Raw genomic sequence first — 69,562 nt, 5'->3', positions numbered from 1 at the left:
TGTTGTTGTTGTTGTTTTTTGCCTTGTGTATGAAGAAAAGAGACTGAAGTTATTTTGTTTTTAAACAAGCAAGGAGGGATTTTTAACTTAAACATTAGAGACGGCAGAGGTAATAGGAATGAAAGGTTTAAATGTGTGAGAGAGTTTGGATGTATGTTTATATGGGTGTGTGTGTGTGTGTGTGTGTGTGTGTGTGTGTGCGCATGTGTGTTAGCCTACTCATTAACTTGCGTAATACGGTTGAGCTGGACATAGAGCTAAAATTGTTTGTGCGACAGACGCGGACACTCTGAAAGACTGGTCTGTCATGAAAATGTATACTTACTGTTGACAATTCAAATGCACTGTATGCAAATTACTGAAGGATATTATGAGATTGATGTATTCTGTTTTAAGGCTCATAAACAGTGCTTGGCTGCAAATCTATTTATTAAAAATATTAATTAATTATTGTTATTATTTATAAATCAATATTTTAAGGGTGGTATTTTGGCACCATGGCTTGTATTGAAACACAGTGTTCATTAAAGATTACATATTTTACATTGCATTTGTCTCCTTTTTTTTTATTAAAGTTTTACTTCTTTCCCCGAAAACATTCGTTTTATGTAGGAGTAACTGGGTTATTATTTACTTGGTCTATAGACAGACAAGTTTGTGCCACATTTTTAAGCTGCATTGGAAAAATGTTAGCCACAAATCGAATGCAGAAGGCGGTGGAGCATTGGTTTGTGTTGCCAGTGACGTCATTGCCTCTTTTTTTTTTTTTCCTCCATCCCAAAGATAATGCCAAAAGAGGAATTCACTGAGTCATAACTGAGGATGAGCCGTGAACAAGGATACTACCACGCCCCATCAATCATGTCCGGTTAAATCTGCGAATTCAGAGTAATCAACCGCTATAAGGGTGTGTATGGGGAGGGGTGTCCATAAGGTTTTTTTGTCTTTTTTCCCCCTCGGGGATTGTGTCTAACTTTTCCCATTCGGTCTCACCTTTTGAGGATTTTTGCAATTGCGTGACATGTGAATACAAGTCGTGTGAACGATGTTGAAATGATTTTTGGACAATTCGGTATATAAGGGTTTTGACTAGTCCAGCTGTTACTTTGAATAGCCGAACCGGATTGTCTGTACAACATTAAAACAGACATGGCCCTATTATTTGCTGGTCACTGTTACATAGTTTGAAGTAAGTGGTCTAAAATCACTTAATTGTCGCGTTTTGCTGCAAAGAGTCGATCTTTCCCCTCTGGCCGAGAAAGTGGAATGTTTAAAACTGTGTTTGATGAAAAATAAGTAGAAGATGGCATGTTAGACGAATTTTATTTTCTAATTAGTAGGCTTGTCATATATGTTCTTAAAACAGACGGACTACGGTCCGTGGCCAAATAAGGAAAGGTAGCCTACACGACGAGTGAATCGACATCTAACGCTACAACGGAAGCACAAGATCAATGCTCGCACTCACTGATGAGAAGGTCGAGTTATTCTGCGACTGATTTTCGGCGTGTCGTGAACCAATTAGTGAAATAACTGCGAATGAGCATCAATTTAAACTCGCTTTTAAATGGTGGTTCGTATGATGAGGAAAACAACGATGTATTCAGACACTCCCATTCTTACATACGTATGAGATTCACTAGAAGAAAAAAGTACCCTCGGGCCATGAAAAAAGTCTCGGGAGGCGTTGAGAAACTGCAGAAAATAGCCAAGGAATTTCAAGAAAATTGACATTTTTACAAATTGGGACTTCAATACTCTTTGAGAAAAGATGATCGTGACTCATACGCATCGATAAATCCGCCAGCAGCATTAGCAAGTTAAGATTGCAACAGTGTTTCGAGTTAGCCAGTTAAATTTCAATTGTTTGACTTCGAGTCGCACACTTGGCACGAGCAGGCTAATTTACCAAAGGCGGCTGCGGAAGGAAGGTAATCGAAGTTTTTCCTTCAGTCCTTGGAATGTAATTCCGTCAGTTTTTGATTCGATCAACGTAACGTATGATTCAGATAATTTAATATTAGTTTGCGGAACATCTATAGGTTTTTAAAGGAGGAAGCGGTAACAAGAATTGCAAGCAAATTTTGTGGCTAACTGTACTTTTCAAAAGAGCAAGGGCGGACGGTGAGGACGTTTTAAACTTTTGTCGCTAGGTAAATGTTGTAACGTGCTTTGATTTGATCTCGAATTGTTTCTAGCTATTGGAAATAGTCGTTTGTTAACATTGTGTCAAGCCAATTCGAATTTACACTTAAACGTGGCTGAGAATAGTCACATTACGACCAAGTGGTGATTTTCAATGGAACTCTTGATCGTCTAACTTTGACTCCAGGTGTCCAAAGTACAATTCTTGACCAAAGTCTGAAATTTGCTACCACTTGTAGATTGTGAACGATGTCTGGTGAAGAGGAAAGATACAAACTGGTGGTCGTGGGTGGAGGAGGTGTGGGAAAGAGCGCTTTGACCATTCAGTTCATCCAGGTGAGTTTTGAAGTATCTATGTCGACGTATTCTTTTCCTCGGTCTAACAACGTGGTATTTGCGCTCTTAACAGGTAATTCGCAATGCTCTCCTTGAGTGGGTTAAACAGCAATGTTAAGTGTGTGTTGTTTTTTTTTTCCCTCAACGTGTCCTCTCTTGTTTAGGCCCAAAAGCAATAGGTTGGCCTCTTTCATTTTGAGCAACATAGTGCACAGTAATGAACAACAGGAATAACTGACATTTTTCTGTTTTGCTTTTCTTTTTTCTTTTGTCACAGTCATACTTTGTGTCTGATTATGATCCTACCATTGAAGACTCTTACACTAAAATCTGCACTGTGGATGGGAAGGAGACTCGACTTGACAGTATGTTTTTGTTTGTCTCCTTTTTCTCATACAAAATGACAGGAATGAATGTCTGTCTATGCCCTCTGTGTGAGACAGATCACATTCTCTATGTGGGCTCTCTCTGTGAAGGGAGAAATTTTTTTTGTTGTTAAATTGAAATTGCATCAGTGTGATTCAGAGTTGACTCCATTAAGACCAGCCCTAGTTTTGTTTTGACTTGCTTAGCTAGTTTGCCAGCACACTGCCAGCTGTTTCAGTGGCAAACATTATTTTGAGCAATTATGTTACTGTCTCTCTGTGTGACTAACTTCCTGCTTCAGTATTGTTTCTGTGTGTAATTACATGACTACATGTATATGTGTTTGTGCTGATTGTGCTAAGACTACCTTTTATGTTATAAGTGTGTAATTGTGTGAGTGTTTTATGTCGTCTTGCTCACATGTCTTGAATATTATTGTGTCTCCATGTTAACTTTTTGTTTATTTGTAATGAATCAGTTTCTGTTGTGTGTCTTTCTTGTCCAGTTTTGGACACAGCAGGTCAAGAGGAGTTTGGCGCCATGAGAGAGCAGTACATGCGATCAGGAGAAGGCTTCTTGTTGGTGTTTGCTTTGAATGACAGTGGGAGGTGAGATTTCTTCCCCCTGTGTGTGTGTGTGTGCGTGTGCGTGTGTGTGTGTGTGTCCAAGAGAGAAGGGGGAACAGAGAGTTGGCAGTCTGAATGTGTGTACACATGTGAGAACTCATATCGAGAGTGTGGGGGTGTATGTGTGAGAGTGTAGGCCGTGTATTTGTCTGTGTTTGTGTGGTCGCAGCTAAACCGTGGCTGGTGTTTTTGCACAGACAGTGGTTAAGGGGGCCGGCCTTACCGTCAAACAACTTTAATCATTAGCCTCCTTAAAAATCAGTAAACATTAAAAAAAAAACCCTATTGAGCTTACCTTGAAAAGAGATGCTGCTTCCTTTGGGAGCCAAATTAAAATCCCTGAAACCTTAAAAAAACCTTTGCCAAAGTCTCACCCCGTGTATAAACCGCCGAAGTCCTTTTTAGCGCTTCTGGAGTCCGTTGGTGTGTTTTATAAATCGAACAAGTTCTAAATTCTGCTGTTCTATCTTCTCATCTTTAGTTACACTGAGATCCAGAAGTTCCATACTCAGATTTTGAGGGTGAAGGATCGAGATGACTTCCCCATGGTTCTGGTCGGGAACAAATCGGATCTGGAACAACAGAGAGTGGTACTGACCCCAGACGTTTTGCACAACTGAAAAATGTTTGGAATCCACATGAAATTACAGCAGTGGAAGGAGTGCCAGTCCAAATGCTCCACAGCCCTTTGCTTGATAACGACTCCTTTCTCAATCAAGGCGATAACTCGCATATAAAACCCAGACATCATCCAAGTTAGCCAAGAAAATTATCATCATAGTATAGTAGTGTTTTTGTTTGTTTGGTTTTTTTTAATGCTTATTTGCCAACTTGAGGATTCAGTATGTATACGCTACGACGACAATTGCCAGCAAGACTAATTGTGATATTCTACATTTAGTGTTAAGCAGCAAAAATGCACATTTCAGTTAATGGGAGCATGTGGCTCTTCAGGTTTCCCGTGAGGAGGCCATGGCATTCGCCAGAGAGAACAGGATCCACTACATGGAATCGTCGGCCAAGAGCCGCTACAACGTGGATGAGGCTTTTTTGGAGGTGGTGAGAGCAATAAGGTAAAAACAATAATAGTGGTGTTTAGTCAGCCCCAGAAGCAGTCTTAATAACTCTCACAGGAAGTTGTGACTTTTTTTTTTTCAAACTAAATTTCATTGACTGCCTCTGTCTGCCTCACACTCCTCCCTATCTTTCACACTCATCTTCCCTTTTCTCTCTCTCTCTCTCTCTCTCTCTCTCTCTCTCTCTCTATCTGTTGCTCTCTGTATCTTTATCTCTCGCTCTCTCTTACTCATATACACAAACAGAAAATTCCAGGAGACTGAGAGTCCCCCACTCCCTGCTAATCATGGTCGGAAGCAGAAGAGTAACAGCTGTCCCTGCAGCCTCCTCTAACTCCTGTTCTGCACTGTCGCCAAGGAGACTGAAGCCCCCACCCTCACGCCCGGTGCCTTACTTCTGCACATAGTGTGTGTTTGTGTGTGTGTGTGTGAGTGTGTCTGAGTGAAAGAGGGACAGGTTTTTAAGCAACATACCAAGGTTGGCCTTTATGTGTAACGAACTCTTTGTGTGTGTGTGTGCGTGTTTGTGTGTATGTGTGTGAGTGACAAAATGTGTTAAAAGTGATGTGATTGGTTGACGAAAAAGGTGGGCAATCGCAGAGTCATTGGCCAATGAGAGATGGGCAGCTCTCTTTGAGGAGGGGGTGATGGCTACCATTCCAGTTTTGTTTTGTTCGCACTTTTAAGTGAGTATCTTTAGAATAAGTGTTTTTTGTTTTGTTTTTCTGTTTTTGTTTTAAATTTGGGGTTCAAAGTGATTTTTTTAACCAGAGAATTTTGTCATTTCTTAAACATTTCATCGAGAGGATGGAAAGGAAGAGGCTGTTGCTCTCGGTAAGGATTTAGGAAACATGATGCTAGGACAAATATCTCTTCGAGAGAGAGAGAGAGAGAGAGAAAGAAGAAAGAAAGGAAAGATAGAATGAACATGTATCTTCTTGTCAGTGCGGTCAAAATAGCATCAACATAGTATCTGCTGGAGTTAAGGGAGTTTTATATGTGTGGCTATCAACCAATCAGTGGTTTTCTCTAGAGACGAGATAGAGTGTATTAGGACCACAAATACTTTATCATGTTTCTTGTCAGCACTGATCTTAGGTTTAGTGGTGGTGTTGTTGTTGTTGTTGTTTTTAAACACAAACAATATTAGATATCTGACATAAAGCTGACATAATGCAGGACTTAATGGTTACCATGCTAGTTTCAGATGTGTAACCATTTTAAGATAACCTGGGTATTGAGAGTCAAGGCTTCAGACAGGTGCTGTGAAGAGGTTTCCTTTCCTGATTTAATTTCCGTAATGAGAACTGAGCTTGAAAGTCCTGGGTGTAGGCAATTCAGACATTTCATAACCAGACAAACTGTGGGCTGTTTTCTTTTCCTCTATCACGGTTTGTTTTTTTTTTTTTTTTCAACCTCTCTGGATTGCTCTATAGGGGATAGAACGAAAGCAGGAGGTTGGGAATGATTCTGTAGTGTTTTTATGGATGGATTGTGTGTGTGTGTGTGTGTGTGTGTGCATGTGTGCGCGTGCATGTGCACGTGGAGGCATAATGTGTGCATGCGTTCGTGTTTTAAACATATGTGTGTGTGTTTGTGTTTTTGGATGGATGGATCGAGATGGAATACAATAAAAAGAAAGTAAAACAACTTAAAAGTTAAGATAATAACTTTGGAGACGCTGGCCTCAGTTATAGTGTGTATCTGTAGACGCAGAATAAACATGCTGTATATGTTTACATGCCCACATTTGCCAGAATAAACAGTTATAGGCAGAATAGGTAAAAGTAGGTTAACACTAATGTACGCTCTCTGTGTTATTTTACAGTGATTGTATCAAGGGGTGGTTGAAGGGGACAGTTGTGGTGTTTTTGGCAGGTTTTGTGCTGCATGAAGGTACTTCTCTGTGCATGTAAATTTCAAGTGTGTGTGTGTGTGATGCTCAGAATGCTGTGCCTCTTTAATTTTAATGTGCCTAAAATTGATTTAATCTTTTTCCTCCCCCATATTCTTTTACAGTAAAACAGTTTTCAGTTTGTATTTAACCAAATCAACCAGATAGATAATTGAATGAGACTGATTTTAATTACTTTGTGAGTGTGTAAATAAGAGCAAATGGCTTGAGGTAAATTGGTGTAAAGGCAGGTGCCTTCTGCAGCAGTTTCTGCTTTGTACACTGGGTGGCGCTATACACACATACTTGAGACAGTATCAAATCAAACCTATAAAATCAAATGAAAAACTAATCAGCAAGCACTGTGTTCACTCTAGCAATGTTATCAGCGTACCAATGGTAAATAAGGGAAAGAGGAGTGGTTTTACATGATGAAACTGTAAAAAAAAAAAAAAAAAAAAAAAAAATGCCCAACGTATGTTATATGAACACATAATACTTTATTTAAATCACATAATTTCGGTATCATTTCAGTTCATTTTTATTGACAGCTCTGAAACCAAATGTAACATGCACGGTTTACGCTACCATTATTGAAATTTCACATTTTGTACTGAAATCGACCAAAACATTTTTTTTTTTATATATATTATTAAAAGTTATTTACTTAAACTGATTCTGGTCTGGGTTTTTCCCCTCCCCCTCCACGTATGCTACGACTTACGTTAGATTTTTGTAAAGCATGTAGTATAGTCGACGTCAGTCTGACATGTTTGAGTCAAAACGGTTGAGCTTTGAATGAGAGGTCATTTGTCTGTCTGCTCCATTGCCATTTTATGAATAAGCTATGCAAAAACGAAGCAGTTGCCCTTGTGTGTATTTGAACAGACATCCTATCTCAACATTTCACTTGAGCTTTCACTTCCTCTTCAGTATCCTTCAGATAATTTTATTACTCAAGCTGTTAAGGCATATGTAGCGGCATAATTTTACACAAATCACTGTTGCCCAGTTGCAGCATTTCTAAGCTTGTCTGCCAGTATTGGATTATCCTGTCTTCTTTACTCGCGGGGCGTGAGACGTCATTTTATTTCGCAATTAATTTCCAACTTTAAACAGGGTAACGGGACCTCAGCACTACTGCTCCGGGGAGAGAAATGGTGGTTTTGAGGAGAGGGGGCAAGGGGTGGTGAATCTAAAAAGATGTCACTGACTCTTTAATTTGTCAAAGTGGAATGTTAAATCAAGAGTGTTTACCCACGTCCAACCTTACCATCTGTTAAACCCGTTCTTGTTTAATAACCTAATAATCAGACACATACTGGACAACGCTGAGATTTCTTGTACTTGTTAGTGTGACCAAGAGTTTTAACCGTTGCAAATTAAAATCCTACTGCTCCTCTGACAAAGCCTGTGTTCTGTCCATTATGATTCGCGCTGGTCCAAAATGTTCTTTTTTAAAATCCCTCCCGACACTGTCGCACACCCTCACATCTCATGTAGGAAAGCTATTGGTCCACAAAGAGCTTGCCTAGCCAACCAGAGTAGAGTACCTCAGCACATTAGCCTATTGTGAGTACGGCGTAGCACTACATTTCGATTTACCTTAGTGACAGGCAACAAAGACCAGAACAAAGAAAACACTTTTAAATTAAAAAAAAAAAAAGGAAATGTAACTCTGGAAATGGAAAACATTGTGGTGGCGTTACATTTATGTTCTCCCCAAACACTCACCTTGTGTTCTGTTCGGAATAACTGCTAGTCCGATTAGCACGATTAATGTGATACAATACAATCACACGCCACCAGAGCAGCAGTCTGTATCAGGCCGTGGAATTACTGTGGAGAGCGGTGTCACGTGTAGAACAAGGGCGAAGATTTCAATTTATTGCAGTAAAACTGCACACGTCTGGACTGAGTATGTTACCACAAAAAAGAAACGACGTGTTCATCTCTGATATTAAAATGAGTTAAAAAGAGTTGTTGTTATTTTTTTAGTCCTTTTCAAGTTTGTCCCTGTAGCCAGTGTATCACCTGACTCTCTAAATTGTTTGTAAAGATGGACGAGATCATGGATATTCCAAGAAGATCCAACGCCTACCTGCTCTTCCGCGGGGTTTGAGGTATGTTGCCAAACAGGTAATTTCTATTGCGTGACAGGGTGTTTTTCGCTCAACAGCTGCAGGTGAAATTGGACATATAGAAACTTTTGTCACTTCTCAAAGGAACTTTACAACGCGAATCGTTAATAGGGGTCTTCTGGATCGATTCATCCAGTTTATCTTAAAGCAGTTTTTTTCAGGAAGGAGGAAATTAAGAGCTGTTTTCCCAAACTCTTATTTTTTAATCTAAAGAGTTTTCCTAAGACTCGGAGCTCAGTTGAGAGGTAAGCGACAAAACCGGCCAATGTGGGCGAGGTAGTCGAAACACTCATATTTCTTTTCCATTTTCAGATTGTTTTTTTACTTTAAGATAATCGAATCACGTTGAGTATCATGTTCTTGTCGTTCTAACTTTAAACAGTTGTGGTGTCATTAATTTTCCAAATAAGGATTGGCACACATTGTACTGTGAACTGTTTGAACGTCTCTTTGTTTTTCTTTGCCAGTTTACAATGCAGTTTAGTTTTAAGCGCTAAAAATGCTATGATACTTACACAACCAACAGCGAATTCTAATTCACTTACCGACACTTGTTACGTTTGGGAAGTCCCCCTTCATAAAATGCTTTTGTTTCCCTGTAACTTTCGTTTTAAGTCAATAGAGGGCGACATGCTCGAGTGTGAGGCGCTTTCTAACAACAATAATTTCACACGCGCATTTCTCACGGATAGAGACTTGAAATGCAACCATCTTAAGACCATTTTTTTTAATCCCGATGTCTTTACTTTTGAAGGTGGTGAGATGCCAGTGTTTGCAGAAGTATGGATTTGTCTGCTGTCACTTCTCCATCTGGCGTGGGCAAGAGTAATCAACCATGGCAACAATGGTAAATGTTCATGGCACACAAAAAAAAAAAACTTAGCCTTCCAACCAAGTAATGCTCAGCATAAAATGTGACGTTTAGTATGTTCCAAGTGTGTCTACTTTTCCAATGCTTCAGTGTCAGCTTCTGTGTTTTTTTCCAGGAAGAAGTCAGGGTCATGAGGACAAGTGCACAGTAGTGTAGTATTGAAAGGTCTTTTAGGGTTCATGCACAAATGCATGGCTGCGTCTTCAGACTTGGATGTTTTGTGGACAAATGTATGCAAGATTTTTGCATGCATTAAAACCGATGTGAAAGTGCATGTGTTTGAGGAGGATGTCTGACAGTGTGTGTGTGTGTGTGTGATCTTACCTCCTTTGTTGCAGTGTTCCTTCCAGACCAGTCGGCTGTCAGTTTCCTTTCCCGCTCGCTTCTCTACAACAGCTGGGACTTCGAGTTGGTGGTACAGGGTAATCTGGAGAGAGAATGTTTAGAGGAGATGTGCTCTTATGAGGAGGCTAGGGAGGTGTTTGAGAATGATGCAGACACAGTGAGTATATATGTATATACATGTGTATATATAATATATAAAGTGTGTGTGTGTGTTTGTTGGCAAGACTCAAATAACATTGCACTATATGAGTAACACTCTGCATGAGGGTGGAGAGTACATGGTTGGTTTTCTTTCTGCCTCAGAGATTAACCTCATCTGATTCTCTGATAAACAGGCTAAAAGTAAAACAAAAGTGCATTTAGAGTAAGTATGTTTTTTTTTTTTTTTTCAACAGGCTGCATTTTGGAAGGATTATGTCAACAGTTATGGTAATCTTTATGTTTAAATATTAAATCTCACTTTTTGTGGTTCAGTGACTTCAGGTCTGCTGCTCTCTTTCCTGGTTCACTGTTTGGTGTTAGGCTTATGGGAATGACTTAGTAATACCCAGTGATTCTGGCAGTCTGGCAAATGAAGAGGAAATTTATCTAACATATGGAAAGAGAGAATATGTTTAGTATATACAGAGATGACTCAAGGCATCATGAGCAATTGCCTCTGGAAAAAAAAATAAAATAAAAATGGCACAGTGATTAATAAACATAAATGTAAAATGGTAAGATGATTGGGCCACTACTGAATTGACTGGAGTTGGTTAGTCAGTTGGCTGACTCTTTTGATTGATTCCATAGAATCTGTGCCCCGGGTGGATGTGTCCGGTCTGGTAGCTGGGATCTTGGCCGTCGTGATAACAGCAGTCATTGCCACTGTGGTGGGCTGCTACTTCTGCAAAAACAGGGGCAAAAACATCAGACGAGGGGGCAGGTAATTGTGTGTGCATATGTGTTTCGCCTGTTTAAACTTCTGAACAGTCCTCACAGTGTATTTTAAACTAAATCCTGAGCCTTCTACTTCCACATTATGTCTATATGTGCGTGTGTGTGTGTGTGTGTGTGTGTGTGTGGTTTTTAAACAGCGCAAGGAGATGTATGTGTGTAAATGAGTAGTGATTATAACCCTCACCTTCCCTACTGCTCTGTAGTGTCCCTGTTCGGATGGCAGCAGATGGGCGCCCAGCTCCAGAGGCAGTGCCCCTATCAGCCATAGATGCTCCAAGACTGCCCAGTTACAATGAGGCTTTGACCCGAAGTGGCCAACATGATGCCCCTCCGCCTCCCTACTCTGGGTAGGACTGTGTGTGTGTGTGTGTCTATGTTAGTGTGTACATGCTCTGAGTGCAGTCGCATTCCATGGAGTCCATATATGAAGAGATTATAGATGTTGTCTGCTCACTATAATACATTAATCTCTCTCTGTCTGTCTGTCTGTCTCTCTCTCTCTCTGTCTGTAGGGGAGCTCCATCTGAGGCCCCAGATCCACCAGAGGACCCAGCAGAAACCATCTGAAGAATCAGAGAGGAGATTTTGGAAAGAGAGTTTTTAAGGGAGGAGAGGGAAACAGATTAGGGTGGGGGTAAAGGGGTAACAGGGTTTGGACTAAAAGGTGACATAAGGGCAATATGTCACTGAACAGTTTTGCATGTTTTGGTAGAACCGTGGGAGCAAAGCGAATGAATTCATTTGTGTCGTAGGGACGACACAACAATGAGGCAGAGAAGTCTAAAATAAATCTGTATTTCTGAGGCAGAACTGTCAGCAGTCACTACAGTTTTGCAAGTAATTTATTATTATCATTTATAATAATATAATTGTATATTATTATATATTTTGCAATATTTTACAAAATGTATTTTTAAATAATTTTTAAACTTTCAATGTAGGTATTTGTCTTATCTCTCTTTTGTAAATGATATTTTAATTAAACTTTTTGGTCATACTCTGTGGGTGTTTTTTACTGACTCTTGACGTTTAAGGCATGTTTTTTATGCTTGCATGTTAGAGAGTGGAGTTAGCAACTGTTCGTTGGCCTTTAATATTTGTTGACGAGGTCGGAAGAGTGATTAGGCGATTTAATTACAGTGTTGCGACCCCTTTACCGCCTGTGATGGGAAATCCTCTTTATCGCTCCAGGGATAATGCTCTGGCCACGGCTAGTTATCTGTTTAAGATTACAAGGGTACAACTTTACATTGGTTGACAGACGGCTCAAAGAGCTGAAACGTACACAAGCCACCGAGTGAAAATCAGTTCCAGAGTTAATTTAGCATCACCCCACTTGTCACTTGCCAACACACATCTGTATTTGTATATCCGTTCGTAGTCAGTTCAGTCCCCTCTCTCTACCTCTCTCCGTCTCCTCTCACCCCTCCTCCATGCCCTCTAAAATTCTCGCCAGCTGAATAAGTGACGAGCTCTAAAACCACGCTGTACGCTTTCCCTTTTTGTACGACAGCGACCGAGACTACCAGACAGTCTGTGTGTGTGCGTGCGCGCGCGCGCGCGTATGTGTGTGTGTGTATGTCAGAGAGAGAGTATGTAAGGAAGGGAGGGAGAGTGGGAGTGTGCGAAAGCGCGAGCGAGCCAGCCAGCCAGCCAGCTTGCCTGACCAAAGCCAGCCAGTCAACCGCTCTAAAAATGGCGTCCACGGTACAAAATGCCTGAAAATAGCTTTTCTAACAAGGCTTACGGTTTAAGCCCAGAGGCTTCAGATTTTAATTCGTTCGCAAAACAACGACGTTTGTGGCTTTTACATGTCATTTGCGGAGAGCAATGACTGGAATGAGTGCAAAGATCCAAAATCCAATTATCCAATTATTTTGATACACCGTTTCCAATTATAGGGGGTGTGATTTGTAAACGCATTTTCGCCTAAAAGCTAGCCAAAAACATGTACCATCTTCGTAGCCTTCTATTAATAGAAGCATCATCGTATCTCACCAATTTATGCACCGACTCAGTACGTCAACGGAGGGAGAGAGAGAGAGAGAGAGAGAGAGGTGGGGGCAGTATACAGTATGCTTCTGGGGAGTAATGTATGGCCAACACACTCGCGTACTCCGTGTGTATGCTCAAGCATCAGTCGCGCCGTTGCCTCTGCCGCGAAGGACAATAGACATTGAAATATATAAGGGAGGCGAACGAGGGGAGGGAGGGAGGCAGGATAGGAAGGAAGGAACCGGATTTTTGTGGTAGTGGTGGTGGTTGGTTTGACCCCCCCTCCCCGTCTACCCCCTCCTCCCCTCTCTGTATCCTCCATCTCCCCCTCCTCCTTCTCCTCCTCCTCCCTCGATTCCTCTCCCCCTCTGTGCTGGTCCCATTCTTGAGGACTTGCTTGTGAAACGAGAGAGAGAGATAAAAACAGACACTGTGCGCAGAGGAAAGGACGCGGGGAGAGATAGTGTGTTAGAATTTAGGATATAACTTCCCTCCCCTTTTCCCCCCCTGCCTGTCTATCTCTCCATCCATCCTCACCCCCTTCGTTTCTTTTCTTTAATGGATAGAAATTATCCTGGAGCAGGATTCGGTGATTTGGGCGCTGGAACGGGATGGACATACGAGAGATCTGCGAAGGCAAGGTAAACGTCTGCGAATCCGTGCCAAGTGTACTCTCATACATCGGATGCACAAATATGCTTAGCTGGCTGTAACAATGCCCATGCCGATGGACGCAACGCAATGCCTGTACCCTCGTTCGCTTCTTCTTTTGCTCTTGTCCATATGCATTGATTATATTGTTAGCGAGGGTACAGGTACTGCCATCAGTATTGTCATTACTGAGAGAGGGGAGGGGAGGGGTGGAGGGGTGTCTTGAAAATGCACGGAATGCGATTGAGAGTTAATGCGTGATACGGAAGGTAGACTGAGACAGAAAAAAAGAGAGGGGGGTGAGAGGGGCGAAAAGAGGGGGGATGGGGTGGAAGATCTTGCTTTCTTGCTAGCTAGCTCTGCTAGCGTATTATTATTATTATTACTATTATTATTATTAGTTTTAAATGGGGAAAAAAACAGATCTTCTCTTTTGTAGTAAGACTCTGCCAGGTATTGTGTTAGTTGCTTTCCATGGGTGCAAGACAGAAAGTCTTGGCTGATGTATGACTGAGAATGCGTGTTGATAGCGGAATATTTGCAGGTAGTCTTTTAAGAGAACTGGAGAGTGTATTTCGCGATGCAATGGTTGCTACTGTATGCAGCTTGTCACTGTAGCTAACGTTATCTGTCTGCAGAGTACACTGGCCTTTATACAACTGCTTATTCAGAGTGGTGGTGCAGTACTGTTATGGATTTATAAAAGCAGCCGACCCAAGAAAAATATTGAAGAGAAAACATTGACACACGTTATCATTATTATTATTATCATTATTATTATTATTATTATTATTTCATGTCGTTCTTTACATTTACATAATATTTTAAAACCACATTTTCATACAAATACTATCTGATAAAAACGACTTGCAGCACTGCATTTTTTTTTCTGAAAATGGCCACTTTAAAAATCACTTTTCGATGCACGTCTTTGCAATTAGACCAGGCATTGTATGTTCTTTCCCTTAATTGTCAGCTTACTCACTGATGTGATGTGCATACCACTTGTTCAGGCACTTACGTGTTATGAGGACTCGCTGTCGTTTCCAGACTAAATTGTTACTCGTGAAAAGGAAGACTGTAAAATATTCTGGAAAATGCATCTTTAGTTACTAGAATACAAACGTGGACACCGATGTGCTCCAAACCATCTTTTAGACAAGCTAACCAGCTGTGCAACATTATTGGTAGCTACATTTTACATAGCTACCATACACAGTTGCATTCCAGGTCATTAACACTAACCGTAGCAGAACGTTGGTCTGTATATTTCACATACAGTGTCGAAAGAATATATTCATTGTGTTTGTTTGTGATTTTAACATTGATACCAAGCTTGCGGGCTAAGTTTATCGTACCGAGACAAGCAGCCTAGCCAATAAAATAATCCTTTATGCAGCAGAAGCTAACGTTATCTTGCTAGCTTGTTGTTCAACAGAAATGATTCCTTTTCTTTTTGTAACCGCTACACCGTGACGTTGCTGTGGAACGGTAACTTTAAACTCTATCGGAGAATGTAACCAAGAATGTAGCGCACTGTTTTTCATGACATGCATTGCATTGCTCATGAGTTTCACAGCTTCGCGGCCTACTTACACTTCAAAGGCGCCCCGGCTACGTACATTCAGTCGCCGTGACAACCAAATCAATCTTAGTAGCTTAGAAGCGTGGATGCATTTCAGGGGGGAAACGCGCCGCTCACGTTGTTCAATTTCTGATTGTTGTTTTCTGTAACGTAAAACCTATTCAACACGGAAAGTTTGAAGCCTTTTCTGTTTTGAAATATGCAGATGGTCACGACGAACGTTGTGGTTGTCTGTCATGTACAGATTTGATATGAGTTGTTGGGACACATTGCAGACAGAATTGACTCGCTCACCCATCCATCCATCCATCCGTCCGTCCATCCTCTCATTCATTCATTCATTTGCTTCAGCCCTGGTTTTGTTGTCAGTCTTCATTTCTGATCACAATCTTTTGTTATAAACTATGAATAAACGACAAAACCACCAATATTTTTAATGGGATCCATTTGTTGAATAACATGACACAGAGGTTTTGCATGAGTATTTGAGTATTCAGTTTTGCTGAAAGGTCATCTGCGGGGTCCAGAGTGGACAAGGGGGGGAGGATGATGTCATCACCAAAATACAGGAATCATCCTGCACAGCTGCAAACTGAGAGTAATTGGATGCGGTGACTTGAATTTTTTAGAACTGTAGAATCTCTATGATCACACACACACACACACACACACACACTGTGAGTAGTGAATTTAACCCATCCTATACACACCTTGCCCAAGGGCACTTCAGCCGTGGATTTTGTGGGAGGGGAAAGCAGTGAACCGGTGACCTCCGGTCACAAGCCTGCTTCTCTAACCACTAGGCCACAACTGCCCTAACAGCTTATGAGTATAGTTACACCAACATTTTTTTTTTCATACACTGTCTATCTATCTAGTGTTTTTAACCTTTTTTTCTGAAACATCTCGATGATGTTAATGACTTTAAACTGCAGTCCCAGGATTATATACATGTCAAGGATCAAACTCTGACCTGACGAACCAGGTACCTGAAAACATTCCATATCTTTCTCCGCCAGCCGAATATAACTCGTGGTTGTAAGCCATACGCTCCTGAAACTTCGTGCAAAAGGTCATTCTAGGTGCCCAGTACAGGTAGCCACGATGCATAGAGGGTGTTGTTCTTTCAGCGCTTCCTCCCGAACTGATTTTCTTAGCCTGTCTCATGAAGTGTTCTGTACTAAGTGAACGTACATCTTACTCCGTTTGCCTTACAGTCACTAATCCCTGTATGAACAGTTGTCTTGGTGCTGCTGGGTAGTTTATGATTGCATTCCAGAGTCAAGGGCATTTTGCACAGTCCTGGTCAGATTGATGATGTGGAGCCCAGCGTCTCCAATGTGGAAATTTTTATTCAGAAGACCAGAGACAATCCTCAGCAGTGCCCAGACTGTATTCACTGTCGGAATTCTCCTAAATAAATTTAAAAATGAATTTAAAAAAACCTTTTTGGGGCTGAAAAAATGTTACGGTTTAAAAGGAACATCTGAAAATATTCAGGCTTACCCATTAAACTCAGGTAGCATGGATTGAATTAGCAATATAATTAATGAAGTAGAATGTGAATGAAGTATATAATGAAGTATAACTGGAAATGAAATCAAATTAATCAAAATGCATGTTTGGCACAATGTATTTCCATCTGTCTTCTCTAATAATCTTACATGAAATATATGAATTAATTAGTCGAATGTTTTCGAACGCACTCACACGAGACACACTTTACTCCATTATTCTGTTAGCATTTGAATCTACCTACAGTTCATGTTTGAAAACTGTGCAATGCTTCAAGTATTCGATTTAGGCCTATTTAAATAAAACTAGGACAACATGACTTGGAAAAAAAATACAAATGCTTGTAATTGGCTCATGTTGTGTCCTTAAAAGGGGTCCAAAGAGTTGAGATAAGTTTCCAGATGTTAGATGTTCAGAAACTGTCAGAGCTTGTGAAGCCAGGCAGGGAGATAAGTTCCCCATTTGAACTGAACTGTACTGGGATTGCAGGACCCATCAGTCTGTCCACCTGCCCCCACCCCCACCCCCCCAAAGTCTTGAACACCATGGATCCACCTAACACTGACACCCCCTTCACAGTCCTAATGGTGATTAATAGGCATGATTGGGTCTCCTGCCAGCCTGTAAACATTTTGCACCTGTTAGGAGGGACTGTGTCAAATTACTGCCCATGTAATTAGGAGCAATTCTGTACAGTGGATTTAATAGTGCTGCCTAATTCACCCCCCCCCCCCCCCCCCTTTTCTTGTTCTCTCAAGCCTGTCAGAGACCTTTTTCTCTATCAGCTCTGCATGTTTTCAGAAAGGGGGGGAGAGATGGAATGAGATTGAAGGAGGGATGGAGGACATGGCAGAGGAGAAGAAAACATGAGAGGCAAGAGGCTTTAAAAAACTGAGAGGTAAGATAGAAGAGAGATATGACTAGGAGAGGAAAGGGTGATGGAGAGAGGAAAGATTGCAGAAGAATAATGGGGAGGGTTAGAGGAAGGGAAAGAAAGGAAAGGTTGAATAAAAGAGGTTTTTTGTGGGGGGAAAAAAGGAGAACCTAGGAAGAGTAAAAATTAGAACAATAAACAAAAAGAAGAGATTTGGCATGTGTAACTGAAAGAGAAAAGAAGTTGTGGAGGGGAAAAAAAGAAAGATGGGGGTTGAAAGCAGACACATGAGCTGTGTATAGAGAGAGAGAAAAAAAGGGCACGATACAGGGTGAATATGCAGGATGTCCGTCAATCGTGTCCTCTCCTTTGGGATCAATTCCTCATTCCATCCAAGTCTCTGATCTGCCACTCTGGGATTAACGGCCAATTAAAGTCTGATTCCTATCAAATCTCTCATCAATCTTAATGACTCTGAGGATCACAGAGCAGCCTCTCTGATCCGACGAGAGGTAAAAACCGCATATGTACTTGGGCAGAGTCAATTAATTCAGATATATACAAATGTGCAGGTCGGTAAATCCTGTCCCGATGCTGTGAGAGTACATTTATCACTTTAGAATGAAAGCAGAGTTCCCTTAACGACGATTTTATCTTCCTTTTTTTTTTTTTTTTGAGTTGCGGTTTGTTTCTTCGTTAGTTTCGTAAAATTATTTCTTAACGACAGAGTTCAATTAATAAAGCAGAGCTGACATCTAGGCTCTGCCTAAAAATAGCCTTCCTGAGCTTGCCTTTGTTCAGAACTCTCACTTAGGACAACTAAGTGGATGCCAGCTAACGAGATGCTTTCAGGTCTCAGGTTATTTTGGAGCGCTTTCGAATGGTAAGCGACCGATGAAACTGGGCCAGCATTTAAATGTTATTTAAAACAACGAAACAGTTAGCCGGGTGAAGGAGTGCAGTCACTCACGCCAGTCTCAATGAGTTAGAGGAGGACAACTAGATTGTACCAAGGAAAGACAAGAGCATGAGACTGGCTCTGTAGGGTTTTGTGCTCAAGTGGTTCTTTTAAGCTCAATGCCATGATAAAACCCTTGAGAGATTTTTAGCCTTTGAATTGGACGGTTAAGACATTTAGGACTGAATGTTTTCAAAGGAGGAGATCGCTGGTCGGAAAGATAACAAGTGACGGACGACGTTACAAGTTCATCTCTCCTTCACAAGTGGACAAACATTGAAAGACAGCAATTTACAGCAGCGTTGGACCATTCTGAACTGGAACATAAACCTTCTTCGTCAGACAGCCAGGAGCCAATCAGATTACAGGGCATGTTTGAGTGGCAGTACCAGGCCTCCAAATTAACCCTACCAGATGCAGTGTCAGTAAGAACATGAGGCGGGTTAATATTAGACCCCTCCCCGAAGCGATGTGCCCTGTCACTCAAGCATTTACACATCAGCTCCAGTTCATTAGTGCCTTAATCCAGTCAATTACACAAGTCCAGTGCTTTTGAGATAAACGGGTATTTAAAAGTAAGTGGAAAACTCCCAGATGGTGAGCCCCCAAAGCCCCAGGACATCAAACGGCTTGCTTGTGTCTGTTTAAGAGAGGTTACTAAATGTAACCATGTTACCCAGACTGCACAAGAGAGTCTACCAAAGAGGAGGAATCCAAAATTTTAATAACTGCTCGTACCTTTTCACTTATGTTCCAACTGAGTAATATCTCATCAGTTGACAGTATTGGGTTAAACTGTATGTCTCACTGGGTTCAATCAATATATGATGGAAGTCATATGGTAGATTCAGAGGAAGAGCTGATTTTGTTGCTAATTGGGAAACTGTGGGATTTTAAATAGCCCGGTTGATCAGCCTGGCTTGCTTATATTGTATGACACCCACCCACTCAACACACGTCCTCTCAGTATGTGGTGTCTACGGCTTCCCACACTGGTATGAGAGTGTGAGTGGTTTAGATTGAACTGAGCTGCGTTCATGCCGAGAGCTCATGAGGGAATGGGCGGTTACCAAGGCGATTCAGACAGAGGGAAGCTTTCATCAATGAGTGCTCTGTGACCCTCCTCAACGACATTCTAACCGCCATTGTCAACTGAACTGCCCACTCTTACGAAAGGGTAGAAGAGGAAGATGGAGAGAGAGAGAGTCTGCTTGAAAGACCAAACGACAGCTAATTGGCTGTTAAACAGGCAGGTCAACGACCAACTTTGTTTAGAATAGAAGTGAAAGACCAATCAAAATGAAGACTCAGAAACCCGGGGAAAGTTCATTGGTCCTGTTTTCGTTTTCATTCTATGAAAGTTGAGTCTTCTTTTCAGCTGTCGATGTGAGAGTCTGTCGTGTACTCTAATTAATTCATGAAACATGTTCCATGTCTATCTTAATTGTTTGTGTATGAGGTTGTGTATGTGTTTGTGTCTGTGTTTGCACAGCTCTGTGTGGATAAGCATCAGATAGACTGAAAAAAGTGCTTGCATGCCTACAAATATGGACTGCGATTCATTAAAAAATGCCAAATATAAAATCTAATAAGCAAATTACTATGAGGGAAATTTCAAAAACATATAATATCATAATTAAATGTACACAATGAAATGAAAAGAAATCCAAAAACGAACAAACAGGCTAAAATCATTTAAAGTGAATTGAGCTGGCACGGCTGTGCATTGATAGCATACAGATTAATAGTAAATGATATGTAATTGTACAGTTTAGACATGCACAGACGAAAGGAAGAAACTGCAGATAGAAGAAAGCTTAACTGGACTCGTGTTCAATGTTTTTGCGTAGGACATGAAAGTGGGTATGTTTATGTTTTATGTAAAGGTTAATATGTGATCTAGGTTGAACAGCATTCACAGAGCAGATACGTTACATACTCGTGTGTTGATTTGCTGGTCTTAGTGAGTGAGAGCATGTGCATACGGTTTTGTATAATCTGATTGTGTAAAGTGAGGAACTTGATTGGCAGAGGGAGGATATGGAAGTGAGTTGGCTGATTAGAGAGCTAATCTTTGTGTATGGCTGGAGTGAATAGAGGATAATACAGGACTAGGTGAACTCTTCACGAATAATTACCCACAAATCCAGAGGCCAACAATCCTGGGGTGCAAAGTGGCATTGTCACCTAAGAGCATATTTTCAGTGGGACCACCTGTATGTTTATAATTGTCAGTCACTAATTGATAAGGAATTCGGTTTTGCATAAATGATACTTTTTTCACTGTGGAACTGTCTTTTTTTAATAGCAATCTTGTTAATCACATTGAATTTAACATGACCTCTTTTCTTTCTTTTTTCTTCTTTTCTTACTTCACACCGTTCCTCAGTTTGGTATATGGGAGCTCCAGATCCTCCCATCCAGACTCAGAGCTTCTCCATCGCCAAGCTTATGCCACACCACACCCTCTGCAGGGATATGCAACGAATCACCACCCAGGCAGCTCTGGACAGGGAGGGGCCTGGGGAGCCACTGGGCGGAGCCTAGGTAGAGCATACAGTTTCTTGTTTTGTTTGAAGTTTATTTAATAGAAAACAGTTATATTCATCGTGAACACAAATGAAGAAGAGATCAGACATGACAATAAGCATGAAACTTCCTTCATTGTGAAATTAACCTTGATAGACATGGCCCAGGTCAATATGGATTCAAAATACTGCAATAATTCTTGTCTTGTCTATGTCTTGGTAAAAGGTAAATGTACTCATTAGTGTGTTCACTCATTCCAGATACTGCATCTTAGCATAAATCCATAAATAAGCACCTCTCCAAGCACTTGATAGAATTGTCTCAGGGTTGTATGCACATTTACAGACAGCACAGATGGAACATGTTGGCATCATAAGCATATTATTATATATTTTATAGTATGCAGTTGGACTCACTGATAACAAGTTCTGGACTACATTTTCAGGGCTTTCAGGTTTATTTGATGCTGGGCTGCACCACGCAAGTCCTTCAGGCCCAGATGCATCTGTCATGAACCTGATTTCTGCTTTGGAGTCTAGAGGACCGCAACCTCCACCATCCGCTTCCTCTCTCCTCTCCCAGTTCCGAACCCCCTCGTGGCAGACTGGTAAGTATGGGAGGCAGCTGTTCAGTTTTTTCCTTCCTCAGTGGAATCTGATGTATAGCAATATGGTTTAGTTATCACCAGCTGATAAGTGTACATCAAACGTTCTTCCTTTTCTGAAGTTGGGCTTCTCACTAGTATGAAAATAGGTTTATTATTTGTGCTATTGAGGCTATTCGAAACAAATGGCGAAAATGTAATGTAATCCCTCTCTCTCTCTCTCTCTCTCTCTCTCTCACTCTCTCTCTCTCTGCACCTCACTGTTTCCATAGCGATGCATACCCCAGCCCCAGCTGAGCTCTTCATCTCCAGTGCACTTCCAGGGTCCAGTTCCTTCCCTTCCTCCTCTGCCCTATCAGCCTATCAGCACCCTGCCTCCTTTTCGGGTCGCTCCTTTCCTGGAGTAACCCCTTCACTGTCTCTCCAGGACACGCCAACCTTCAGCCCCACATCTAATGGCTTGCTATCACCCCATGATCCTTTGCTGCACATCAAAACACCCTCCCAGTCAAGCCTGGGCTTCGACCGCCTCCTCTCATCCCAAGGTGCAGCTGCAGCCTACAGGGGCTCACAAGAACCCACGGGTGCCCCGCCCCCTCAGGCACCCTCCACCTCCTCAACCCGTCACTTACCTCCCCAGTTTAACTTGCTTTCTTCTCAGCTCCAAGACCAGTCATCCCAGCTATACAATGCCTCTGTGTTCTCATCGACTCCTGCACCCCCACAACCACCACCACCCCAAGAGAGGGCCATTCCAAGACAAGACAGTGTGATTAAGCACTACCAGCGCCCCTCCCCGGCACAGTCACAGCTGCCCCCTTCCACCCCCCACTCACTACAGCACTACCTCAGCTGTGGGGCAACAGGGTACCAGCAGATCCCTCACCACAGGCATGGAGGTATGAGCTGTAGCCCACTGGGTGACCAGAGTCCTTCATCTGATCCCAAACCGTCTCCACGAGGAGAGCAAGTGTACCGTCCTATCATTCAGCCCCCCTATACCTCCTCCGCCTCCTCTTCAGCCTCCACCTCAGCTGGCTCAGGAGGAGGCTTAGGGAAAGCAGGAAAGAGTTCCAGTTCCAGCAGTGGCTATTCTTCCTCTGGATCTGGTTCTTCTTCATCTCGAACCCCACACACTCCTCCCTCAGCTTCCTCTACTTCCTCTTCCTCCTCCTCCTCCTCCAACCCTAATGCTTCCTCCAATGCCTCTTCTGCCCCATCAAGGCAACAACCTCCACCTCAGTCTGCACCTCCACCACCTCCACCACCTCCTCCCCCTCCCACTGTGTCATCTACTGCTGCCCAACAGTCAACCAAATCCTGCCTCTCCACATACAGCTCCCCTGTTGCCCCTGTAAAGCCAGCAACAGGCATCCCAGGCCAAACTCCTCCACAGCAGCAGCCCCAGTCCTATTCACCCAGCCAGGCTCCTCCAACACACCTGCCCCAACCCTATGGTGGCTTCAGCTCCCCTCAGGCCCAGGATCTTAGCTCGGGCACGGGGGGACCAGGGAAAGGGTATGGGAGTCTTGCAACAACAGGGCGGTCATACTCAGCAGAGGTGGCATATGGCTCAGATTCTGGATATGGTTCATTGCCTTCCTCTCTTGGAGGAGCAGGAAGCCCTTCCTTGGGCTATGGTGGTCCAGGACACTCACCTGCCCTCATGGGATCTGGAGGGGGTTCCTCTGGTAGTGGGGCAGGTTCAGGAGGTGGCAGTTCAGGAGGTGCAGGTGGAGGAAGTGGCAGCATTGGAAGTGGTGGAGGAGGGTCATATCACCTCCCAGATTCCAGCCCATCACCGTCAAGCAATTCTGGGATAATCCGCCCAGGGTTACATTCCCCTGCTCCCACAAGACCAGCCCAGTCCCCAGGAGGAACAGGAGGAAACAAGTACCTCCCTTCTGTCCTCTCTCCTGCTTTCCTTGCCTCTCCACAGGGATATTCAGACACACGGGGTCCTCCACCACAGTCCCAGTCCTACCACCCAACGCAGTCAAAACCGAAGTCAGACACTGATATGCTGGGGGTAGAGAGGCCTCAAGAAGAGGATGAAGATGATGATGATTTTTTGATTCAGCACTTATTACACTCTCAGAGCCCAGCACCACACCCCTCTCAACACCACCCACAACAGCCTCAACAGGTGACTCCCCAACAGCAGCAGTCTGTGTCCCAGGGTCGAGATGGGGGGAAGAGGCTCTCAGCTTATGAACTGAACAAGGCATCTGAGGAACGCTACCACCTTCAGAGTGTCATTCGCACGAATAGTGCCACCAATAGTGTGACTCCAGGAAATACAGGCTCTAGTGTGACCACCGCAGGTTTAGAGAGCCAGCTGGAGATGTCCCTCAAGAAGCAACAGCAGCAACAAGCAAAGAATGATAGAGTACTGGCAGGAACTGGGCCAAATGGAGGACATGGAGGGACTGACTCACTCTCCCATTCTCAACCCCATGCACCTCACCCGCACCAGCATGACTCCTTAGGATCAGTGGTCCACTATGGAAGAGGAGACCCCTACTCCCACCACACACACCAACACCAGCATCATCCCTCTCACCCCACACACCCTCAGCATTCCCAGCATACACAGCACTCTCACCCCCACTCCCATTCGCACTCCCACATGGAGCACAAGAAGCCCCAAGATCCATCAGAGCTACCTTACCTGAGGAAAACCCCAGACTTGCAGAGACAGTCCCAGTCCTCCCTTTCCCTCATGGACTCACCTCCAGACCAGCCTCCACAACCTCCACAACCTCATCTGCTTCAGTCAGTCCTGTCCCACACAACTAGAAACAAGTTGGATACCCAACAAGCCCCTCAACCACAGCAGCCACACCCCATGAGCCAACAAGCCATGATGAGGTCAGCTGGAGGTGCAAGTACAGCTGGAGCAGGGGGGGTGGATACCCAGCCACAGGCCTCACAACTTCAGCTCCAACTCCAGTCCCAAGCTATGGAGAGCCATTATGGGCATGGGGCTCAGCGAGACCAAAGTCAAGCCAACCAGAGTTCAGTCTCTTCTCTGGGCATGCTTGAGAGATCCCTTTCAAGGACCAACAGCCGGGAGGGAGCAGGACCGACAGAGAGAGGAGGGAATGGAGATGGAAGCAGCAGTGACCGTCACAGGCAGCACCAGCAACAGCCGCAGCAGCATCGGTTACCACCACATCACCAACCTCACCATTCTCAACAAACGTCATCCGAACTTCATGACTTTCTGAATGAACCTGACCTGGGCCTGTCAACCCCACCTCATTTGCACCACATGGCTCCACAACACACGCACGCACATTCTCACCACCAGCCTCAGACACACCCACACCATCCACACTCGCACCCACACCAGCATCAGCACCACATGCAGTCCAACTCTGCCCCCCAGATGTCGCAAACACAGTCCAGAGAGTCAGAAACTCAGCTCTCCCAGCCCCAAATGAACCAGCTCAAAGAGCACCAGTTTGATGCAGGGAGTCCTGTGGGGAAAACAACTCAGAGCCAGGCCCAAGGCCAGCAACAGCAGCAGCAACAACAGAGGTTTGAGCCATTAACTACTATCTGTTTCCCTGATTCTCTACTACCAGATGAAGATCGTTCATTTTTCCCTGGGATGGAGGATATGTTCTGCTCTGATGACTACAAATCCAGCTGTGCAGGGGGTGGAGGTGGACCGGCAGGGCAAGGAGGGCAGGAGAGCTTACAAGAAGGGCGTGGAACAGTACAAGATGGAATTGAAGCTGTCAAGGCTGGTGGAGGGGGAGGAGGTGGCTATGACATAATGGGTCACCATGGTGACCAGGGGTATGACCAGTACTGCCATAGCCTGTCTGAATCTGGTAATGGCACCATGCACTTAGACCTAGATTCCCTGAAAACCCACGAACTCCCATCCACTGTCAACACTGAGCAGCTGGGTTTGATCCAATCTCAGACACCTGGTCTTGGAATGGGAGGTGCAGGAACTGGTATGGACGGTTCTGGAAACAAGATGATGGGTAATTCAGGTGTAGGAGGTGGGCCTGGCACAGGTGGGCTCACGTCACCCATCTTCTGCTCTTCTAGACCAAAAAAGCTTTTAAAAACAAGTTCTTTCCACTTGCTGAAACAACGACGAGATCCTAATTCCCAGCCACAAACCAAAAAGAATTATGCTCAAGAATACGAATTTGAGGATGATGAAGATAAGGCAGATGTCCCTGCTGACATTCGACTGAATAGTAGACGACTCCCTGATTTGCTTCCTGATTTGGTGTCCAGCTGTCGAAAGTCTGGTGCTGGATCTGGGGTTGGCAGCCTGAGTCCTCTCATGGGTGACCTAGATTTCTGCCACCCTTCTGGGTATCCATCCCTTGGACCTCCACCACAGCTTTTGCCACAAGATGGGCCCAAGAAGCGAGGCCGGAAGCCTACCAAACCTAAACGTGAGGGTCCACCCAGACCCAGAGGCCGACCACGTATTCGCCCTCTTCCAGAACCTCCGTACTGTAGGGGCCTGATGGGACCTGGGGGTGGGGAGACCCGAAGGGGCCGTGGTCGTGGAAGGGGACGTGGGAGGAAAGAGGAAGGAATGCTGGACATGCATAGAGATATGAACAAAGGGCAGAATATGCATCTGCATCATCATCCACAACAACAACAACAGCAAGCACCTCCCCTTCAACAGCAACACTTACAGCAGCACTTACACCACCACCAACAGCAACAGCAGCATCTCCAACCCCAACAACAGCAGCAGCAACACTTGCATCAACAACAGCACCTACATTCGCACCAACATCACCAACAACAACACCATCTTCATTCACAGCACCATCAACAAATGCAAAATCAGCAGCAACATCATCAACAGCAGCAGCAGCATCAGGCACAACCACAGCATCAGGAGCCAATCAGGCCAATTAAGGTGAGAGAAGGGGCAGGGATTCAAGCGCTGATTGATGAAATCACTTTTAGGAAACTTTTGGAAATCTCAGCAAAAATAGTTATAACTGTATTATGAGTTATAATCACTATTTTATTTTGTTCCCCCTTGCAGATCAAGCTTCCTATTCCCTCCATGCCTTCCTCTGACTCTCTTTTGAGGACAGACTCTCTCTCCAGCACGGACCAAGCTCTGTCTGATGGGTCAGTTGGCTCTGCACCATCTTTAGGATTGAGTCCTGGACCTACTGCTGGCCTGGACCTGAACAGAACTGACATGAATAGAACTGATCTGAACAGAGCTGAAATGAATCGGGTTCCAGAGAAAATGAAACCGAAACCCCAGGAGGTAAGTCTGCTGGTGGAGAGAGTTTGGATAATAGACTTCTTCCTTCATCAGTAATTAATGGAGAAACGTGTGTGTTAAGTTATAAACTGGACAAATACCTAACCTTAATTGTAAAAGTGACCTGACCCAATTTTCATATACCTATGTTATGTCTGTCTAATGATCTTTTACAAGTCCAGCATTGTCATGGCTATGTTTTTGTTCCCAAAAGAGCAACAGAGTTTTATGTGTTTCTTTTATACATTTGAGGATGTATCTTATGTAAGGCCTGTAACCTCAGCAGGTGCAGCCATTTGGCTGAACAATGAATTGCATTGTGCATCACCTGTGGTTTTTACAGGATGCATTTAAACATGTGACAAACCAAGGATTGGTTGCCAGGTACATTCATCCATTAGAATCTCAGATGTACCCAGTGACCTGTAATCTCACTGCAGGTTTCATTGGTAGAACTGGATTAGTAAAGATTTGGTTAATGAAGTGGATGAATGTCTTGTTATTGTTTTTCAGCCCAAACTGAAAGTGAGAGAGCCCCCGTGCACTTGTGTTTTGTAATCTATGTGATAATCTGTATTTCTCTGTGCATTGAAAGAGATGAATTAGTTTGAACAGCTTTCCATACCATGAAGTGCTTTCCACTTACAGAGAACTTAAGCCTGTCTTTTTATTTTAACGTACAAAATTTCTGTCAGCTTTCGTAAGAATTCCTTTAAAGGGAGAGAGGTAGGAGAGGGAAGCTGCATGTCAAATCAATTAGAATTTTTTTCATGCTAATGCGCTAGGACTGACGCTCAGTGATGTGTGACCAAACTGTCTTGTCTTCATTGTCACATCAACAGCTTGAGGTGCCCCGCTCCTCACGTTGCTTCCGTCGCGAAAGACTTACAAGATAAAATCTCACAACATAGGCAGCGATCCCAGACGTGTAAACACTTAATGACAGAAAAAAACTTTTTTTTCTTTCTCTTGCAAAATCAGATGAAATAAGTGTACTTGTATGCACGAATATTTTGCTGGGAAAAATCATGTTTTAGCTTGATTTTTTTTTTTTAAAATTGCTTTCGGTACCTGATATGCCACCATAAATTAATGATTGCAATTAACAAAAACAAATAAGTAACAGAAATAACAGTAGGGAAATGGCTGTGCAGACCAGAGAGTCAGAGAGCCATTGCAGAGATTCAGTGGAGCTTAATCAGACATTCTAGAACCTTAATCAGCTGATTCCTTCTTGTATGCCTATGTGTAAAATTGCACTTGTGAAATGGCTTCTGTTGCCTCAGCAACAGGTAGCCTCAAGAAAGAAATAGAGGAACAGGAAATGAGAGAAGTCTCATGTGTAAGATGTCTACGATCTCCCCTAAACAGATTTCATGGGAGCGAGACATGGACGAAGAGCTGACCCCAGAGACATGGGCCACCATGCAGAAACTCTCTAGCTCGGTGAGGCACCTACTTGTATAATTACTCTGTTTTCAGGCCTCAGTTTCAATGATTGGCAAGCTCCCACTGAATTACACTGAACATTTTAATTGGTATAAAAGATGGTGTACAGATCTGATAGGCCTCTGATAAAAGAACTGACCCAGTAAATGATGATCTCTCCAGAATTGAATATGTATGTGTGATACACAGTTAGAGACATTTACAAAAAGGATTTTCATGTGTTTTGTGTGTGTGTGTGCGTGTGTGTGTGTGTGTGTGTGTGTGTGTGTGTGTGTGTGTGTGTGTGTGTTTGTGTGCGCGTGCGCGTGTTTGTTTGTGTGTGTGTGTGTGTGTATTTGTGTGTGTGTGTGTATGTGTGTGTGTGAGATCGCACAAGTGCGCATGTGCATAAATTGTTTGCCACCAGAGGGAGCAGTGTACCAAGCCCCAAAATGATTGACAGGCAGCTGTGATGACTCTGTCCTTAAAAATGCAATAAAAGATAAAGAGAGAGGGCGAGAGAGAGAGAAAGAGAGAGGGAATAAGAGAGAGAGCTGGCTGTTGCCAGGGTAGCTGTTGCCACGGTTACTCATTCACAGTAACTGTCATTAGGACCCCCTGCTGTTCAGTAAAGTGTATTACCTCTCCTCAAGCACTCGCAGGGAACTTAGTAAACAGAAATAAAAACAAAAGTAAGAATTGGGGAGAAATGTTAAGAGAGACATTAATAAATAAATAAACAAACAAACAGAGGGTTATTGATATACATACTCGTATTCCCTATTATGTGATAGGTTCTTCATAAATACATTAAATATGTAATGAATCAAAACATGTTTGTGTGTACATACAAGCTCTCTCTCTCTCTCTCTCTCTGTTAGTTTTTTAACAGTGTTAATGAGTTTTGTTGGGTAGCATTGCCTAGCAGGCTGCACCTGTTAATATTATTATTGGAGACATAGCAAAGACAACTCATAGTAGTGTTATAGCAGTATAATAATCTGTTTAATGCCAGTAACCGTGTACTTAGTTTGACTTTGTAGCCTCTTGTTTTTCTTGCAGCCTCCTGGTTTTTCATTTCTTGCGGCCTCCTGTTTTTTTAGATGTGTGTTTATACCCATATCCTCCATCTTTTCTCCTCTTTCCCCTGTGTCTTTGACGTTTTTCTTTTTCTATTCACAGACCGAGGAGAAGCCCTCAGAGCTGAAGTCTGGCTTCATGGCATCATTCTTGGATTTCCTGAAGACAGGAAAGAAGCAGCCGGTCCCTGGAGCACCTGGGACCGTGTCACTTCCTGTGGATGAAACTGAGGCCACTGACTCCTCTTTGGTGAAAGGTGGGATTCGGCCCTTATCTCCACCTCCACCACCCCCACCCCCGCCCCCTCCACCTCCTTTTGGGGATGGTGAAGGGGAAAGTGGGCTGGGCCTTAGTAACTGCCCCTCTCCCTGTAAGCGTCTGGATGAGGAGCTGAAGAGGAATCTGGAGACCCTCCCCTCGTTCTCGTCAGACGAGGAAGACTCCGTCAGTAAAAACCAGGACCTCCAGAAGAGCATATCGTCTGCCATCTCTGCACTTTATGACACGCCCCACAGCCTGGCTGCAGTCCCGCCCCCACCCACTCCGTCCCCGCCCACCCCACAGGCTCCTCCCCTCAGCCCTTCTCCTCCACCCCCACAGCCTCAGCATGTCTCACACACACTTGCTGAAACAGAGACAGAGACACACACATCGCCAGATGAACATCCTTCGTGCACGGAGCCCGACCCCCAGGGCGACGCGCTCACGCCGGACACGCAGATACCTGAGATGCCAGAAGAACAGGAGGCCATGGAAGAGGAGAGAGAAAAACAGGAGGAAGAGCAAGAGGAGGAGGAACAAGAGGAAGAAGAGGAGGGGGAGGAGGCAGAGGTGGAAGACATGGAAGAAGAGAAGTCAGTAGAGGAAGAGAATGTAGAGCAGCAGAAAGAAGGAACAGAAAGGGAGAGAGAGGAAGAAGAAGAGGAAGAAGAAGAAGAAGAAGAAGAAGAACTCCGGGAAGAAGAACAGGAAGAAGAAGAAGAGGAGGAGGAGCCTGAGTATGAGATTCTGAGTGCTCCCAAAGTTGACGGTGAGTAAGAGAATGTGTGTGTGTGTGTGTGTGTGTGTGTGTGTGTGTGTGTGTGTGGATGGATGTGTGGGTGTGGGTGTGGGTGTGTGTGTGTGCATGTTTATTGTGCTGTTTGTGTTTGGACAGTTTAGGCCTTTACAGTGTCTGAAAAGTGCCTTTGGACCACAAACACTGGTAACCTTTGGTCATAATGTAACACAGACAATAACATGAATACTTCTCCCCTTCTGTCTCTCCACTCATCTCTCATAGACTCTCCCTCTGAGCCTCCACCAGCTCCTGCACCTCCTTCTCCTCCATCCCTCTCCCCTTCTCCGCCAACCTCCTCTTCTCCATCTCCCCTCCCACCTCCTCCTCTTTCTCTCCCTTCCCCATTTCCACAGCAGGAGGAGGATGAGCAGGAGGAAGAGGAGGACGATGAGGAAGAACAAGCAGAACAGCAGCCTCAGCAGCAGCAGCAGCAGCAGCAACAGCCTCCCCTACATCAACAGTCTCCTCCTCCTAGCCATTCTCCCCCTCCCCTCCCGTCTCCCTCCCCCTCCCCCTCTCCTTCTCTCTCTCCTCCGACACTCCCTCCATCTGCCACTCCTCCACCTTCCTCGTCTCCTCCCCAGCCAGCTGAGCTACCCCAACCGTCTCCGCCTTCCCCTCCCACCCCGGAGGACGCGCCAACGCCCCAAATCACCTCCCTGCACCTGGCCAAGAAACAGGCCAACGCAGCTATTGCTGGAGAGAGTGAAGAGGAGGACAGTGAGAGTGGAGGAGAGGGCATTTTTAGAGAGAGGGATGAGTTTGTGGTACGCACTGAAGACATTGGAACACTCAAGGTAATTCAACGAGTTTTTTCTTCTCTTTCTATGAGTTTGTCGTTTTCTTTACCACTTTCGTGGATGTTTCATCGGAATGTATTATGTGCATGGGTCTGAGTTGTGGGAGTTTGTTCTCTTACTGATGTCATTTAACGTTTCGGAGTTTAATTTCACCTCATTTTCTCCTTCCTTTCCAATCAGTTGGCTTTACAGACAGGGAGAGAGCCACCCCCTATCTGGAGGGTCCAGAAAGCACTTTTACAGAAATTTGCCCCTGAAATCAAAGATGGACAGAGACAGTTTTGTGCCACCAGCAATGTGAGTTCCCCAGTTTCCCTTTTAAGAGATAACCAGCACACTTTTATTGCCCTTAAATAAAAAATGAACGTACATTTTCTATTAGTAAATCCTCTCTTACCTAGATCAGAAAATGCTATTAAGCGTATAACAAGAGATGTCTCCCTTTTATCTGTGAAATCATCTCTCTCTCTCTCTCTCTTTCACTCTCAGTATCTTGGTTACTTTGGTGACGCAAAGATGCGCTATCAGCGTTTGTATGTGAAGTTCTTGGAGAATGTAAACAAGAAGGATTATGTCAGAGTGTGTTCAAGGAAACCTTGGCACAGACCCGGTCTCACACTCAGGTAAGTTTGCTCTGTATGTCCTTCCTCTGCTGCCGTAATCCTGTAATAATAATTTGAGTGCAATACAATATTCATGTCAATCTCTTTTTTCACAACAGGCGTCAGTCACTTCCTAAACCGTTACCCCCAGTTCGCAGCCAGACCCCACCCAGAGTTGAACGAGAGGAGAGAGAAAGGCAGCGAGAGAAAGAACAGAGAGAACAGAGGGAAAAAGAGAAAGAAAGGGAGAGAGAAAGACAGAAGGAGAGGGAAAGGGAAAGAGAAAAAGAGAGGGAGAGAGAAAGGGAGCAAAAGGAGAGAGAGAGGGAACAGAAGGAGAGAGAGAGAGAACAGAAGGAGAGAGAGAAAAGGGAAAAGGAGAAAGAGAAGGAACGCGAGAGGGAGAAGGAGAAACAGAGGGAGAGGGAAAAGGAGCGAGAGAAGGAAAAAGAAAAGGAGAGAGAAAAAGAGAAGAAGCTCCAGGAGAAGAACTCTCAGGAGAGAGTGGAGAGGAGAGGAGGAGCTACAGAACGAGGGAGGACGAAGGAGGAGAAGAGAGGAGGAGAGAAAAAACTGGAGAGACCGAGGACCAGGCCCGTGAAAGTAAAAGCAGAGCCTCCTCCCAAAAAGAGGAAGAAATGGCTGAAGGAGGTTCCCTCGTCCTCTGAGTCAGACTCCTCCCCCGAACCGCCCAGTGATGATGAAGGTTTGTGTGTGAGTGAGTGTGTGTGTGTGTGTGTGTGTGTGTGTGTGTGTGTGAGTGTGTGTCTATGTGAGTGTGTGTGTGTGAATATGTATGTATATTGTTGGACTGAATTTAGCTGCGGCATCTAAACCATAACCAGCTCCTTAACGGCTCCATGCATGGATTAGATTCTGGATTATATTCACTTGGAAATCCCTTTGGAGAGAAGCATCTGCTAAGTGAAAAAATGTAATGCAAATGGAAATGGAAATCCATATGTATGACTGTGCATGTAACCCTGTGTATTTGTTTTGTTTTTTAAATTTTTGTTTTGGATGCAGCATCACTGCGCGGCAGGATGAACAACCGTGCAATGAGAGAAATGTTTCGCAGTTACGTGGAGATGCTGGTCAGCACTGCTCTGGATCCAGACATGATACAAGCCCTGGAAGACACCAACGGTGAGTATATACAGAGCCAGATAGAGAGAGAGAGAGAGAGAGAGAGAGGGGATGGGGATGGGGATGAGAAAGGGAGGAGAGAAAGAGAGAGAGAGAGAATAAGAGAGATGGAAGAGGGGAGGATTTTAAAAAATGAGCGAGTAGGGTGTGACAGAGGGAAGGTTTGATGGAGTGAGAGACTTGGGGAGGGATAAGGAGGGGGCTGATGAAGTGAGTGAGGGGGGGGGAATGAAAGAGTGATGAACGAGGGAGCTTGATCAAGTGAAAGGAGATGATGGAGTGAGGGCTAAAGAAAAATTAAGGAGAGAGCGAAAGAAAGAGAGTGAGTAAGAGAGATGTTGTTTTGAAGAGGGAACTGATGAAGCGAGGAGAGAGCGTTTGACAGAAAAAGAGGGATGATCCAGTAAAGAGAGTGCCGAAAATATGAAAAAAGTGCGTTACAAAATGCTCAAATGCGATATTCCTCCATTAGAAGAAAGAAAAATAACTCAACCAATCTACACCGTGTCCGCAGTCTTATCAACAACGGACGGTCCTTATAAAGAAGAGTAAATTGCTCTCCAGAAAACCTGAATCGTTGAGGATATTCGGGCATTTCAGGGACGATTTCAGGGCAGTACGTAGCTGATTCAAACTTACATTCTGAGAGAGACGGAGACATTTCAGCTATGAATGTAGAAATAAAGAGGGACAGAAAGGTAGAGAGAGAGAGAGAGAGAAACAGAGCCAGAGAGAGGGAGGGAGAGAAGAAAGGGAGAGAGAAATGATGTAAGAAAGAGAGAAACATAATAGTGTGTGTATTACTGGATGAGAGATAAGAGGGTAGGATAATTTCCCCTTTCATCTGTGTGCGTAACTCCAGGCATATGAATTTGTGATAGAGGTAGAGACACACTGTTTTTTTTTTTTTATCAATGTTTCTTGTCTTTCTAAACGTTGCATGTGTAATTTCAGATTTGTAGCAAAAATTTACATTTACATTTATTTAGTCTCACAACTGATTGCTATTTCTTAGTGATTTGTAATTATAATTTCTAAAATAGTGTAAAACATTAAGAATACTAAAAGTGTCACCTTTGCTTTAATATGTCCTTTATTTCTCACTTTGTTGATGAAATAAAATCAAATAAGCTTAAAATTTTACATGGCTACTATTGGCCTAGGAAGATCAGGTATGGTGTTGCCATGGCAATATTAACTCTCCTCATCTCCTCGTTCCCAGATGAGCTGTATCTCCCGCCCATGAGAAAGATTGACAGCATTCTCAACGAACAGAAGAGACGGCTACTGAGGAGAGTCAACATGAGCTCTCAGCACCAGGTACATCCGTCTGTCTTCGCCGCTTATGGTATATGGAAACAAAGATTTAGTGAGGTTTTGAATCTGAAGCATCTCTCTCTCTCTCTGTCTCTCTGTCTCTCTCTCTCTTTCCCTCTCTCTCTGTCTCTCTCTCTGTCTCTCTCTCTTACTCTCTCTCTCTCTCTCTCTCTTACTCTCTCCCTCTGAGTAGGAAGCTCTGCATATGTTCCCTCAAATGACTGCAGACCCCCTGGATTCTGGTGCAGTCAAAGTGCACCTTGGCGGTGAGGGTTATAACCGCAAAACCCTAAACCGGGTTAAGAGGAGCCTTCCCAAACAGCAGGCAAGATCTGCACCACTACACCCAGATCCTGTACTCACCACAACCATCTTTTAGATACCAACATTTCATATTCAGCACTGCAGTAGCACAACAACAACTTCTAATATAGATCTCCCAAAGGTTTCAGTCACACAGCAATTACTAAGAGTCGTATAATTATTAAACTACTTCATTTTTAATCTGATAGTCAGTCATTTCATAGTCTGTTTGGTAGTAGAATGTAGTAGTTATAATTATTTTTATATTGTTTGATAATAGAATATTGAAAATTGCTGGAGGCACAAGGGCCTGTGTGAGACATTAAAGGTTCTGTTCCCTTTTTTTCTCCATCTGTTTTTTTTCTTTCTTTTCTTTATCTCTCTCTCTTTCTGTATCTGTCACACTCAGGATCTGAAGCTTTCTACAGAGACCTGTCGGATATATAGCCTGTATCATTCGCTTCATCATTACAAATATCACACATTTCTTCATTGTAAGAAGGAGGTAAGACACACTAATGTTTTTTACGCTGGTCTGCACCTAAGAATGAATATATATATATATATATATATATATATATATATACACATATACATATATCATTTTTTTTTTAGCTAAGAAATATAATCGACAGTTCTACGACTCTGTTTCTTCCCTTTTTTTTTTTTTTTTTTTAAATATCGCGTTACTTCTTCAAAACTGGTTTACTGTGTCGTTCTTTTGACAATCTGTTTCTCTTTCTCCCTTCTCTGTCCCCCTCCCACCCCGACCCCGACCCCCAACCCCGACAGACGGACAGTATAGAGCAGGCTGCAGAGGACCCTGGGCAGGAAGAGGTGGTTCAGCAGTGTATGGCCAATCAGGGCTGGCTAGAGACGCTTTTCAACTCCTTCATCGAACTTCTGACTCTCAGTGCCAAGGCCTGAGGGTCAAAGGCCAAAGGTCAAAGAGCACCGGCATGCCTGGAGAGAGAGGCCGACACGGAACTGCACCAAGCGGAGGGCGGGCGGTCGGGGGGGGGCGTCGCGGCTTTGGAATGTACCATTCCCTCCTCGGAGGCGGAATGCGCTCGCAGGCAAACGGCAGTGTTTCTCGGATCGTTCCATTTTGAACTTGAAGAGGTGTTTTTTTTTTTGTTTGTTTGTTTGTTTCTTTGTTTTTTTTCTGACGCTTCAAAGTTCTCTCCTCTTGTACTAAGACACAGGAAGGAAACAAAGAAGAGAGGAAGAGACGGTACGAGATGGACCGCACGGATTTGGAGAAGGATGAAACTTTGTTGTTGAGGAGAACAGGGTGAGAATCAGTGAGATCATTGACATTATAACAGTGCATTGACATATGAGAGCTTCAAAATGCTATGCTCCACGCACACTCTTAAATATATAAATATGTATTATTGATATCGATGATTTGTATTATTTATACTAGGACATTTTTAACGAGTAATGCCCCAAGTGCTGGGGCAGTTTGCTGTTATTATTTTGAATAATAATGCTTGTGTTTTATTAGGGTGTACATGAAATGGCCTACCCATAATTCCCTGCTCTCACTGTCCCCAAAAGTGAAGGAAAAAATGGGGCCAGTGACATGGACTCAAGGGCAGGGTCTAAGCAAAGTCTGTGAATTCCCTTTTTTTTTTTCTCTGAGGAAAACAGATATCAAAGGGAAAGTGTATTAAGACTAAAGAAAAAAAAGTGTTCTTTCTGTTCATTCTTCAAAAGAAAATGAGAAAAGAAGGGGGGAAAAAAGGAGAGGCATATCTGTTTTGTTTTCTCAAAGAAAGCATGATAGTGTTGAGAGATGTAATGATTAAAAAAAAAAAAAAAAAGGTCAAAATGTCTGTGTTTACCGTTTGGTTTTTTTTTATATATCTGTTCATTATTATTATTATTATTATTATTATTATTATTATTATTATTTTGGAGGTTTGCCTGTTTGATTTTTTTCTCTGTCTGTAAATATTGTAGAGCTGCTCTCTAATTCTCTAACTTCCTTTCCCTCATCTGTACATCATCCCTCCTGTATTTGACGAAAGCAAATAAAAACATTAAAAAGATGAAAATGACGGGGACGGAGGAGTGCGGCTGTCAGTTTTTCTGCCGTTAACGCGTCTCACACAAACCGCTTCCTACGACAGGAGAGCATCCCCAAGAGGTAGAACGTGGCCTAGTTTGCAAAGGATCTCTGTCAGTGTGGCAGTAGGAGTGAGAGAAGAGAGGGTCTTAGGAATCCCTAAAGGGGAAAGAGAGGGGGGTAAAAGGAAAAAAAAAACTGAACTAAAATGAGTTACTGTTCTACCCACAACTCTGTGTGTGTGTGTGTGTGTGTGTGTGTGAGACACAAAGTGAGAGAGTGTGCGCAGAGGGGATAAGAAGTTTTTTCTAATGCTGAATGAGCAGGTATTGAATGAGGACATTTCTCTCACAGAATGATGTCATTAAAATGTTTTGCCTTTATTCACGTATTAGTATTGTAAAGTGCCAGGAAGGCGTTAACAAAGCCTTAGGGGTTTGTTTTTTTGTTTTTTTTACCTCAGCAGTTTTTTTTTTTCCAAAGTAAACATTCCACTCTTGAGAGAAATCTGTGATCTGTGGAACTGTCGTTACCATGGCGACGTCGCCATGGCAACTGTGCCCAGCGTGTTCGTGGAGCGCTTGTCTGTCTGTGGTGATGGCTGTCCCTCTTTGTCTCCTTCCCCTCTCCTGTTTAGAGGGCTCTCTATTGTAAGCAGCATATATCTCAGTGCTATGCTACCATAGACTCGCACGCAAATACACATAGATTATGTAATGTGCGTACACTGTGGTTTAGTCTTTTGGATTTTGCAGCCTTTTTAGATTAACGTTATGCAAATATATATATACATGCTTTTTGTTAAAATACAAGAGCCTCTCTGGCATCACTCTGGCTCTCTCTCTCTCTCTCTCTCTCTCTCTCTTTCTCTCTCTCTCCTCCCCTCTCCCTCTCTCTCTCTCTCTCTCTCTCTCTCTCTCTCTTTCTGTCCCTCCCTCTCTCTCTCTGTTTCACTCTTCACTTTATATCATTCCTCTGCATATGTACATTCCTTCCCTGTCCCTCAGATTATTCCATTTTCTTTTGTTTCTTTCTTTCTCTCTCTCTCTCTTTTTCTTTCTTTCGTTACTCTTCATCCTCTTCCTCACTTTCTTCCTCCAGGTCTTCCTCATAATCTTCCTCCTCTAAAGTGCGGTCCCTCATATGATCACAGAGTGGCGCCAGTCGACCGTCTGCTGTCACACCTGCGGGCTGAATGATCTTGTCCCTGAGAGAGACAAGACAGGGGAGTCAGGATAAAAGAAAACACAGAGAAAGAGAGAGAAAGTTCAAGAAAACACAAAGGGTGAGCAAGTGAAATAGGGGTTCTGAAGAAAGAGAGAGAAGTCAAAGAAGAGAGAGACAAAGAAACCACACACAAGGTGAACTGGAGAGAGAAGAGAGAGAAATGTGAAATCATGTGAGTTTGCACATAGACAGAAATCCAGAAAATTCTAGGAACAGAGAGTTGGGGACTCACAGCTGCAATGAAAAGATTAGTGTGGGAGTAAGGCTTTTATTCAAAAATTGTATTCAAAAATTTCTCCTCCTGTAAATACACACTCATGATGCTCACTAAATAAGAACATGATGTACCCAGTCGCTTTCTTTCTCCCTCTCTCACAGACACACACACACACAAACCTAATAAATTCAGTCCCTCTATCTCACATGCACACCCAAACACAAACACACACACACACACACACACACACACACACACAGACGCACCGTGAAAGCCTGTTGAACATGCTGATGAGTTTCAGCGCCTCTGCTTCTTTCTCCTCTTCCGTCATTCCCTCCATCGGGTCCGGCCGCTCCTCCTCCACCCGTCCTGTGACGGGGTTGATGCGGTCCTTGGCCTGCCGGTACTCCTCCGTGTCCGAATCCGAGTCGCTGGAGTACTGAGGCTGCGGGGAGGGACCGCGGCCGCTCAGCAAACCGCGCGCGGCCAGGAGCCCCGCGGCGTTCCCGTAACCCGTGTACTTCACAAACCGTCTCACTGAGTCACAGAGAGAGAGACAGACAGAGAGAGAGAGACAGAGAGAGAGAGAGAGACACAGAGAGAGAGAGAGAGACAGAGAGACAGAGAGAGAGACAGAGAGAGAGAGACAGAGAGAGAGAGAGACAGAGAGAGAGAGACAGAGAGACAGAGAGAGAGACAGAGAGACAGAGAGAGAGACAGAGAGAGAGAGACAGAGAGAGAGAGAGAGAGAGAGACAGAGAGAGAGAGACAGAGAGAGAGACAGAGAGAGAGAGACAGAGAGAGAGAGAGAGAGAGAGACAGAGAGACAGAGAGAGAGACAGAGAAAGAGAGACAGAGAGAGAGAGACAGAGAGAGAGACAGAGAGAGAGAGAGAGTGGGGGGGTGTTCAGATGAATGTTATAAACCCACTATGTAGTTCTGGCTTTTTTAAGATGGGTCATTTGTGGGTGTTTTTTTTGTTGTTCTGCTTTGTTATAGCAAAAGACATTGAAAGCATAATGATATCATTACTCTGATATATTAGATTTGAATTCTAATGTGCGTTGCATAAGTGTTTATAACTGTGTAATAAAATGATCATATGACTCTGTCTGGCTGTGATTTCTAAAAAGATGGTAGAGTTGTGTGTGTGTGTGTGTGTGTGTGTGTGTGTGTGAGAGAGAGAGAGAGAGAGAAAGAGAGAGAGATACCATTTTCCTTGCAGAGCACAAAGAGCAGTTCAGCAGCGCAGTGTTTGACGTCTGTGTCCACGTGTGTCATTAGTCTGACCAAACGATTCCTTACTGTGTCCCCTTGTTCAGGTCTCAGGCTCACCTCCCTGAGCGGGGGCAGGATCTAAAAACACAGCAGAAGAGATCTCATGTCTCGGACTCAAGTCCTTTCACACCATTTCAGGTCCTAGAGGCTCTTTGTATTGGGACAAACCACAGTTTTCCACTTGCTTCTAGGACGGGAATGTCTAAACGTACCTTTTTATTTAGGCTAAAATGAGAATTGTATTCAAATGTATGATCTTTCTGAAATACGGCAAAGCTCAAAAGAGAGGACAGGACCCTATCATCACCTTATCATGTTAACCCAGCACCATGTCAGCCTTGATCAGCCTATTCATTCAAGGTATCAGTTACTCTGAAAACATACATCTGCACGAGGCACTAATCCCTGTGAAAACTGCTTGACAATACCACAGGCGACCTAATCGTAGGTGGTAGGGTGTACCTGTTGTCTGAGGTAGTGTCTGGTCTCCCTGTGTGCTTTGCTACTCTCCGTCAGCAGATTCAGCACTGGGGTCAGCTTCTCCTTCAATTTATGACCCTTTAGAACACACACACACACACACAAGCATGCATATATGCCCCCCGCCCCCCCCCCCCCCCCCCCCCCCCCCACACACACACACACACACACACACACACATCATGTATGAGGTTATGAAACATTTGATAAAATCTGACAGATCATAATACCCTTAATTCATAAATATCTCATTGTAGATTTGACTTCACATGACATATATACCGGGTCAGACTGTGACCTCTTAATCACAGATCATGATTACATGTAACCTATTTAACATATAGAAAAGTTCAACTAAATCTAGCTAATTCTAGAACAGATTATGGGATTTATGGGATGCAGATGAAATATCAGAATATGTCGTCTCATGATCAGCACATAGCACCTGCCGTCACTCATGCCGAACACATCAAGTGGGCAACTAACCAATTAAGATTCTGATGACCCTTTTCAGACCTACTGATGAGCCCACCCCAATAACTGACATCACCTCACTCCACTTAACCCCACTACTTCCCTTTTGGTTCTCTCTCTTCTTTTCCCGCCTTCTATCACTCTCTCTCTCTCTCTCTTTCTCTTTCTCTTTCTCTCTCACTCTGTCCAGTCTCTTCTCCATGAACATCAGCAGGGCGTGGACACAGTCCATGTTGACTCCGCCCGACTCCTTCGACCCCTCAGACAGACGGACAGCCAGCAACACGTCCAAACACTGCAGGGGGAGGGCAGACAGCACGTTCACTGTGTGCCTGTGGGCAGGATCGTGACGGGCGGGGTTGGGGGAGGAACACAGAATATATATAAGGTTTGTTGATATTGTTTGAGAATTAATATTGAACACTTTTTTTAGTCGGTTTTGAATGTATGAGGTGTCACATAAACTTTCTACATTATCTATTCTTTCTGTCTGCTCCTCTTCATCATCTGTGCTAATTACAACAATTCCTCTTTTCTTTACCCTCCCTCTCTCTCTCTCTCTCTCTCCTGCCTGTCTTTGTCTCTCTCCCTTTGTATTGTCCCTCTCTCTCTCTCTCTCTCTCTCTCTCTCTCTTACCCCTGTAGTTCCTCAGCTCTATCCTCTCCGTCACAGGGCAGCATGATGCAGTGCCGCAGAACTGCCGCTAGGCGGCGATATATCGCAGCTTCTTCCTGGAACACACATAGAGAAAGAGATATTCTTGGGATATCTTTATATAACTGAAAAAATAAAACGATTTGACACAGCCGGTTGCTCTGCGTTCAAGGATAGTGTATACTAACCTCATCGGGTTGTTGCCTGCGCGCGCTGTAAGTGATGTTGAACAGGGTTTTCAGGATCTCGATGGCGCGCTGAGAGACATCCTTACAGACAGGGGGCGCTGTGGGGTCAGTCAGCACCTCATACACCTCTCCCCAGTGCACTGCCAGGCACTGCTCCAGGGCAGCAGTCAACATACACACCCCGCGCTCCTAAAAGAGAGACAGACAGAGGAGATGCTTGTTTGTTCACTATGTTCTTTACTTCATTCCAGTTAAATATTATTCTCTCTCTCTCTCTCTCTCTCTCTCTCCCTCTCTCTCTCTCTCACTTCATCTCTCTCAGTGCCTGTCTTCCTCTGTGTTACCTGTTGAAACTGTTTTCTGAGCTCTGGACGCAGAGCAGTCAACAGAAACAGCAGTCGCAGCTCGTAAAACTGACCACTGGGAGCAGATGAAGAATGGATCCCCTCCTTCAGCCGCTCGGACAACCCTGAGAGCAGCCTGACCACGAGAGAGAGCAAGAGACAAAGAAAAAGAAAGAGGAGAGAGAGAGAGAGAGCGTGTGTTTGAAGTTTGTGAGTGAACACCAGCATAGTCATGTCAGGTTTGTTTGAACAGGCCTGTCAATTCTATCAAAGGAAGACAATATACCGTCAGAAGATTTCCCCCTCACCTTAGATCACTGGCTCTCTCTTGCGCCCTCTGGCTGTTATAGATGACATTACACAGTGCTTTCATGGCCTCTTTCCTCCACACCTCTCCATCATCATCTCCTTCCTCACTCTGTTCTTCGTCCCCTTCTCCCTTGGCATCCCTCTTGCCTCTCACCAGCACCCCGTGCACCCCATCAACCTTTGAGTTTGGGTTGCTGTGTGTTTCTATGACAACGGCTTGCACACTGTTGTGGTTTTCTTCTTGTGTCACTCTAGAGACGGTACAGGCGCACTGCTCCTGTCCGTCTCGGCTGAGAGACACGCTGGAGGAAACAGCAGCCGTTTCCATGGCGCCGGTAGCTTTCTCATCTTCCTCAAACTCCGTTTTAGGCGAATCGTCGTTAATGCTAGCTACATTCGTAGCTGCGTGTAAACAAGTGCTAACGCAGCTAGCACCTGGTTTCGCTACTGTCCCACTTTGTTGTTGTGGCTGTAAGGTAATCTGAGTGGGATCCCATTGGCCTTGAGTGAGATCCCATTGCCCCTCCTCTTCCACCTCCAATGGGAAAGGCAGTGATGTGATACCTCCCAAATGGGCAAGGGTTAGGAGGGCGGTGTCTGTCACTAGGGGAGCCAGGGCCTGGCGGTCTCGCGAGATGATGCGTAGCGTGCGGAGACAGACTCTCAGGACGCCTGGCTGAAGCTGCATGCGGATGAACCAGATCAGCGCTGCAGCTAGCCGCTGTATGTGTGGGTGTGAAGAGGAAGAGAAAGAGAGAGAGAGAGAGAGAGAGAGAGAGAGAGAGAGAGAGAGAGACAGAGAGAAGTACATGAAGCCAAAAACATGTAGAGGAAGGACAGACAGGATGAGAGTGGGAGAGGACATCAGAGAACCAGACAGAAGGAGGTCAGAGGACAGAATGAGTGGTTTGTCCTACTTTAATATGCTGATGTATATTGAAGGATTATGATATATACACTTACCCTTCTGAGGATGAGTTCAGCATCCTCACTCTCCTCAAAGTCAGAGTCAGAGTCAGGGACATATTCCCTCACTTTATTCCTCCGGAACTGAGAGAGAGTGCACACACACGCGCACACGCACACACACACGCGCACACGCGCACGCACACGCGCACACACACACACATGCACACACGCACACACGCACACAGACACACACACGCACACACAGACAGAAAAAATAATCAAGAGTTTGTCGGTTTTCTGAGGTGCAAGGTATTTTGCAGTGCCTACACTCACAAAGAAAATATGAACCGCTACATGCAACGAAAATTACTGCAGCTCGTTTTAATTTTGCCTTTGCTTCACAGACATCCCCTTTAACTTTTATTTGAAACTTTCTCTATCCAATAATTCTCTCTCTCTCTCTCTCTCTCTCTCACCTCCTCCAGTTCTCGTTGCTGTGGTCATTTCATCCAGAAAGCAGCATAATTGGAGAATTAGAGTAAATGGTCACACAAAAAAACAGAAAAAAAAGCTTGATGATTCATGACACAATTAACAAAATTATGGACACAGAAAAAGGGTAAAACGAGTGAAAAGCATTGATGAGAAAGTGGTCAATAGTAAGGGGAACAGACTGACAGACAGAGAGAGAGAGAGAGAGAGAGAGAGGGATAATTAAAAGTGAAAGAGGATGAGCGAGGTTAACGCTAATAGCCACATTAATCCCACCTTTGTGTGACCTCAGAGAGAGGACAAAAGGATCAGGGCCAACACATAAACACACTCACACACACACACACACGCGCGCACACGCACACACACACAACACATGCACAATTTAAGGTGCATATACCATTCTGACATCTCCTCACCTTTCTTCGTTCTCTCTCCTCCAGATTGAAAAAGAAACACTCTGCATGCTGTCGAGAGAGGGACAGAGAAATGAGGGACTGAGAGACTGTTTCATATTTGGTAAAGAAATGACGCTGAAACACCAGTGACAGACTACAAGAGTACCAAGCTGTTTAACAGTTGTGGGTTTGCATTCTACAATCCCCACAGTTAAAAATGAATCATTTGAATGAGCCGTGAATGCTTGTGAATGCTTCATAAGTATGGCAACTGTTTCACAGCAATATTCTTAACTCACAGCAATGTTCTGAAGACTATAGTTGTAACTAAATATCAAAATTGAAAATATTTATTTATTTATTTTTAAATCCTGAAGAAACCCTACTGATAAATGCTCACAAACGGTTACAACTTGGTTCCAGTTTTGCCATGAGAACAGGTTATACTTTGAATCTGTCGAAAGAGTTTGCTTCTGCAACCAAAATTTTGATATTAAAGAAAAAGATTTGTCTATTGAATGTGTTCACTGTTGAGATGACTCTTCGAACCTTTATCTCAACGGTATAGAAAAGACACATTTTTCTTTAAAGCGCCAATCACTTTCTTTACTAATGCACAAATGAAAAAAATATTGCCAGTGTCTATTGTACTTCCATGGACTACTTTAGAGGGAACCCCCCGCCCCCCTTCATCTACATCAAAAGCACAAAATGTACATTAGACACATCTGTCAAAGGAAAAATGAGGAAGGTGAGTCATGGTCTCCTCCTTGCTGCTAAATGTATCATTACTATTAACTGCCGGTCAAACCGCGCTTACTTCTGCGTTGTAGTCATCCAGCTGTGACTGGACACTGTCCTGGTCTCCCTGTTTGATGCACTGAATGATTCTCTCCACATCCAAGGCCATTCTGAATCTTCCAACACAGAAATCAGAGTTTGCTGTTACAGTGTGTGGATAAACGCTGCCAATATCTACAGTCAACACTGACAATGTTACAAGTTACAGTTCGTATGGCTAACGTCCTGTCGGCATTCTCTTCGATCCTGATGTTCGATACCGATTTCTTTGTCAGAGAGAAGATTTAAAAAGAATCTAAAAAGGTACGAAACCTTCTTCAGCTCCTCAGACTGAAGCGTTTAATGTGGAAGATATGTCTTTATGATGTGATGAGATGGATTGCGGGTCGTATGCGTTTACGTCTCTGGTGTACTCTCTCCCTCCCTATTGGACGTCTCAATAATCTGACAAGCATCAGATTTAGCTTTGGGTTTTCCTAATCTAATCCTGCTTCCTTCTCACTGTTTCTTTCCTCTCGATATGAATGGACTGAGAGGTTTAGCTGACATCAGAATGTTCTCCCTTTCTGGAAGTCTAACCACATACAGGATTTTGGTCCAACCACAATCCAAAAAAAAACTCCCCAAAATTATTCAACATTCTAAAAGCTCTGTCTCAAAGAGACACAGCCTACTGCTTTGACTTGAATAAAGTTTGTGTAAAGTTAAAAAAAAAGATCAAACACTGAAAAGCAGTTCTTTTTTTTCCTTTCTTTTTTTTCAGGTCGGACTGTCTGGTTTCAGTGTCTTCAGCTAGAGGTCTGGGGCCATTTTATGATATTACTTGGTAGTTTTCCTGTCTTGAAGTATCAATTTCAAGTACATCACTCCAGGTACAATTTGAAGTAAATCTGCGAAGCCAACTTAGAACTTAAAGGTTGGAACCACAGAAGCAATCAAAGTCAAATGACTGAGAGCAGATTTGCTCGAGTCACTCCCATCTTACCTCTGTCCTCATCCATTCGGACTTCTAAGAGACTCGGAATGTGCATTTATCAGACACATTACTGAAAAATCTTTGTCATGACTATACCTAGACTGAGATGTTTGCTTTACAGTCATCACTTTGCCAGAATGAAGAAATGTCATAGAGCGTAAATATCACCAAAAACATGTTACTAGCTTTACAACAGTGACATTTTGAGTTTCTGGGGTTTTTTTGTTTTTTTTATTGTGTGGTTGTGTCATGGTGTTGAACTCACTGTCTTTCTTAGTCACTGTTCCATTGTCCCATCTTCAAAGAACAATGATGGCAACAAACAACTGGTTATCCTGGTAACAAAGAGAGATGAGAGAGAAAGAGAAAAAGGGCGAGAGAGAGAGGATGACAGAGAGAGAGACGTTTAGAAAAGGAGAGACACAGATGAAAGCCACGAGAAGCTCGTTTAATAGGGGTAATTAAAAATAGAGGGGATGAAGGACGAGTAGATGGGGGTAATCATTATGACTGTGGGTGATTAATGGAAGATGATTACATGGATCCAGACTTCTGATGGACCCTGACATTGGTACCAACTACCACGCTGCATTAGAGAGAAAGGGGGGGAGGTGAACAAGACAAAGTGAAAGAGTGAGAGAGAGAGAGAGAGAGAGAGAGAGAGAGAGAGAGAGAGAGAGAGAGAGAGAGAGAGAGAGAGAAACACAGCGTGACAGAGGAGAAAGGGTGGAGATGACCCCAGACTAACAGACATGAGAACTGAGACACACATGCAAACAGGCACACACATACACACATAGTGTAACATTTACTTACGAAAGACTCAGACCACTACACCAGACGTGAGAGAGCCAGGTAAGGCAGAGTTAAGCAGTTGTTAAAGTTACTCAGTGCGTTGCCTTTTTTGCTCTTCCGATCTCTGTCTTGTCCTACCGATGTCTCAATTTTTTTTAGCGTTATGAAAACCTGTAATTTAAGTTTAATGTGTCCATCTTTGTCTTTGAATAGTCACTCCTAAGCTGTCTCTTCAAATTATTTTTTGATTCTTTCTTGCTGTCTAATCCCTAGAATCTCGTCCTTTCTATGTTTAGGACAATTGTTTTCCTTTATGTGTTTTTAATACTGGCTTAATCTTTAGTTTACATTGCGTGAAGATGCACAGATCTGGACTGCTCCTCTTGGTGTTGTGTGCTGCCTCTCTGGTCCCTCCTGGAGGCACTTTTGGGAACCGCAAACTTTGTGGCATTCAGTTAGTGGAAGCATTGCTTCTTGTATGTGGGGAAAAGGGAGTCTTCTACCAGCCTGGGAGGCGAGTCCGAGAGGAGAACACGTGTAAGTGTGTGTGTGTGTGTGTGTGTGTGTGTGTGTGTGTGTGAGCGTGTGAGTGTGTGAAATTGTGTCTTTCACTGTCAGAGAGACTTACAGAAGTTAGTGTGTGTGTGTGGAAAGTGAGGATGGAAATAGGGAAAGATGGTCCTCCTGTATGAAACAACAGTCGCCCAGTAATCCTCATAAAACACGGAATGATACACCGTAGCTCTAAAGTGAAACTGTTAATCCTTAGGAGATTATAAAATCTGATCATAAAATCCATCCCTCGACAACAACAAAACTGAATATCGAAGTCTTTATACTTAGAGTTTTGATTTGAATGGAATTAAAGATTAACGGTTTGTATATAAATATTGTAGGACTGTGGAAACTAAATTGTGTATACCTTTCTGGCGGTTGGACGTGTTTTGCTACAGTAGTGAATTATTTGGTTTCTCAAACTGTGAATTTAGAGCCACTTAATGACCGCTTTCTCGTTGAAACAGATATAACGGTGCGTGACAGGGTGCCAGTCCTGCGAAACTTGAGAGCTTTTTTGGAAAGAGGGAGCCATGGAGCTAAAGTGGAGAACCGAGGAACTGTCAAACCCAGAGTTACAAAGCGAGGCATCGTTGAGCAGTGTTGCCATTTCTACTGCGACTACTATGACCTGGAGAATTACTGTAACACTTAGACCGTAATCGATTACACACCAAATACTTCAGCAACCTTTGCTGAATTCGCCACAATCAATTCTATGCTTGGATTACCCCCTGCTGTCTCATATTTGCTCCTTACAATAGATCAAACCCATTATTTATAAGAATTGGATCACTGGTTTGGGTAACGCGCAACAGTGCTTGACGAAGCTGAGATGTGTTAGCTAAAACACACGAGTGAGTATGGATCCACAGAGCTACAGAACATGGAACGAGAATTGAATTTGTAGTGTGGATACTGATAACCAAAGAACTGACAGAATTCGAGAGAGATTTATTGAAATATGTATAATGAAAGTTATAAGCAATGTTTACATATGTTAAACCCTCAAAGTACTGTAATCTACTTTATGTGTTTGGTGACCCTCAAATAAAAGCACTTTGAAAAAAATCTGTGTGCTTTTTCTCTTTGTAGAAATAATCAGGCATATTTTAGACTTAATTACACTTAACCGATCATTTATGTCTTGTCCTTTCCTTAATTCATTAATTCATTTATTCCCAAACAGAGTTTTGCCATCCAAGAACTAAAGTGAACCGGAGCTGCGAAGCCGCCTGAAATGAAAACCACATTTCCCGTCAGTCTTTGCTGGCCGGTTTGCGGGTTGGGGAGGGGGGAGTAAAATGGCGGATCCGAATGGGATGGGCCTCTCATTGTGTTCTTAGCTAAAAGAAAAATGTTTCAAGCTTTTAGATGATCTTTTAGAACAAAACAAAAATCACTTAAAGTGTACACTGGGGTTTAACGGCTTTGGACTGTAACAGCTGAACTGTGCTCCGCCCACTAAAGGTGCAGTATACAAATTGTCTGTTTTCAAGTTAGCTACTTAGCCAGTGTGGCTGCGAAGAGGCATTGCTAGACTTCTGAATTCTAATCAAGGCTGTCATAGCTAATCCAGTGTTTCATTGTGCAACAAAAGTACGTTGTGGCATCAGTGCACTCACGGTATACTGATGGCATGAACGTGAAACTACATTGTCGTATGACACTGCTGGATAGTCAGTCATAAGCACGGCAGATAGCACAGGTCAGATTCGGATTTCAGTGGCGATGTCTGTAGCCTTCTGCCCATCGACAGCAATGGTTGTGTTGTGATATAACTGAGGGTCTCTGCATGAAGTGTAGTGGCCGCGCTGTTTTGCCTTCTGTAAACAGATAAGTCTTGGTTTCTTTACGTTAGATCTGTCTCTTTTGGGCAGTTGGTACGATTTCTGTCATGCATCGGAGTGAAAAGATTAGCTGCCAGCTAACCTGCATTGTCACATATGTTATCACTACAGTGGAACTTAAGATTTTTTTAGCGTGTTTTACACGGGAGAACACGTTTTACCTGCAGCAGAAACTAACAGCAGTATGCATACAGCAATATGGTTCGTTAAAATAATCGTTTATGTGGGTATTTTATATATGCTGGATGCTAGATGTCACAAGGTTATAGATGAATGTTCCTCTCTGTAGATGGGAATAGAGGGGGAGATTGATGAAAATGGAGCTGGACCCCTACAAACTGAGGTAACCGCGACCTCCTCTGTTAAATGGAATCACTGTAGCTGTTTGTTTGCTTTGAGAAGACTGAAGTGAAAACTCTGTTTAGCCCTGAAAATGTTGACTTGAGCACCGTGGCTATTTATGTAATTATTTGTGAGTTTTATTGCAAACATGTTGCTTCGATTACTGGTAGGAGAAACTGGTTTTGGTTCTGACTTGTGCTTCAATCCTTCTCATAGCCACAAGAAGAGCATTGTGTAGAAGATGAGGACACTGTGGAAGAAAGCGAGAATGGCAGAAGGAAAACTGGATTGAGATGTTACCAAGGAAACAGAGAGACCCCAGATGATGAGGCCAGTGAGCTGGTAAGAGAAATTGCCTGACAATTAATGTATAAAGAGCTTGCGCTTGATTAAACTCTCTGAAGTGTCTTTGCCTCTTTTCTTGAATTCATCCAGTGGTTGGGTTGTATAAAGTATCATGTTACTGACTTTTAACTATTGTCATACTGTATTTCTTGTTTTGTTTTCCTTTAATTTAGGGAGCTGCTGACTCTGTTCCTCATGAGCCTGAGGGGTTTCTTATGACACCCATGCACTACTCCCTATATGAGCCCATTGACAGGTAATTGTGAGAGAACATGATGTCATGATCTCTGCAAGACTGTGTAGTACCGGGTGGGGGGGGTGTGTGGGATTTTAACATATGACCTGGTATGACTTGAGGGCAGTGAATGGCTTTTGGTTTCAGTGTGAAATGATCATAAAAGGAAGAGTTGGGCGTATGTCCATAAGAATAACATCAGAGAAAATGAGGGGGTGGGGGTGGGGCGGGGGGTCCACTGAGGAGGTTATGGAACCTGTACATGCAGTCATAGGAAATTCCAGCTCCGTGTGCTATGGTTCGTTCTAGGAAAATTTTATGTCCTGTTCTTGTTTTCTTATTTCTTCGTTTTTTGTGGGAAAGAGAGAAAGTGAGTCTTAAACAACTCAGATTACTGAGTTATTCATTACAGCTTGCACTAAAATATGGGTTAATAAATTTTATACCGATAAAGTAATGGAGCTTTGATATTGTGGATTACTGAGACAATGGTATGATTCTGATGCTGCAGTGAATTTGATGTGGAGCTGACAGCAGAGGTGAGAGTGGAGCAAGGCTCATCGCTGGCTCTCTTATCATCCATCATCCCACACGTCGGCCGTGGAAAGACAGGTAAGTCCTGCCCTCGACCTGATTTGCATTCTGCTCCAGTAAGAGCTCTAACTACATCTATCTGTCTGTGTTTTCAACACCTTGTTTTTGTGTTCCCTAGGTTCTTTCCCTGATCGACCGTTCCCCTTACCCAGGTTGAAAAGGGACCCTCTCAACAGCATCTGCCCCCCAAATCTTCTCCTGCCTTGGGCTAAAGATAAAACCCGATCCCAAGGCCAGTTGCTGAAGACATCTTTCATTGTGAAATCTCAGGGGGCAACAGAGACTGCCAAAAGCCCCCTACCCCCATCACCTTCCACCTCCCCATCCTCTCCATCCTCTGCTCCTTCCTCTCCCTCTTCTTCTCCTTCATCCTCATCATCGTCTCCCAGCGGCATGGCAACAGGTTACCATAAGGATGATGACAGAGGTCACACTGGAGGGAGTGACATCAGCAAAGGAACCAGAGACATGGTGTCATCCACCTCCTCTTCACTGGCACCACCATCTCACCCTGTGCCTGCTTCCTCATCAAATCCCTCATTTCACCTCTCTTCCACATCCCCCCACCTGGACATGGATGGACAAATGGAGGGAGTTGAGAAGGAAATATATGATCCCTTTCATCCCACTGAGGGGGAGGGAGAGAGAGAACATGGGAATACTGAGGAGGATGAGGAAGAGGAAGGGGAGAAGTACGACCCATTTGAGCCAACTGGCTCTCCAGCCTCTGAAAAAGATGAGGAGAGAGAGGTTGACAGAGCAAGACAAGGAGGGAGTAATATCGGTAGCTTGGGCACTGAGATAAAAGACTCAGAGGTGAAGGTGGTAACTGGACGTGAGGGTCCTCCTCCAGACTCGACAGAAGTTGTTATCAGTCAACCTGAAACAGATCAAGCGCCCTCACAGCCAAACAGAAGGAGGATCTGCAGACACCGGATCAGGGAGCGAGGGAAAGGAGTAAGGGAGAGGAGAGAGGTGGACTCAGACCACTCTGAGATTGAAGAAGGAGAGATTGTGGGGGCCAGTGAGAGAGGGAGGGAAAGGGGAGTGGAGAGGAGGAGGGAGGTGTTGCTTTCCTCTTCTGCTAGTCCCTCCTTCTTACAAGGGGTTGGTCCCAAACCAGAGAGGATCCTCAGGGTCCTAGAGGGGGATGGGTTTGTGTCAGTTCGAACAGAAGCGGAATGGGACCGAGAGCCGGTTGGGCCTGTAGGCATCGGAGATCTGAGGAGAAAACTCACAAGCAGACGGAAAGAAAGATTCAGGACTTGTCCATCCTCAGCATCCCTTTCTCCTCTTCCTGCTCCTCCCCCTGTTCTTCCTCATCCTCCATCATCTCCTCCTGCTTCTCCACCTCTATCCACTGAAAAGGAGAGAAGCCTTAAGTCCTCAAAGAGTTCAAAAGAGAGGGAAAGACGCAAAAGGAAAGATGGGAAAAGTGGCGATAAGGAGAAGAGAAAGAAGAGGAAAGAGAGAAAAGAAGGAGGTGGGAGCAGAGAGAGGAAAGGGAGAGACCGGGAGCGAAGGAGTGAACGGGAGGAGAAAGGGAAAGATGAGGACAGAGGGAGGAGTAGCAGAAGTGACAGCCGTAAAAGAAAGAAAAGACGGCACAGGACTCCAGAACAATCATCACGCTCTCATTCCCAGAGTACCTCGCTCCGACACACAAACAGTCGACGGTCGTGGTCTAGCCCCTCTGAGGACCGTCACAGAGACAGAGATCGTGAACGAGAAAGAGAGAGAGAGAAAGAAAGAGAACGAGACAGAGATCGAGAAAGGGAAAGATACAGGGACAGGAGAAGAGATGACCGGGAAAGAGAAAGAGAGAGGGATTCCCAAAGGAAGGATGGACGAAAGAGAAGTAGAGATGAAGAGAGCAAAAGGTCTAGCAGTCGAGAGAGGAGTGCCGTGAAAAGGAGGCGAGGTAGTAGTGAGAGGAGGGACAGAGAGAAGGAGAGAGAACGAGACAGAGACAGGGAGAGAAGAAGAGAAGGTAGACCTGTCGTTCCTCCATCTATTCAGGACCTCAACGGGTCTGATTTATTTGCTATCAAACGTACCATCACTGTTACTACAACAACCACCACCACCACAGTGCCTGGCTCCCCAAGTCGGACCAAGCCATCTTCCCGTAGTCCAACACAGGGCTCAGATAAGCCCCGCAAGAGAAAGAGGAAACATAGAAGACGGTCGGACGAAGATGAGGAAGTAGAAGAAGAGGAACGCAGGAGCAGGTCTCGACCATCCTCCCTTACGCCTCCCCGCTACCGGACTTACGATTCGGACCGTTTTTCAGACCGTCCAGAGATAGACTCACTGTCTTTGGATGGGGAGGCATTAGATTCAGACTACCCCTCACTAGAAGACTCCCCTCTGCTCCCGCCCTCCCCTGAACCCCCTATTCCAAGCCCCAAAACTAAATCCACGACAACGAAGACCAGCCGGCATCATCTGAAGAAGAAATCCAGAACCGGGAAGAAAGAGAGTCAGTCCGAGTCCAATTCATCTTCATCTCTCAGAGCCAAAGTAAAGAGCAAGAGCCTTCTGCCTTCGCTGTCCCCGCCCATTTCTGCCACCTCTGGCCACAACCCCTCCCTTCAGCCTGCAGCATCTTCATCTGCTACCAAACGAACACGCAAAGTAGGAAAAGCAAAAGACCGAGAGAAAGGGAAGAAGGAGTCTGGGCGATCCGGAAAGTCAAAGAAACTTGGAAGCGGGAGCAGGAAGGGAAAGCTGCAGTCGAAAGTTTCGGTCTTGGTACGAGAGGGTGTGAGCAGCACCACTGGATCTTCTGGAAAACTGGGCGTCGACCTGTTGGGACCAGGTGGAGTGGTGGGAGGGGCTTCCAGTGCTTCGGTGGTAGGTGGGTCTATTGCTGTGGTGTTCCGTCGGGACAACGAGAGCCGGTCTCCGTTTCTGAAACCCTGTTCGGAACCACTGTCTTTGCCAGGCAGAGCAAAAGTCCTGGGCAAGTCTGGGAAGCAGCGAAGCACCCTTGCACCACCCTCTTCAACGAATCCTGTGTCTCTGAAGTCCAAAAAAGCCAAGCCAAGTTCCATCACCTCAACATCTTCTTCGGCATCATCCCCTTCGTCATCTTCAACAACCAAACGTAGGCGGAGGCCAGGGAAGAAACCCCGGGAGAAGGGTGTACCAGTGGGTGTGGCTGACACCAAAGGTGCCAACAGTAACTGCAGCTCGGTGGGTGGAAGCTGGAGTGGAGCATCAGTTGACAGTCAGCCAGTTGGTGGAGTTGGACCGAAACCATCTAGTCCTCCATCAGTTCTCCCTGCTCCCACTCCTTCCTCCTCATCTTCTTCCTCATCCTCTTCCTCATCGACCAGTGTTCTTCCACCATCCTCATCTCCTCCTCACACTCCTCCACTCTCTCTGCCTCCATCTCGTGATACCAGGGAATCCTCCCCAGACTCCCAGACTGTTGACAGCAGTTGCAAAACCCCGGAACCCTCTTTTATGAACGAGGAATGTCCAGGCCAATCGCAAACTACACCGCTTGCTCCCTCAAACCCACCACCTAGCCCCCCTGGACTACCAACCTCACAAGGGGCGGGTCCAAGCATCTCCCAGTCCGCCCCCACCACTAAACCCCTCCCACCAGATGATCAGAAAGCATCACCTCCTTGTTCTACTTCCTCAAGTGGATCGGTGGCAGCAGCAGCAACTGCCTCCCTCTCTCACTCTGTCCCCGCTCCATCACCAGATCCTTCATCATCCACCTCTTCTTCAGTGTCCTCGTCTTCAGTCAACAAGCCACCACCGCCTCCTCCTCCACCCCCTGCTGCCCCACCCTTACCCTGGAGTCTGCAGACAGGAGTAGACTGCACTGCTGGAGGAGTTTTGGCTTGTGAGTAGTTTTGACTAATTTATCTATCTGTGGAGTCATACAATATGCCCATTAGAGTGAAATTTAAGGTTGTTCTGCCAAGTGTCTGTCTCAATATCACTTCTACTGTGGCAGTGAAGTTCAGAAACCATTTGACAATGGGAATAACGTTTTTAGGGTTTTTTTTAAAGAGTGAAAATGTAGGATGCCTAAACATAAAGCGATGTGGACACTGCACAATGTATTGCACAATGGGCAGTACATTCATTGCATGCAGTCTGAATGGTGTGATATTAGTAGCAACATTAAGACGAACATCTATGGATTTCAGTAAGAAAGGAGCTTGTAAAAACATCTAAGTTATAAAGCTTTAAGTAAGCGGTGCTATTCTGTTCTAACACTGCATATGGATGACTTAAGACATGTAATGTGTGACTTGCAGTGACAGCTCTCCTGTTTAAGATGGAAGAGGCAAATATCGCCAGTCGAGCCAAAGCGCAAGAGTTTATCCAAGCCACCAGTCAGGTGGGACATCAGAATATCTTTATGTAAACTTTCAAGTGTATTGATATAACTATACTATTTATGTAGGTGTCTGTATCTCCCTCACGCAAGAATGTGTGTGTGTGTGTGTGTGTGTGTGTGCAAGTGAGTGTATGTGTGTGTGATTGCCTTTTTTATTTTATAATTTCCAGTTGCAAAGATTTAATCTCTCTCTATCTCTACTGCCCAACAGATTCTCTCCCAGGCCAATCAGAATCAGTCACAGCCACACCCTTCTTCATCATCCTCCTCCTCCTTACAAGCCCCTCCCCCGCCAACACTTGCCCCAAGTTCAGGTCAAGCCCCAGCCCAGTTCATCCTCCATAGCTCTCTCCCACTGGTTGGTTGCACCAAAACTCCTCCCTCACATCTTCATCCGGGAATCTCACTGGGTGGAGGATGTGCACAGACTCCGCCTCCTCCTTTGACTGCAGGGTTGGCAGCAGGAACAGGGGGCTCCAGTGAGTCTGGCTGGGACAGTGAAAGTAAAGACTCTGATAAGGTAATTTTTTTCACGCTCACGCTCTGTCTTCCACTTTTGTCTCGTTTTTTCCTTTTGTATTCTGTCTTAACCACTTCCTGTGGAAAGCTACATTCTTCTATGCTTGCTTTAGTAAATCTCTCGCCATTTCTCTCTCTTTCTTTCCCACTCGCTCACTCTCTCCAACTCTCTTTTCTTTATTTCATTTCTTTCTCAGTATTTGAAGAAACTGCACACCCAAGAGAGAGCAGTTGAGGAGGTGAAATTGGCCATAAAGCCATATTACCAGCGGAAAGACATCAACAAAGACGAATACAAGGATATCCTGAGGAAAGCTGTGCATAAGGTAACTAGGTCTGACACATGATTTGGGGGTCGCGTTTCAGTGGCTTTTGTACAGTGCTCTTAACGACTTTGCCTCCACTTCCCAACCGTTTCAAACCATCTTCACAGAGATAACCATTTTAGGCAGAGTTTTAGTACAAGAAGTTCGGCCGTGTCAATACTGTGTGAACAGGGGGTGAAAATAGACAAAGCCTAAGGTTGCGAAATTCAGAATTAACCCACCGAGACAGCAATTTTATGTCAAAATTTCACCCCACCTCTTTTATGCCCTCCCGCCCCCCTCTTTCGTTTCTCAGATTTGCCACAGCAGGACGGGAGAAATAAATCCAGTCAAAGTGAGTAACCTGGTGAAGCTTTATGTTCAGAGGTACAAGTACTTCAGGAAGCATGGTCGCAAGATGGACGAGGAGGAGAAAGAAGAGAGAGAGTCGGCCCCACTGCATTCCTCAACATGATTGGACAAGGACTGTTGTGCTTCACTCTTTGATTGGTTTGACTGTTGAAGGACTCTCCTACCTTGCACGTGATTGGGCCTTTTTAGGCTGTTGAGTGACAGTTTGTTTGTTTTATAACCCCCTCCCAGCCCACCTCCCCTGACACGTCTGTATTGAGATCATGAAATTGTATGTACTCCTCCTTCCTTTTCCTCTCTATCTGTCTTTCTCTCTTGTCTTGCTGTACAAATGTATGGATATAGAAATATGACATACATAATGTATACAAAAAAACTATCACACACAGTCTAGAGGGAGAGATATGGAATGCGCACACTCACACTATCTTGTACACTCACACTCTTTCTCTCTCTCTCTCTCTCTCTCCCTCTCTCTCCTCCCTGTTTTCTCTCTTTCTCTCTCAACCATATAGTCATTCTGTACATAACCGTTAGTACACTAAACAGGTGTGACATCTTTCTCCCTCAGAGTGTCACTAAGTCTGATTGGTCAGTTTGCTCACTCTCATCTGTTTCGTGTGTGCGCGTGTGTGTGTGTGTGTGCGTGCGTGCATGTGTGCGTGCGTGCGTGTGTGTACATGTGAACTACAATAAGACTTAGTCTCCCTCTAGTCTCTCCGTACTAGGAGTGTACAGCTGCAAAATGCATTTTGTGTATGTGTGTCAGTAAAGCACACACACACACACACACAAACTCACACACAAAACAAGTTCAGGCTAGTTCCGATGAAGAGGACCGGTCTCTTGCAATCCTCTGTCCTCTGTAGCAGTAGACAGTTTTAATACTCTGGTCTCATGTTCAGAGGCACACTATCCAAGTTATGCATGTACAGAATGGAATGAGTGTTTTTTGTTTGTTTGTTTTTGTTTTTTCCAAGATAAACTTCATTCTACTCTCCGTTTAAGTGTGTGCTTTATTTATTTATTTATTTTCATTCTCACAGTCACTTGAGGGATTCAGAGGGTCTTACCTCTTCCTCTGATTGGGCTTTAAGATTGTGTTCTACCTAATTAAACTTTTCCAAGAGTTAACGAGTGAAAACTTGCCTTTAAGGTACCAAAACAGAAGTGGTTCTGACAAAACCGGATGATTTAGAATATGCATTTTGTTTATATATTTCAGACATTACTGATACATGAATACTGATTGCTCTGGATGATATTTAGCAAAAAATATATTAAATTATGACACAGCGAATCTGACTGCATGACAGAGAGAGACAGAGACAAGTGAACCCAAATGCCTTTAGTTCCGAAAAGCATAAAGGTATGTTCTTGTCCTAAATTGTTTTTAGGTGTTATAACTAACATTATACCATTCATTTTATAGGTAAGTAAATTTATAGGCTAACTCAAGCAGTACTAAAATCCAACAGTTGGTGTCACTATATGTATTTACTTTGAACAATTCTGTATGGGGGGGGGGGGGGGGGGGGGGGAATGATCATTTTGAAGCAGGAGTCCTCTCCTTATTTTATTTATTTATTTATTTATTTATTTTTGTTTACTTGATTGGGTTTTCCCCTACAGTCCCAAGACACAAACATCATTAAAACTGCATGTCTTACTGAGAAGGAAAAAAAACAAACACACAAACAAACAAACACTGAAACATGTCATTTGGAAACTAAACACGTAGTTCACTATAGATTTGAAAAGTCTTGTAAGGGAGTGATGAAGTGTGTTTTATAGTTGGAAGCCATGCCATGCCATGCAACTAGGCCAGCTGAAGTCTCTGTACTTACATGTTGTTCTGTCAGAGACCGAAAATGTCCAAACCCAATGCTTACTCATGAAAGACAGGAAATGTGCTTCCCCCCCCTTCTCTGTCCCATCCACAGATAACTGTTTCCTGTACGGATAGAATTTGCGTTCCCAAGACAGTGCTTGCCTGAACTTACTGATGGTGGTCGTCATTTCCCACAATGCTTTGTTTTTAAATTACGTATAGTTGAATGACTGACTGATCCTGATTGGACACTGGTTACCTCGACACACAGGAAGGCTCCTCAGAGCACACTGGTGTTACATGAACAAATTGTTCAGTCACGCCCTCCAAAAAGGGGTCGGGAGGTAAGAATGGACTGCTCTCTTGAGACCACCTGCTTTTGATAAATGTGAAAACACACCTCCTAACACACACACACACCCTATCTGCAGGCGCTCAAGTTTTACATAGGAATCAGCTTTTGTCTCATGCATGACAGAACATTTACACAACAGAGTTTGTCTGATCTTTTATAGCTATTCTCCCCCTCCACCAGACAAACAGGCAGCAAGGCCATCAAAATCACAAAGGTCAAAGTTGACAAGAACGGAGCTGTTATTTGCGATAAGGTGTACTTGCCTATAAACATCCTCGAGTTGTCCATAAACACAACGCAAGCATATCCGTGTCTGGCCATAGAAAATACGTTACAGAGTCATCCCGGAGAAGAAAAACCGTAAGACTATTTACATAAATAGGGAACGGTGTTGTTTAGAATAAGGGTTTTTCTTATTTAAACAGGATTAATCAAGGTGGAGTGAACGGCGCTCGGTTTGGACTGCCGAGGTCACGTTGTACAGATCTCGACAAATGAAATGTTCTCTAAGGTTTTACTTGCGGCACTAAATTCACATGAACTTAATCCAATCGTGTGCCCCTCATTTCATGGCATCTGGAGCATGAGAAAAATGTGAAAATTGCTTTATCTATTGAGATCTGCATACATTCTGCGTTGTAAAGCCAAATAGCATGTGGATGGCCATGAAATAGTATAATTCCAGTACAAAGATTACATGCTGAGAGCAAAGTCTGTGTGAAAACAGATGAGTGAATATGTGCAGATGTAGTACGACATGAAAGTGGCCCTGAGGGAAAAACAAAGACAGGATCTCTGATCATAAAGGGTGGGTGCAGGTGGGGGGGGGGGGGGGGGGGTCTAAGACTAATTCACCACTTTAAACAGCAGGAGGTAGAAACCAGTACAGGGAATTTACAAGGCATTTTGTTCATTTGCAATGTGACATTGCAGGAGGACATTGTACTTTATGCAAACAGGTCAAAATGCCATTTATGTAAAGAACATTACAACCTGGGAAACAACCAGCAAGAGGCATCAAGCGAATTATTTTGCAATGTCGCAACCACCATGTTGGTTACTGGTATGACCACTTTCTTTAAAGACTTACTAGGTGGGTGTCTAAGTAGCCGCGTCTTTGCTCAAAGGACGTGTCAATCTTGACATTGTAAATGCCAGGTTGTGGCATTTTGTTGGATGAAGATGGATTGAAGCTGTCAGGTCTTGTTGGGGGATATTGTATGCCATACTTGTATAAGAAGTCTCTATCGCACTGACAATGTGAATGGGACAGTGGACCTAGATTAGTTCAGCAACATCATGCTTCTGTGTAGCTTACACTGCTATACTGATTGAACGCAAAATAGTGAATGTACCCACAAATTTCCTTGCTTCTAAATTAGCATATATTCTTTAAGTTCATGTTACAGAACTTCTCGTGCCATGAGAAAGTCGGCTAGGGAATTACTTTATAAAGGGAGGTAAAACCTTAAAACAGAATTCTGGCTCATGGTGTTAATTGCTCAGTTGATTCTTCACGGTTATTCCTTTTAGTCACCATCCACCCTGTGTCTACATTTGTCACCCGCATCGTCCACACAACATGAGCTGTTACGTTTACCTATCTTGTGCTGGCAGGCGCGTGAAGGCTTGCGATCTGGAATGTGACCAGAAAGGTGAATCCCCCAGTGGCAATGCATGGGCGGAGCGCTTCTTAGGCTGCTACTGGCTTTGACTGACAATCTCACACACAACACGGACGTATCTTGGGTAGGCTTTTAGATAATTCCGACGGGCAGTTAAAGTGTATAATAACTCAGCTTCGCACCGGCAAATAACTGGGTACAGCCTTCACACATCATTTAGACGTCGCAAGGAGAGAGCGCGAGTGACAAAAGGAAGCAATGAAGGACACAGAGAAAGAGAATGACGGAGGGGGGAGAGATGGAAACCGAAAATCAGAGAAAGACCAGGTTTGTTATTGGTGTTGATTCCTTTCAACTCAGTATCAGCAATATCTTTATTTCATTTTTTTTTTATAAAAGTTACTGAACTCTTACGAGTTAACTGTGTTGTCACTAAGTGATGCTGACCTTTTCCACATTTGAGCACAGTGATAATATCCGCAAACCTTAGTCGCGTGGTTCGTTGTTTATGTGAAAACTTTGAGAACGTGCCCCGAGTGATCCCATGGTAGGTAAATGCAAAGCTACCGCTGAGTATGCAATAATCCTTAACACCTACACTTTGATTCAGCTTAAGTGTGTTGGATCAAAAATTTTCCAGTCTTAAGGCTACAACTAACCGGTTACGTATTCCTCTAGGGTGGAACACAGCTATTAACTGTTTAAGGCTCAGTCTGAGAAACGCGGTAGACACTCCAACAATTTTGAACAATCCAAACAGAGGAACAGAGGGTTGTTAAGTGTGTGTGTGTGTGTGTGTGTGTGTGTTGTAAAGGAAGGGATGGAAGTGATTACTTGACCATTGGGATTTAGGAGCCAAATCTACACATGACAGACATGTCAAAAGTTCCTATGCAACAGAACGTTGTAACTTTTACTGTTAAGGAACTCACTGAGACCAATCTGAATTACATCAAATTTCAAAGCACAAACCTATTTAGTAGCCTATATAAGTCTGTTTCTGTTTAAATGTTTAAGTCAGTCGAGGTGACATGAACACTGTAAGTACACTCAAAAAATAATTTGTTGACTGAACGCCATTTAGCCATGTCACATATTTCCATCTAAACTAATCAAGTGAAACTAGTCAGTTTTTATTATGTATGAACACAGTATACATTTGTGGATGAAATGGAATCATTTCATTTAAGCTCAATTTATTTGCCCTGCATTGAACCCAGATGTTTGTCTTTCGTACACCTTAGTCTAGTCAAATGAACTAGGACATTGTCTGTCTGTCTTTCTGTCTTAATAGTATCAGTCATGTTGAACGAATTAATATGGCATGTATTAGTTTTATTAATGTAAATCGTCTTACAATTAGATTCATCGTAGTTGGTAGCGCTAGTAAGTATTTAGTTAAATTACAAATACGTTACCAGATGTCAAAGAATTTTAATGAGAAGTACAAAGGAAACAAACAATTTAATCACTCATACACTTAAAAGGCTTAATTACTCACTTATTTATTCTAGTTTGGCAAGCTTAGTCAGTTTTAGAGTGGTGACACTGGTTTTCCTCTCTTTGCCAAAAGGTCTTTCTTTCATTTCACCATAGCACTAGCCAGAAAGTGACACACTTGAATCGCCATCATGGTAGAGTATCGGATCTTTGAATCTCGCTCAGTAAAATGAACAAATCTTTTTCAAGTCATTCGTTCATTGGAACTGGTGTGGTAGCTGTCATCTGAGTGATGACAGAAAGAGCACGGTTCTCAAACACAAGCATGGTTTGCTTCACTTGGTAAAATATAATACACAAGTTCACTTTTGTTAAGCTCTTAAGCAACCTTTTGGACCATAGCCTACTGAGTTATTCAGCTGAAATGACGGATTACCTCAATTGAGAAGTCAAAGTCAAAAGCGCTCATTGTCATATACACGTTTAAAACAAGTTTCCGCGTACAATGAAATACTCACATTGCCTTTCACTCTAAACGCCGTTTATCAAATAAACACGAGGTATAAGAAAGTAGAGATAAAGGAAAACAATAAAAATATTTTTAAAATATTCAAAGAACACTATGTACCACACATTCAGTTGCCCGTAGGAGAGTGCTTTAGCCTACCTGGCCATTGATAGTGTATAAACTCCTTCCAACAGAGAGGCAAATTAAACATCCATTCAGTATCTACATTACAGCTAGCTATGGAAACATTCTGGTTGACTAGCTAACGTTAGCAAGCTCTCCTCAGTGATACAGCATTGGTCATGTTACTGCTGTAACCACGTGAATAATGAACGAAAGACGCAGGCCCGAAGACCCGTAGTTATGAATCGTGAACGAATCAGTCGTCCTTACACTGAGAATATGCAGCGGTCATGTGACAAGTGAACGGAATGACCCGAAAGACCAGTTTATCAACGAATCTGGCCCTGTTTACATCTTGCATTAAGATCCGATTTTGGTGATCCGAACACAAGTGGACAGCTCAAAAGTATAGGTGTAAAGGCAACCAATGTGCATTGAGGTCGCATCGAGATCTAATCACTCAGACCACATTCGGAGGTGGTCTGGACCGCATGTGACCACATTCTTATAGCAGTGTAAACGAATGCGAACTCGACCACATTGAACGACCGCCTACTCAACTGACGTCATCTGCTTATGCGTCAGTACGATCTCATTCGCGTATACACACATTCGCTCGTCAACGGCATCATATTAAAGTGCGACAACAAACAACAACAACAACAACAGCTATAGGCAAATGGGTATAGTTGTGATTTCTTCTTCTTCTTCTTTTAATTTCCGACAGACTAGGGACGGGAAGTACAGTGATGCCTCCCGCCGATTAAGAACAAAGTTTAACGTTTAAAAATCTTAACGTGGCTTAATGTTCCAAAACTGCGATCAATTATCACCAAGTTTCTCTCGGACATCTCTTGTTAGAAACGCCTCCTCCTGTCAAAAAATCAAAATCGAAATCCTAGGAGTATGGTCACGTTAAGCGTTTTCCTCTCCACTGACGCCCATATAAGGAAACGGCTTAATGTGCCTTAATGTCCCAAAACAGCGATCAATTATGCCAAATTCGATGCCAAACATCTCACATGTTATAAGCACTATTTCTAATTTTAAAAATCAAAAGTGAAATTCAATGAAAGGGGAACGTGATAGAAATGATTTACGTGTTTATTTGCATATAGAGCGGGGAAGTGAAATCCAATCTCAAGAGGTAATTCGAGACACGGATTCTAAGGCCAGGTGTAAACGGACGTACTTAGAGCGGTCCACTTGTGATCGGATCACCAAAATCGGATCTCAAGGTGTAAACAGGGCCTCTGAGCCTGTAGCTGTCACAATTCCGATAAAAGAAACGAGTAGCGCACATGCGGGGCCCAGGGGAAAATGAACGAATCACTGCTGAGACGACTCGTTACTCCCGAGTCATACAAAAGGTTAGTTCAAAATGAACGAATCGCTCACGAACGACACATCAATAGGCCTGGCAATACTTGTTTCATTGATCCAAAGTAACTTATCCTCCTTGAATCAATATATGTTGATTTAGTTGATCGGAATTCTTGTTGCTTGACATTAAAAAACAAGAGCGAATCATGTTTCAGACATACACACAAAACATTCATGTTATACAAACATATTTCTATTTTGGTAATAAAACACATGCCTTTGTTGATTTTTTTGAGTGTATGCATAGTTCTCCAAACAGTAATTACAATTCAGGGGTGAAAGCTGTTGCAGATAACTGTGGTCTTTCACACTCATGGAGTCCATTTGGTTTTTATGAAACTGTATCGTCTGGATGGAGATTTGCAGGAGAAACCTTGCTTGGAGTCCTGCTTTGGATGGATTTGAAGGTTAAGAGATGTGACACACCTGCTGGAGTCATATTGTCTAAATAATGTGGTGTCATTATTAATTAGCTGCCGTTATAACGGTGATGTTTGGGTTATGAAGGTATAATTTTGGATTTTAGTTGTTCTCTAGCTCAGGTGAAATTGTACTGAACAGGAACAGCAAGATGCAGAAGTTGTCTCATGTTCATTGTGCAACACTGAACTGTTTACTGCATTTACACAAATTAGTGTGTGTGTGTGTGTGATTAACTGACTTTCCTGTCTTTTAAAGATGAAAAGTAAGTGTGTGCGTGTGTGTCTATCTCTCTCTCTGTCTCTCTCTCTCAGTGCAGTGTGTCTGCATGTGCATGTCTGTGTGAGTGTACGTGCATGGGTATGTGTGTGTGTGTGTGTGTACACATGCATACACTCTTGTTTGCGTACATGTACATATCCTTTGAAATTGGTACTACTGAAATGGAGCTATATTCTCCTTGACTTCCTATTCTAGAATCATGTCTCTATTTAGCTCCATGCAACAAGTGTTGGTGAACAAGCTGAGACGTTGTGTACGTAAGTGAAAAGGGACAAGCAGAGAACATTGTTTGCCGACCAGTTTAGATCAAACAAAAAGTCACTCGATATTCCTGGGAAAAAAAAACTCCACGCTCTTGCTCCAGTCAAGTCTTTTATCTCCAGGCTGTAAAGTGAAGGACAACCCTTAAGGTTCACAGAAATAAATCTAACAATCAAAAATATAGCTCTCTTACATCATCACACCGCCTTTTTACAATTCGCTTGTAATTCTGCTTTTGTAATTGAGGCACTTTTTGTCTGTTTTTTTTAGTAGTAATGAAACATTTTTGTAGTTTATTGCAGATACATTCTCAGAATTGTTCCTCTAAACGTTAAGAGCGCTCTGCACAAATGAATAGTTTTGATGTCGGGAAATAAATGTTGTGAAGACATTGTAACAGTACAATATGTAGATTATTCTTTGACAGCTCTCATCATGTGAGAATGGCATATTGGAATTTTTTTTTTTTTTTAATTTAGCAGTTTTTGATAATGGAGTGGCAGCACGTGGCCTTACATTGTGACTTGCCAATGTGTGCAGTGTAAATAGTAACTGTTTTTTCCTCATATACCTACACATGTCCACAGGTGCACACACACACACACACACACACGCACGCACGCATGTATACACATGCTGTATTGATAGACAGTCACGCAGGAGTATGCTAATACTGGCTAGACTTGCTCAGGCTCCACTTCTCAGAAACACACACACACTCACACACGTTCACACAGTCAAACAAAGACTGGGATTCTCTGTCCAACAGCTGGTGAGGAGGGCGTGCATGGGTCAGGGTTCAGATTTCTTAATTTAAGAGTACAGAACAAAGCAGAGCATATCTCTTTTTTTGTTATACTGAGTGGAAGGCTTCTCAGAAACACACTGTACAGAAATAACCAGCATCATAAAATCTTACCAAAGCAAGGGCTTTGGATGTGCCTTGTGGACCCAGTTTTCAGGAACAGTTTTATCAGTTTTCAGGAATTCCAAAAAACAAAGTTTAAAAAGCAGGCAAATAAGTAAGTCATGGTAAATAAATAAAATTACATAAAAGTACATAAAACATGTTTTGCGTTTAAACATTTCAGCAATATTTTTTTTGAAAGAATAAAAGGTTAAAGTTTAAATATAGAAAACTGAAAGACAAATATTCAAACAAATGTTTTACAGATATTCTGCATCTCACCCTATTAAGCAAGTCATTGGTGGTGAATGAACTTCCTGCTTAGTTTTTGTTTATGTTTCTGAGTATTCAGACCAAGAGGATTCCATGAATCGGTTAGGGTATGTTGACTGTATGTATCTGTCAGCCAGGATGTATTCTATTCATATTCAACTCTGTCAGTTATGGAAACCAATGGTAGAGAGACAGAGAGAGATAGACCATCACTTATAATGGCCAGAATTAGTTTGTTCCTCACTTAGAAATGATAGATTACAAAGTGCTAATAAGTGATGATACAGATTTTAATCTTAGAACGCTGTCTGTTGATACAGACTGTGCTTTTGAGCCGACAAGGTTTGTTTAAGTGTGTCATGCAACTGTCACTGGTGGCATCAGTGTTGGTTTACCCTGGGGGTGGGTGGAAATGTCTCATTTCCTATTTTTAAGAGGTTTCAGACCGAGATGTCATTTTTAGGGAGGCCATGTAACATTGAAACACTTGTACTGGTATCAGAGCTAAAGAGGGTTTCAGTACTGGCTAACCTTGACTGGGAGAGATGTGATTAGTGGGTCTGTACTGATTATGTAACAGTCTGAAATTCAAGGAAGAGTGATGTTAAAATACTTGGTGGGAGCATGGTTTCATCAATAGAGGCAGCGTTTTTTTTTACTTACACACACACTCACACACACACACACACACACACACACACACACACACATACATATACACACTATACCCAAACAACCACACACATTATAGACATGCAATCATGCTCGAGTATGCTAATGCGAGACTTACTCAGGATTCATTTCTCAGAAACACAAGTGCCTATACACACACGGGCACAGTCCAACAAAGAGTGGTATTCTCAGTGAGACAATCGTCGCAGGGGGAGTGTATTAGTCGGGTTTCGTATTTCTTCATTGAAGAGAACAGAAGAAAGCAGAACTTGCTTTCTCCTCTATATAAAGATACTCTACACAGGAGGAATCCTGATGGGCTGGTGTGTCTGTAACCAGGAGACAGAACAAGGACAATAACAACATCCTACCCAAGCGAGCTTCCCACATCTTGGATGCCACTCTCAGTCTAATCAAGCTACATCAACCTGTTTTTTTTTTTGTTTTTTTTTTAAAAAGGCAAGTGAATAAATAAAGATAAAAAATAAAGACTGAAAAAAAAGAATGTAAAACACGTATACATTTTAAAAACATAAATATATATTTTTGAATAGGTATCAACGATGGTAAAAAAAAAAAAAAGTTTTATTCTGTACAATAAAGAATAAAACAAAAAAATGAATAGGAATTTAAGAAAATGAAAAACGTACCTGTTCACTATCAAGAATGGCGTTTTCCGTTTTCACGGTGGGCCACGACGTGTGGGGTGAAAGGAGCACCTGTGGAGGTTTTTTTTATGTACTTCTAGGTATTGAGGAGGAGAGAGTTCTAGGAAACGGATGGGGAGCGGTGATATGGCATTGAGCAGGTTAGGGTGTGGTGAGACTCAGTTGGGGAGCTCTGACGAAATTTAAACTGTTATGTCGTCCAACATGTAAGTTACCATATCTGTTGTTAGAAAACATGATGCGACCCTGCCGTGAACATAACAATGTTAAATATTATATGGTTTTATTAAGGTATTATGTACATTTCCAACTTCTGGAAATTCTGCAAACTCCATACTTCTGACCCTTACCCATGTAGCAGACATACCTTGGGCCAACCTTAGTTTTGGTTGGTACATTGAGTGAATTAGTGACAACACCAGCACCAATTGCACTGTGATATCCTCCTTATGCTGTTTTGCGGTTTGCAGTAGCCCAGCGGTCGAGGAGATAACCTGATAATCAAAAGTTTTTAACGGAGCCATACAGCAGAAAGTCCTCATTCGGAATATAAAGTTCTAACTTGGAGGGTGAATAAACGGGATGCGATGAAGTTATACAAATTTCATTTAGAGTACATGGCAAGATAGACTGATGAAAAGAAAGAGTAAGGAAAGAACAGAGAGATATGGAGTCAATACATCCTATTATACAATGGCCTCAGGCCTCATAGAGCAGATGAAGTTCCATACCCCTACCTAATAAATAAACAAGCAAACAAACAAATAAATAAATAAATGAATCAATAAAATAAAAGGATTCATTTTAATGAATTCAGAATAGAAAGTGAACTGGATGGATGGGGTGTGGTGGGGGGTATACATTATAATGAATTTAATATGGTTGAAGGTAGCATTGCCTGGCACAGTATTTGAAGTTCCAGGCTGTGTATTGTAAGCTGTAGAAATGAGATGGTAAGAGAAGTAATGACAACGCAACGCTGAAACCCCCAAAATTATTCTCTCCACCCTGTAATACAGGCTGCATAGTTTTGTGGCATGTTGTGTAGTGGAGAGGGGTAAGGATCCGTAAGGACAAGGTTTCATGCTACACAGTGCAAAGGAGGGGGGGAGGGGGTGAGGAATCTTGACAGTGCAGAGAAATCATTCACACAAGATGCTGTGGACACTACCGTCAGCAGTGGAGTCACAGAAAGAGAATGGAGTTCAGGGAATGCTTCCTTTATGTCCTGAGGGTGGCTATAGACTATTGTGAGGTCCCCAGATGTCAACAAGAATTTCCCCTCTAAGATGTTAACGGCGCAGTGGGTAGCTCTGTCGCCTCACAGCAAGAAGGTTTTTGCATGTTCTCCCCCTGTCTGCGTGGGTTTCCTCTGGGAGCTCTGGTTTCCTCTCACAGTCCAAAGACATGCAGGTTAGGTGAATTGGAGACACTAAATTGCCCCTAGGTATGAATGTGTGTGTGAGTGTGTTTGACCCTAATTAGGATAAGCGGCTTAGATAATGAGTGAGTGAGAGTGAGAGAGGTTCTCTGTGTCAGTGCCCACAAGTTCCTGGTGCTGGGGAAGCAAGGGGAAGGGGGGGGGGGTGGTCTCTTGTTCACTATCCTCTTTCCCTTTGAGGGAGGAATTCTCTGACATGGTCAAAAGACCCAAGGAGTCAACAGTTCACAATCTTTAAAAGCCTCCCGAGGTGCACTGATTACATCCTCAGCCTTGCACAGACATGCTGAGATGGCATGCCAAATCAGATTGGCCAGTTTAAAGACCCCAAGAACTTTGAAAAGGAAGTTGCCCATTTCCAAAAAATGATGCTTTCTGATTTGTACCAAGAATCCCTGATCCTTCTGCGCACAGCCCCACAGTTGCAGCACTGTCCTCAGGCACATCAGAAATAACATTCAGGATGATGGCTTGGTTCTCCAGCAGACACTTAGTTACATCATAATGACAGGTTCAGTGGAACTCAACGAGCATTTTTCGGGGTGGTTGTCATGATGCTGAAACACAGAGTCGCTAAAAACGGGTGACGGGTCAGCTTTCAGTGCGTGTGCCAACTGCGATGCTACATGCGTTATGCTGTTACCTGATGATTGTTACTGTCGATGTGGAGGAATGTTTCCAGTAGTCTTAGTTTTAAAGCGGTTCCTGTATTCCACCTTTCACCCCCACTTGTTACAGTTGCACCGTCATAGCACTGGCTAATGATATGAACAACACAGTATTTGATCAGCTATGCATTCTATTCATCAAGCTGATGTAAGTCAAGTAACTCTGACCAGATGTTCCTCTGGAACAGAATGACAAAAAAAACTCAGCCATTATGGAGAGATTCTCATCTGTCTCAAGTCCCATCACCCTTTACACCACATCTGTACATACATCAACTGGCTTTCTCAGCTGTAGGATTGGAAAGTTAAGGTGTGTTGGGGAAGGCAACTGCCAAGTTGATCAAAGCGGAATGGGTAATGATGTCGTTGTTGCCTTGGTTACATCAACCTCACAACATCATGCGGCATAAGCTAATGGTTCTGAAGACTCTTGGTGACATTAGTTCTCTTCAGAATAGCTTTGCGGGCTAATATTGATTGGCATGGCATTGCAAATGGACTGAAGGTTTGCTCACATCAATTCCACTTACGAACAAATGCGCTTTATAATATATAACTGTTTCTGTAACCGGACACGGATATTTATTTATTGTAGGTCCCCTGCTACAGTAACCACAGTGCCTTTAAGAGGTACTTTATTTGTCACACACACACACTGAGCAGTGAGCAGTGAAATGGAGCCTCTGCATTTAACCCATCCTAACAGCAGTGAGCACACACACACACAGACACACACGCACACACACACACTATGAGCTAGGAGCAGTGGGCAGCCGCCACCGCCGCTGGGGACCAACTCCAGGTCTTTTTGTCAGCGCCTTAGTCAAGGTCACTGACTGGAGTACTAATCCTGACATGCATGTCTTTGTAGTGGGAGAAAACCAGAGCACCCGGAGGAAACCCACGCATGGGGAAAACATGCAAACTCCCCAAGAAAGGACCTGGGACTGCCAGGATTCGAACCCAGGTCCTTCTTGTTGTGAGGCAACAGTGCTAACCACCGTGAAGCCTTTAGCACAGTGTCAATAATATCACATATTACAGCTCTTATCAACTCATTTAAATTGTGAGGGTGTCGATTGGACTGAACATTGTTAAACGAATGCTGTGTTGTATGTAGAGCACCATGGTATCCAAGTGACTCAAC

At 43.5% G+C, this 69,562-nt stretch overlaps 7 protein-coding genes across 7 annotated transcripts in view; 6 read left to right on the top strand and 1 right to left on the bottom strand.

The window, feature by feature from the left end:
- The first annotated feature begins 1,860 nt into the window (after nt 1-1,860).
- rras (RAS related) lies at nt 1,861-6,113 on the top strand. Its single transcript, XM_030793356.1, has 7 exons — nt 1,861-1,931; nt 2,385-2,481; nt 2,759-2,846; nt 3,353-3,455; nt 3,955-4,063; nt 4,428-4,546; nt 4,796-6,113. Exons 2-7 carry the CDS (start codon nt 2,395-2,397, stop codon nt 4,881-4,883), a joined length of 594 nt encoding a protein of 197 aa, XP_030649216.1. The 5' UTR covers nt 1,861-1,931; nt 2,385-2,394; the 3' UTR covers nt 4,884-6,113.
- A 3,233-nt stretch (nt 6,114-9,346) lies between these two features.
- Nucleotides 9,347-11,306, top strand: prrg2 (proline rich Gla (G-carboxyglutamic acid) 2). Its single transcript, XM_030793912.1, has 6 exons — nt 9,347-9,431; nt 9,794-9,957; nt 10,196-10,229; nt 10,593-10,725; nt 10,943-11,086; nt 11,252-11,306. Exons 1-6 carry the CDS (start codon nt 9,347-9,349, stop codon nt 11,304-11,306), a joined length of 615 nt encoding a protein of 204 aa, XP_030649772.1.
- Nucleotides 11,307-13,292: 1,986 nt separating this feature from the next.
- Nucleotides 13,293-35,385, top strand: prr12b (proline rich 12b). The gene is made up of 18 exons (XM_030793217.1): nt 13,293-13,375; nt 20,707-20,864; nt 21,292-21,453; nt 21,723-26,359; nt 26,492-26,725; nt 27,006-27,008; nt 28,094-28,168; nt 29,333-30,061; nt 30,143-30,260; nt 30,513-31,087; nt 31,271-31,387; nt 31,580-31,713; nt 31,812-32,398; nt 32,719-32,838; nt 34,061-34,158; nt 34,349-34,480; nt 34,868-34,963; nt 35,251-35,385. The coding sequence occupies exons 1-18, from the start codon at nt 13,293-13,295 to the stop codon at nt 35,383-35,385; spliced, it is 8,193 nt and encodes a 2,730-aa protein (XP_030649077.1).
- Nucleotides 35,386-37,597: 2,212 nt separating this feature from the next.
- On the bottom strand, nt 37,598-44,413 carry LOC115829744 (synembryn-A). Its single transcript, XM_030793911.1, has 14 exons — nt 44,324-44,413; nt 43,525-43,572; nt 43,090-43,107; nt 42,668-42,754; nt 42,129-42,425; nt 41,704-42,062; nt 41,396-41,531; nt 41,052-41,240; nt 40,846-40,940; nt 40,390-40,540; nt 39,717-39,812; nt 39,188-39,332; nt 38,243-38,513; nt 37,598-37,739 (listed from the first exon to the last, which is right to left on the bottom strand). Exons 1-14 carry the CDS (start codon nt 44,411-44,413, stop codon nt 37,598-37,600), a joined length of 2,124 nt encoding a protein of 707 aa, XP_030649771.1.
- Nucleotides 44,414-46,434: 2,021 nt separating this feature from the next.
- On the top strand, nt 46,435-47,285 carry LOC115829742 (insulin). Its single transcript, XM_030793910.1, has 2 exons — nt 46,435-46,612; nt 47,098-47,285. The coding sequence occupies exons 1-2, from the start codon at nt 46,435-46,437 to the stop codon at nt 47,283-47,285; spliced, it is 366 nt and encodes a 121-aa protein (XP_030649770.1).
- A 689-nt stretch (nt 47,286-47,974) lies between these two features.
- On the top strand, nt 47,975-55,834 carry scaf1 (SR-related CTD-associated factor 1). The gene is made up of 10 exons (XM_030793230.1): nt 47,975-48,100; nt 48,770-48,823; nt 49,039-49,164; nt 49,341-49,423; nt 49,914-50,014; nt 50,115-53,858; nt 54,280-54,362; nt 54,574-54,882; nt 55,079-55,207; nt 55,503-55,834. The coding sequence occupies exons 2-10, from the start codon at nt 48,770-48,772 to the stop codon at nt 55,659-55,661; spliced, it is 4,788 nt and encodes a 1,595-aa protein (XP_030649090.1). The 5' UTR covers nt 47,975-48,100; the 3' UTR covers nt 55,662-55,834.
- A 3,793-nt stretch (nt 55,835-59,627) lies between these two features.
- trpm4a (transient receptor potential cation channel, subfamily M, member 4a) overlaps nt 59,628-69,562 on the top strand; it is a 28,350-nt gene continuing 18,415 nt past the window's right edge. Inside the window, exon 1 of the mRNA XM_030793909.1 lies at nt 59,628-59,696. Within this exon, the coding sequence (XP_030649769.1) occupies nt 59,628-59,696 (69 nt within the window). The remainder of the gene's footprint in view (nt 59,697-69,562) is intronic.

This window comes from Chanos chanos, chromosome 16 (genome assembly GCF_902362185.1).
Source record: "Chanos chanos chromosome 16, fChaCha1.1, whole genome shotgun sequence".
NCBI lineage: Eukaryota > Metazoa > Chordata > Actinopteri > Gonorynchiformes > Chanidae > Chanos > Chanos chanos.
This window is presented reverse-complemented; position numbering and strand designations above follow the sequence as displayed.

Coding starts and splice junctions, on each gene's coding strand:
- rras (XM_030793356.1), top strand. CDS start 2,395: ATGTCTGGTGAAGAGGAAAGATACAAACTGGTGGTCGTGGGTGGAGGA. Junction 2,482..2,758: donor TGACCATTCAGTTCATCCAG/GTGAGTTTTGAA, acceptor CTTTTGTCACAG/TCATACTTTGTGTCTGATTA. Junction 3,456..3,954: donor GCTTTGAATGACAGTGGGAG/GTGAGATTTCTT, acceptor TCTCATCTTTAG/TTACACTGAGATCCAGAAGT.
- prrg2 (XM_030793912.1), top strand. CDS start 9,347: ATGCCAGTGTTTGCAGAAGTATGGATTTGTCTGCTGTCACTTCTCCAT. Junction 10,726..10,942: donor AACATCAGACGAGGGGGCAG/GTAATTGTGTGT, acceptor ACTGCTCTGTAG/TGTCCCTGTTCGGATGGCAG. Junction 11,087..11,251: donor CCTCCGCCTCCCTACTCTGG/GTAGGACTGTGT, acceptor CTCTGTCTGTAG/GGGAGCTCCATCTGAGGCCC.
- prr12b (XM_030793217.1), top strand. CDS start 13,293: ATGGATAGAAATTATCCTGGAGCAGGATTCGGTGATTTGGGCGCTGGA. Junction 21,454..21,722: donor AACCCCCTCGTGGCAGACTG/GTAAGTATGGGA, acceptor CTGTTTCCATAG/CGATGCATACCCCAGCCCCA. Junction 30,261..30,512: donor GAGTGCTCCCAAAGTTGACG/GTGAGTAAGAGA, acceptor CATCTCTCATAG/ACTCTCCCTCTGAGCCTCCA.
- LOC115829744 (XM_030793911.1), bottom strand. CDS start 44,413: ATGGCCTTGGATGTGGAGAGAATCATTCAGTGCATCAAACAGGGAGAC. Junction 42,426..42,667: donor CTGAACTCATCCTCAGAAGG/GTAAGTGTATAT, acceptor CCACACATACAG/CGGCTAGCTGCAGCGCTGAT. Junction 37,740..38,242: donor ATGTTCAACAGGCTTTCACG/GTGCGTCTGTGT, acceptor TGTCTCTCTCAG/GGACAAGATCATTCAGCCCG.
- LOC115829742 (XM_030793910.1), top strand. CDS start 46,435: ATGCACAGATCTGGACTGCTCCTCTTGGTGTTGTGTGCTGCCTCTCTG. Junction 46,613..47,097: donor AGTCCGAGAGGAGAACACGT/GTAAGTGTGTGT, acceptor TCGTTGAAACAG/ATATAACGGTGCGTGACAGG.
- scaf1 (XM_030793230.1), top strand. CDS start 48,770: ATGGGAATAGAGGGGGAGATTGATGAAAATGGAGCTGGACCCCTACAA. Junction 49,424..49,913: donor CTATATGAGCCCATTGACAG/GTAATTGTGAGA, acceptor CTGATGCTGCAG/TGAATTTGATGTGGAGCTGA. Junction 50,015..50,114: donor CGTCGGCCGTGGAAAGACAG/GTAAGTCCTGCC, acceptor TGTGTTCCCTAG/GTTCTTTCCCTGATCGACCG.